The sequence below is a fragment of the Geotrypetes seraphini genome, chromosome 17, assembly GCF_902459505.1.
Source record: "Geotrypetes seraphini chromosome 17, aGeoSer1.1, whole genome shotgun sequence".
Lineage (NCBI taxonomy): Eukaryota > Metazoa > Chordata > Amphibia > Gymnophiona > Dermophiidae > Geotrypetes > Geotrypetes seraphini.
Genome location: NC_047100.1, coordinates 20,833,694 through 20,894,641, shown reverse-complemented (window position 1 = coordinate 20,894,641; position 60,948 = coordinate 20,833,694). Strand labels below are relative to the sequence as shown.

Below are 60,948 nucleotides of genomic sequence, written 5' to 3'. Positions count from 1 at the left end.
GGTATAAACAAAATAAACAAAAATTATTTTTCCTTTCTCTCTCCATCCTTTACAAAGCAGGCTTCTGCGGTAACAGCTCCGAGGCTCAAAGAATTCCTATGAGTGTCTGAGCTGTTACTGCCCCGGCCGGCACTAAAAATTCTAGCACAGGTTTGTAAAGGAGGGGGGGTCTGTTAGGTCCTAGCTCATGATCTGTCTAACACCAGCTCTGGCAGGATCTGTCTAACACCAGCTCTGGCAACTTAAATGTAAGCAAAGAAGGCCATCTTTGCTTACATTTAAGTTGGAGTCGGATGACGGCGGCGACCTTGGGAGACCCTTGAAAAAGCACTTTTCCGTGCGAAACATGTTGGTTCTGACTCCCAGGTTTGGCTGAGAAGATAAGTATTCATTATACATTAAGTCCTATTGAAAGCAAGACACGAATTATTTATACTATTTAAGAAGCACTTTAATAGCGAACTCATTAGAAAATAAATAAAAAGGAAAAAAGACAAAAATTGACAGCCAATGATGAAGTGCCACAATATGCTTCCCGCAGTATAAATAATTACAGCGGAGGAGTGGTGGGGCTGAGGCGTCTTTTTGTAATTCAGAAGAAATGCATTAAGCTACATTGTATCCAGAACCTATTGTTATTTTTATATCATGACAAAGATAGGCATCGGAAATGTAAACCTGGAAACCCCTGGCCTATGTTTCTGGTGACTATCTTTCCCGGTTGCATAATTCACTATATGTCACTTTCACGTGATTGACACGCGATCAGCGGTCGCTCTTTAGGCAGCCGCCATATAGAGAATCCGGGCCTTGGTGCTAGACGTGTTTTAACAACAAGTGCCAAAAAGGTTCCCACACTGAACACATGACCACTGGAGGGATGAAGGCATGCCCCCCCTCCCCTTCCCGCAGTAGTTACTGACCTCTTCCCACCTCCAAAGATGTGAATGAAACAGTACATACCTGCCCGTATGATAGCTTCAGATGTTATGGCCAGCCCTACTAGAGCAGCAAGTAGGTACCTGGAGTAGCCTACTGGGTTGTGTAGTTAACCATAGTGATGGGGACTCAGGCCCATACCCCACTCTAACTACTACACCTACTGTGGAATATGCGAGCCTTCCAAAATCCACCAAAATTCCACTGTACCTACATATATATATGACCCCCCAGCAAGCATAAGGGCTTTAGTAGCGGTGTACAGTTGGGTCCAGTAGGTTTTAGGTGGGCTTGGAGGGTTCACCATACAATACGAGCGAGGTTATGGTGAGATGTGTACCTGAGACCTTTTATATGAAGTTTATCGGTAGTATGGAATGCTGCTACTATTTGGATTTTTGCCAAGTACTTGTGACTTGGATTGGCCTCCCTGAAGACGGGATATTGGCTAGATAGACCATTAATCTGACCCAGTTTGACTATTCCTATGTTCTTAATTCATGCTTAGTGTGCATCAACCCAGTATATAATTGGGGAACTCAGAACGGTTTACATGAATTTATTCAGGTACTCAAGCATTTTTCCCTGCCTGTCCCAGCAGACTCACAATCTATCTAATATACCCGGGATCTATAGAGAATTACTCCAATGTGTCTTTAGAAAATAGCCTGAAAGCAGGTGTCTACTTGGAATTCCAAGGTGGCCAGTTGTAAAATTGCCCTCAAAAGGGGTAAGTTAGAATAGACTTGAACCTCACGAGCAGTAATGCCAATTTTCAAGGGTTCAACCCTGCTCACAGTTTTCAGACTTCTAATCATACTACAAGTGAGGGTAGAAGAAGGGGCAAGGATAGGAGTGAAGAGGTGTGGGCAGACAAGAGTATGAGTTATGTGGAAGAGGAGTGAGCTGAATGAGAGTTTGAAGGTACTGTATTGTCTGACTGAGGGGACTGGAGGGGCTGAGGTGTTAAGTGAAAGAATCCAAGTTGGGGTGTAGTTTATAACTGAGATAAATTGGGGGGGGGGTTGAATTGAAGGAGGTGGTAGGAACTGGGAAGAGATGCAGTGAAGACTGTGAGAGGAGACCCAAAACCTTCTCAAGAAAACAGCGTACATCCTCCTTTCCTAGAGTTACCATATGGCTCCATAAAAAGGAGGATGGATTGAGACATCCGGGTTTTACTTCTACTGAAAGCAAAGAAAGTAAAACCCGGATGTCTCAATCCGTTCTCCTTTTTCTGGAGCCATATGGTAACCCTATCCTTTCCAAGGAGGCTAGAGAGAGCAGTGCAGTCTGCCCACATCAACTGAGGCAGCCATACTAGCCAAAGAAGAAAAAGGGGAGAGTTGCTGAAAAGAGCAATGTGCCAGGAAGAATTAGTGAACATCCTAATGTGTTTGACTCAGATGCTGATAGTGTAGGACAACTGGGCAAATCACTGAGGGGAGCTTCAAATACAGAACCAAGATTAAAAAGCATAGAGGAGGAGGAGACGAGAAACAAGAGTCCAATTCTCTCATCCTTATCACTGTGATCCTCCTACAGGCCCTTCTTTCCTCACAAGTTCAAGTTTCAAGTTTATTATTTTTCTTGATTAATCGCTTTATCTTATTCAAAGCGATGTACATAGTAAAAAATAATTAAAAGAAAACATACAGTACAAACTTTAAATACTTACAATGAATAATATAAACTACATTACATTGGGTAAGAGGGGTTTATGAAATACATTTGTCGAATAAAAAGAGATACATAGGAAAAACACAAAAGGGGAAACATTAAAACGAATGGTACAAAATATTAGAATTATTGATTTGAATATTATTAAATTAAGTATTAAAAGCATCATTAAACAAAAATGTTTTTAATTGGATTTCACCTGTATTTTACAAGGATAAGAGGAAGGAAGAGAATGAAAAGTGTATCCATGTATGTGTGTCTGGGTTTGTTTGTTTTTGTACGGAGAGTGGCAATTCACACCTGCCCTGACCCCACTCAAGTTCCTCGATTTTACTTCCCTTTTTGTCTACAAAATAAGCCCTGTTGTAGAAAATCAATAAAGCAACACCGAGATTAACTTAGATACACAATGGAGAACAATTTCCAAAATATTAAATTCCTGATAGGGCCATTGTTAAAGTGCCAGGTAACTTGTACATTTCTGTTTGAAAATCCAGCTGGCAGATTTTGCACCTGCTTAGGAAAGATTCAAAATATAAGCCATAAAGTGCCAAATAGGATTTCAGAATTGAAGTTCCCTCCTATACGTTGTTAACCATGCCCCCACCTTTGTGTTTCTGCCAGGTACTTGGGACCTGGATTGACCACTGCTGGAAACAGGAAACTGGGCTAGGTGGACTACCAGTCTGACCCAATATACTGTAGTAAAATTTTGAAAAATGTATATACTATATGTATATAGTTTGATCGTGCTGATGGATCTTGGAAATGCCTTGGAGCAATGACTGGTGACTGTTGCTGTCAATGAATCACACGTTAACTACTTGGAAGACTGACTTTCAAAACACAGTTGAATACAGCTCTTACTTTTCTGGTTTCATTTCTTGACAGTGTGTATAACAGCATAGCACATAAAATGACACTGTTTTTGTTATTTGCACAGGTATCGCAGGTATTTTCCTGTCACTATGTTGCAAGCTATCAGCATAACCATGTCATTCTAATTCTGTGCGCTCTCTCTCACCACAGCCTCATCTGAATGTCACTGTCTATGCATTTTCCAGGTGCTGTCCCTAGCCAGATCATTTAATTACTCCTGATGCTTTGTGATGCTGGTTGGACTAGTCGAGATAGAAGTATTTCAGAGGGAGTTTGGTTGCTGCTGTGTTTAGCAACTCAGACTGCAGGTAGATTCCAATAATAACGGGATCTGGACAGCTGGCCTGCTGCTGATCCCCAAATGAGCCTTTGTAACCAGTAGCTTGGGATAACCACCCTCTTGAGCTGTCCAAGGACCAACCACTGCTGGTCCTCCAAATAAAGGGGGATAGATGGGAAAAGTCGCCTCCAAGGACCAGTAAGCCCTGCATCCTTCAAGGTCCTGGCTTTTAATCCCTCCACCCAGAACCCCCCATCAATTATTTTAAAATTCCCTCGGCGGGAAACAAGCTACCTGATCCCTTCATTTGGAGGAGCTCTCCCCCTCCCCCCAACTTCCCTGCTGCCAAGCCCTCTCTGGTCTCGATGGGTGACAATACGGGTCTGCCAGCCCCGTGCTACCAATGCTCATTGAGACCGTTGGGCTCACTTTAACATCAGTATCTGGACAGGCCCAGTTGTCCCTTTAACCCCCCAGTCTCCTTTACCCTCTTTTTATTCACATGCTACTTCTATATCTTTAACTTAACATAGTGTTATATTAATGACAACACAACTCTCTTCATGGGTAAATAGCCGCAGCTCTGTTTATTGGTAACCAAACAAGATAAATAACTGTACACCAAACAGTTCCTGAGCTACAAAAATAATCACATACATATTTAACAGCCCCTGAGCCCGCCATGTCTGCAAGTGTCTGGGGGGGGTGACATGTACCCCATGCCCAATTTCTTGAGTCGCCCAACTCAAAGGCATGGCTTCCAGCCAGCCCAACGCTCATGTGAAGGCCAATGTGAAGCAACAACATGTCTGGTCAGTGAGAATGAGATTGCAAACCTGCCAGGAGCTGGTGCAACTAAATGCCCCGCTGGCCCCACCAGGACATGCAAACACCCCAGCACTCCAGACCCAAATGCTATCTCCTCCCAGCCGGGTGACTACTCGCTCCCCAGCCCAATGTACAAAGGAGTATCCAGACTGAGCAGTAACGCAAAACACAATCTATAAAGTATTTCAAAACGCTTAGACCAGGACTAAAGAACTTGGATGGGTTAGTAAGCAGGCGTGCCCCAGCATGCTCATAGCCAGACAACCCACCTCCCAACACCCGTCTACGCTCCCCACACTCATCCACACCATCACAAGGTAACAACCCTCCCCAGAACTGCCACAAACAGTTCCCCTTATGCTTGTTTTTTTATATTAAAATAAAATAAACACATCATACTCGTATCTGCCAATAAGTCCCCCCAGGGCAACCTCACACCTCCTCCCATAGCTTCTACTGTACTTGAAGCACTAGCCCTTGATTCTTTTCCACCCTAATATATACTCTGTAAACCCCAGAAGACCATCTCCCCAATTGCCTTCGGCGGACAAGCCCACTTCACTCGTACTCGTAGCTGTGCCTGTGTGAAAGCAGTAAGTGCCAAACCTGGATGGTTGCTCACAGCTCTACTGCAGTGCCATCTATAGCACAGCTAAAAACTGGTATCTGGTCAGAGGGGAACAATCAGCATGAATAAAGAGGACAGAACTACCCATCAGGCGGACCACCATAAAATCCCTCATCCTCGCTACCGGACATGAGGTACTACCTTCAATCTGATGCAATGCCACCCTCTGCCCCCCTCCCCAGTTGGTCCATTTTTGATTGTGCAATGTGCACCTACTTAGAGCACTCTCCCAACTGTAGTAAGAGCCTTTGGGCGCTCCTTGCCTCTGCCGGATGCACTAGCAATTCGCCCAGAGAGCCCTGAAAAATGCCAGGGAAAGTGCAGCCTTGAACAGCCTCTCCTCAAAGGGACTGTGTACCACCAGAGGCAGCGTAACCAGCAGGTGCACCAACAGATCATGAGTGATAGGCAGGCCTATGCAGTACAAACCGCCCCATGGTCAACATCCTGCTTAACCAGAAAACCCGAAGACAGGCATCCCACACTAGATCCTTACAAAAGAAGGCAAACCCTGCCAAGCAACCCTTAAATCCCCTGGGGAAACCCGCTCAGTGAGACTCCAATACATAGTCTGCCAACAGGGACTTGGAAACTGGACCAGGCATCCAACTCCTCCCAGAAAGGAAGGAGGCAATGATCCGGAAGCTTGCATTGTAATGGACCCAGGTGAAGGGAGCCACTGAGAGCCTTAGCATCTCCCAGACCTCTTCTTGACCAGGCTCCATAAATGTTCCAGCATCCACGAACCTTTCGCCCATGCTCCTGGCGCCAGCCTGCAAAACTGTGGAAATTGAAAATGGGATAAAGTGTCACGTGTAATGCAGTTATGGGCTCCTAGAACATGCCACACCCAGATGAACAGGTTCACCCAATGTAAAAACAAGCTGAACATCTCAAAATAAGCACATTGGCAAGCACCAATCAAAGCAGAAGCCCCCCTCAAAGCGGAACCCCAGCAAATAATAGGACCTAGGATGCACCAGAAAGAAGCAGAAAGCCAATTTGAAATCAACTTTTGCCAAGAGCGCCCCAGCCCTGATAATAAGCTGCAATATGCAGTCAAAAGAAGCATAGCGAACTGAGCAAAGATCACGTGGAATACCATTGTTCACTGATCTGCCCACAGGCCACAATAAATTCTGGATTAGATGGTATTTTCCATGCTCGGGAATCACTACCAAAGGGGACACTATCAAGGTAGGGGAGGGACATTAAGGTGGGCAGACTAGATGGGCCGTGGGCCCTTATCTGCCGTCTATTTCTATGTTTCTATGTATTTTCTGGAAGGGACATGTACGGAATGGACCTGCAATACGTTCCAAGCTAATCTCTTCCCGTAACTTCATCCGGACTACCACCTGAAGGTGGACCACCGAAGATGTATTCTATACCCAGACATTGTGAACCTCACCCCGACATGGAATCTCAAAGCCCTCCCTGAAGCCCCGTTCTAATATAGCCACAGCCCAGGCATTACTATAAAGCTGAAGAGCCTCCACTCAGATAGAAGTTTGCATCCCGGCCCCCATCACCTCACTTCATTCTACCAGAAGGACCCTTTGAGGCCCCAGCTTTTAATCTCTCTACCCAGAACCCCCTATGATATAGCCCCCTCCAATCGCTTTAAAATTCCCTCTGTGGTAAACAAGCCACTGCCCAATCCCTTTGTTTGGAGGACCTTCCCCCCCTCACACCACTGTGCTGCTGCCAAGCCCCCTCTGGTCTCGATGGGCGACAACACGGGCCTGCCAGCCCCGTGTTACTGACGCCCCCTTGAGACCAGTTCTCAGGCTCATTTTTAAACATAATTTTAAAACTATACAATTTCATATAAAAACAACAAACATTATATTAATACAAAAACAAAACAAATCTTCAAGAATCTTCCTAATTAAGCAAATTTCCCCCCCCTTTATGAAGCCATGTTAAGCTTTTTTATCACTGGCTGCAGCAGTAAAAGCTCTGACGCTCATAGAATTCTTATGAGTGTCGGAGCTAATAAATTGCAGCCGGCAATAAAAAAAAGCCTAACACAACTTCATAAAAGAGGGCCTAAATATGTAAAAAAAAAAAAAGAAACAGACTTGATTAAATAGATCCTCAGTTAAACACCTCTCTAAACAGAAATGTTTTTAAAGAACTTTTAAACTTTTTCACATCTTGCAAAGCTTAGCACAGAAATTTTTGGCACCTAATTCCACAGTGGGACAAAAGCATAGAGAATCGGATCCTTAATCATTTCTGAAGTTTCTGACTCTAATGCAGAAACCTAGCAAGCTCTAACCCTTTCCAAAATGGAGTTTTTCTATTGGAAATATGATCAGTTTTTTTTAGCAGAACTGGGATGATAAAAATGTTATTCCTGAATGTTCCAGCTCACTTGCCAGGGACACCAAGTACTGTATTTCCAAGTCTGTGAAGAAGTTGAGTATTGCGTGATGAGATGAACTGCTCTGGCAGCTTCAGGCTTGTTTCCGATGGGTTATCCGAGTTGTAGTAGATGAGATGTATTGTGAAATGTGAAAAAGAGAACAAAAGATCAGTATCTAGTTACTGCAAAATGCTGGGAAAGGGATCTTTGATGGCGATATAGAATATGTACACAATTTCCTGTATAAGGGGAATCTTGATCTCCATTTTTAATAAGATAGGGAAAGCAAATCTGAAATAACTGTAGAAAAGAGGTCTGGCAAAGAAGTGAAATAAATGTGCTTTTGAAATTATTTTCCAAATGTCCGACATGTGACAAAATGCAGCACAATTAGACCTCCATAGAAGAGGTCATCCTTAAAGCAGCACATTGAAAAGGGAGCCTCTGAAAGAGAAGCATAGGGGAGAATACAAAGTCAGGCTACAAGAGGTGGGGAAAGTAGTCAGAAAGGCAAAGGCATGAATGGAAGAGAACTTCAAAGGTAAAGAGGGGCTCCAAAGCATTTTTGCAGCATCAAGTTTCAAGTTTTATTAAAATATGTTATACTTCTAGGTGGTTTGCAATAATAAAATTATTTAAAAAATGGAAAACAAACATTAAGACTTACAGGATGGAGAAACAGAACGAAATTTGCGTTCAATACATTTGAATACAAGGGGTTAGAAGGGAGAATTACATTTTTGGATAGGATAGGAAGACATTTAAGATAAATATACTGGGGTAGGGGAAGGTTACATTTCCTTGCCTTTCTCCTACATTTGGCTTCAAGTTCTATTAATCTAGCGGTTCCACCTATAAGCTTTATCTCATCTCCATCTGTCCAACATAATGTTAGATATACAAAGTCAAGTTTAGCATAGAAGTTGGTCATTTTATGTTAACCTACGATTATTTCCATCTTCAGTTAACAGAGTGGCTCTAGTTCAGTGTACATTAGAATACACATGGTTGGAAGGGAGTGACTGGATTTATGGGAAGAGGTAAGTTTTTATTGCTTTCCTGAAGTTCAGAAGCCCTTTGAAGGATCTGATATGAGGAGGCAGTTTATTCCAATAGCTTGGTAGGAAGTGGGAGTAGGAATAGTGTCTGGCGCTCTGTAGGTATTTGCAGATGTTCCTTCTGGGAATGAAGTCGTCTGTTTACGACATAAGGAGGACGTTTGGTTGATATGTAGCTGGGTGCCATGTTGTATAGGGACTTGTATATTATTATTGGGCCCTGAAGATACAATGTTTGGTAAAGGGGAGCCAGTAGGCTGATAATAGTGCTTCTGAGATGGAGTCATTGGCGTGGAGGTTTTTTAGGAGTCTGAGAACACTCATTTTTAATTCAAATAACCTATCATGCACGGTAGGCTACAAACAGAACACCTGCAGCCCTACTCTATGAAACTACATTGGCTGCCCATAACCACAAGGATCAATTATAAATTAGGCATCACTGCCTTTAAGATCCTAGGAGGGAATGCTCCTGCCTACCTAACAGAGTTGGCCACCCTATTCCAGGGTGCCTCCAACAGATATTCCACCAGAAAGTTTTTCCACTTAAAATTCCCAGCATGCTACAATATAAAGGCTACCAGGCAAATCATCTTATCCATCCAATATCAACTAGCAAAATGCTGGAACCAACTACCATTTACACTACAATCTTGTGACCACTATTCTCAGGTTCAGAAAACGTATAAAATAATTTCTCTACCAATACAGCAACCCTGAAGTGACTGAAATGGTAATTAAAAAAGCCCATTTCTAAACTGCCTAATGGGACAAAACAACGAGTCAATGATGACTTGTTTTTGTAACTATGACCTAACTGTATTAATAACTGTACTAGCAACCCTATTGAATGTCCATGTCAAACTGCCCATTGTAACTTCCTGCATAACTGACCCAACCTCTTGTAATGTAATCCAACTTTGAACTGAATAGGTAAAGGCAGAATAGAAAACCTGATTAGCATAACAATCAAACAGCAAATTGGCGTAAACTTTCACAAAATAATGGTTTCTGCATTACAAGGCATTAAAAATCCTGGAATCTTGAGCTTTCTGCACATTTTAGCATGCTAAACCCTTTTTGGAAAAGTTCTCGCACATTATTAGAGCACAGTAGGCTCTTAGGCTGTAAGCCCTCTTGAGCAGAGAAATATCTACTGTACCCAATTGTAACTAGCTTTGAGCTTGGATTCGGAAAGATGAGTAATTAAGTCTAAAACAAAATCCCTAAGATCAGCACATAGATAAGTTGGAAAAAGTGAGTGATTAACTCACACATGCATCCATCTATATTAGAGAACTGGCTCTTTCGTAACTTTCTTATGGGAATTTTTTTCAGAGAGCATGAAAACTGGCTGTTCTACAACTTCTTTTGAATTACCAATGCTATTATGTTAAGTATTTCAGAATATACAAAGCCCTCTTCTCTTTTCGTTAACTGGTGCATTGTTACTCATTACTAGCCAACTCTGAACATTATACCTTCTTTTGTGTTATAAACTTCCCTTATTTGTTCCAATAAATTTAGTTTACCTCTCTTGTCTCACTTTAAGATCTACCTAATGACTGGGAAGTGCACTTTCTTATAACAGCTTGGGTTTCTCAAAGTTCAGGCACCATTCTGAGCTCCAGTAATTTGTTTGTCATAGACAGTCATAAAGGTTGCCTTATTCCTTAGGAAAATCTTTCCTAGAGAGGCAGAAAAGAAAAATATTACTTGTGGATGATTACAAATGACATTCATACTTTGCCTATGTTCATCGCTTGTATTTCCGTCATATGAATGATCAGTTTTTCAGACTCCAATGTTCGTATTTTTCCTAATATCTCTCAGAAATCTCAGAGGCAAAGGAAAGAATTATTGGTTTTTAGACCAAAAATCCTAGCCTTGGGAGGTGTATTTTTATTGGTTTCCTGCAAAATGTTATAGTACTTAACAAAATAAGAATTTTCTCTTTTTTTGAGCCAAACAGCTGTAAGAATTTTTAGAGTCAAAAGAAGGGTTGGTAACTATAACTAATGATGTGTGACTTGCCATATAACGCACATACTCCTATGATTATTTTATTTCTTTATAACAAATTTATGTTTCCTGTTGATCTCTCCCAATATTGTGGGCTAAATATTTGAGATATTATTTCTTTTTCTGTTATCAAGCTTTGATCTGATTCAAGTTGTAATTATACTTGATTGTAAAATTGAATTTGTTCTAAAGAATTTTTTTAAAAAAGACATTCATACTTTGGCATGCAGTGTAGAATTCTACTATCCATTTTGATCTTGGAGAAAAATGGAGTTTCACTGTGAGCAGCAATACCTTTTAAAAGGACCAACAAAGAGGATTAACATCTGAGAAAAGGGGCCTGTGTGTCTTGAAAAGTTGCTTAAACTCTACAATCTCTGGTTTTTGTCCTTTAAAAGGTATAAGCAATAAAGACTTATTTTTTGGAATTTTAAATATAGTAGCCTACACATCATAGTACAGTAAAACCTTGGATTGCAAGTAACTTGGTTTGCAAGTGTTTTGCAAGACAAGCAAAACATTTTATTAAATTTTAACTTGATATACAAGCAATGTCTTGTAATACAAGTACATACAGTATACATACATCACAACTGAGCCGATGGTTCTTCTCTCTCTGATGCTGCAATAGTGTATTGACAGTTCTAAATAAGCAAAGTCTTGCAATACGAGTATGTACAATACACATGCGTCACATCATCACAACTGAGCCGATAGGTCTTCTCTCTCTGACGCTGTGGGAGTGTAGTGAATTTTCTAAACAAGCGAGGTCTTGAAATACAAGTACGTATAGTATTTTGTATTAAAATTTTTGGGTTGTGGAACGAATTGTCTGAGTTTCCATTATTTCCTATGGGGAAATTCGCTTTGATATACGAGTGCTTTGGATTACAAGTATGCTTCTGGAACGAATTATGCTCACAAACCAAGGCTTGACTGTACTGTGTTTTTCCGAAAATAAGACCGGGTTTTATATTAACTTTGGCTCCCAAAAAAATGCATTAGGGCTTATTTTCAGGGGATGTCTTTTTTTTTTTTTTTTTTCATTTCATGTACAACAGGAGTGCCACAATCCAGTCGAGTTTTCAGAATTTCCTCAAGGAATATGCATGAGATCTATTAGCATACAATGAAAGCAGTGCATGCAGCCGCAATCAGCTCAGGGCCCCAGCAACTTGCCTACTCCCTACCATAACGATTGCGGCAGGAGAGATGAGCATCTCCCCTGCCGTGATCCTCACCCCGAAGTGCCACGGTTCGGGGGGTGGGCGATCACCATCACGGCAGGAGAGATGAGCCATAACTCCTGCCACGATCCACCCCCCCAGCAACAATCGGGGCAGGAGGGAGCCCAAGACCTCCTGCCCCAACAAAACCCCCTACTCCCCCGCCAACCCCCCCAGTACCTTAACAACGTTGGCCGGATGGACGGGTCCCAAGCCTGTCCGTCCGGCAGGCCCGCCATCCTCAGAATGGTGGGCCTTAGGGCCTGATTGGCCCAGTTGCCTCATGCCCTGCCCACAGGTGGGGCCTTAGGCACCTGGGGCAACCGGAATTGGCCCAGTTGCTTTAGGCCCCTCCTGTGGGCGGGGCATGAGGTACATGGGCTGGGTGAGCAAAATTATGCTAAAAGTTCCATCTTACTATAATTTTAGAAAATTACTAAAAACACAACTATTTGATAAATTTGTAACTTAAGTGTTCTAATGTTAATGCTTTTAATCTATAGACATTATGCATCTTCTAGAAATAGCTTTTCTTGTATTGTAAATCGGCTGGATGTTCAGCCTTATCTTGCTGTGAACTGCCTAGAAACCTTTTACTGGTTTGGCGGTATACAAGAAATAAATTATTATTATTATTAAAAAAAGGAGACTATGATTGTGGAAGGATTTGACTGAAAATAATTGTAAACAGCACAAGGAAGGGCAAGTCAAATGCAAGGCGCTAATAAGGAAGGCAGAGAGAGACCTTGAAAAGAAGATCACGCTGGAAGCAAAAACATAGTTAAATAAAACTTTTTTAGGTATATTAAAATCAAGAAGCTGGGAAGAGAATCGGTTGGACCGAGGGATAAAAGGAACTCTCAGGGAAGATAAGGAAATAGCAGAGAAATTAAATTAATTCTTTGCTTCAGTCTTCACCGAGGAAGATGTGGGGGAGTTACTGGAGCCAGAAATGGTATTCAATTCTGATGAATCAGAGAAACTTAAACAAACCTCTGAAACACTGGAAGATATAATGGGTCCACTTGATAAATTGCCTGGACCGGATGGCATACATCCCAGAGTGATGATAGAATTGAAAAATGAACTTGCAGAACTATTGTTAGTAATTTGTAATCTCTCTCTAAAATTCAGGGAATTTAAGCTGGTTGAGGAGGAGGTGTAGGTTTGCCTCAAGAGAGAGAGGCTGATTGAGAGTATAAATCAGTCTTACCTACTAGAGGTACTGAAGATCCTGGTTGAAGATGGCGATCCATAGGACCTGAAACAACAGTTATTGTAGAAATCTTAGCCTTCCTCTTCCCCATAATCATTTCCTTCCTGCTCCTCGGGGCGCGAAAGGGGCATGTCCTGCCCCTTAAGCCACGCCCCTTAGGACATGCGGCTTTGGGCACGCGTCCACGGGACGCGTTCCGCAGCTGTCAGATGTTTAAATTTTGGAAGGACTTCACTTCCCGATGCCAGTTCTTGCCGAGGATAGCCGCAGGGGTGCCTGAAAAGATGTCAGCATCCTCCCAATGAGAGAAATCAGCCCTTTGTTCCACGGCTGTCAGCTGATTAAATCTCGGGAGGAAGGACCTCCCCTCTCGATGCCGGCTCTTGCCAGGGATAGACGTAGGGGTGCCTGAAAATATGTCAGCGTCCTCCCGATGGGAAAAATCAGCCCCGGCCCAATGTTCTGTTGGCATGTCTGTGTGGCCAATCTATTAGAAGACTTGCCCCTCCCACATCCAAATGGGCTTCATTTGGATGTTTTCATCTTAAGACTGTTTTGTGGTCGAAAATGGGGTATAAAGTTAGATGTCCTGGTGGACAAGACATCCAACTAGATGATTAAAAAAATAAAAATTGGACATCCAGCATTTTCAACAATGGACACTTCTGGAATTCCAATTTTGGATGTTTAGTGGGAAACGTCCAAAGTTGGACTTAGATGCACTATTGAAAATGCCCCTCCACGGGGCTAAGATTGAGTATCACGGTGATAAGATTCAGGAGACAAGATCACATTTTCAACGTTTCTGAAGGTTTTTGGCCTATCAGCATAATTTCTAGCCTCTCCAATTCGTATAGCAAAAAACACTATCCACAAAGAATAGTAAACGTCTATTGATACCAGCTTTACATATAATAGGATAGCTCAGAGACATGGAGGGGCATCAAGGAGGGAAAACCCTCCAACCACCTCACCACCCAATCATTGCTTAATCCTTCATACTTTTAAGCCAATTTTTTTGAAATTTTTCAAAAAAAATATTATAGTGAACATAAGAACATAAGAACTGCCATCTCCGGATCAGACCCATGGTCCATCGAGTCCGGCGATCCGCACACGCGGAGGCCCAGTCAGGTATACACCTGATGTAGTTTTACCACCCATATCCCTCTATGCCTCTCATAAGGAGATGTGCATCTAATTTGCCTTTGAATCCTAGCACAGTGGATTCCTTAATAACCTCCTGTGGAAGAGCATTCCAGGCGTTCACCACTCGCTGCGTAAAGCAGAACCTCCTGACATTTGTCCTGGACTTGTCCCCCCTTAGCTTTAAACCATGTCCTCTTGTCCGTGTCACGTTGGACAGTGTAAATAATTTGTTTTTCTGCTCTATTTTATCGATGTCTTTCAGTATTTTGAACGTCTCTATCATGTCCCCTCGCAGCCTCCTCTTCTCAAGGGAAAACAGTCCTAGTTTCTTGAGTCGTTCCTCATATTCCAAGTTCTCCATACCTCTTATTAGCTTCGTTGCTCGTCTCTGCACCCTCTCCAGCAGTTTTATATCCCTCTTTAGTTTGGGAGACCAATGTTGGACACAGTATTCCAAGTGTGGTCTGACCATTGCTCTATAAAGCGGCATTATGACTTTCTCCGATCTGCTCATGATTCCTTTCTTTATCATTCCTAACATTCTGTTCGCTTTCTTTGCCGCTGCCGCGCATTGTGCCGACGGCTTCAGGGTCCTATCTATCAGTACACCCAGGTCCCTTTCTTGTTCGCTCTTACCAAGAGTTGCTCCTGACATTCTATACTCGTGTTCCTTATTCTTACTGCCTAAATGCATTACTTTGCATTTCTCCACGTTGAACTTCATCTGCCATTGCTCTGCCCATTTCTCTAACTGATACAAGTCGCTCTGGAGTTCTTCGCTATCTTTCTGCGTTCTGATTGTCCGGCATAGCTTTGTGTCGTCTGCAAACTTAATGATCTCACTGGATATTCCGTCTTCAAGGTCATTGATATAAATGTTAAATAGGATCGGCCCAAGTACCGAGCCCTGGGGCACACCACTAGTCACTTTCTCCCAGTCTGAGAACTTCCCATTTATGCCCACTCTCTGCTTCCTGTTTTCCAGCCATTTGCCTATCCACCTGTGTATATCTCCCTCTATTCCATGGCATTGTAGTTTCCTGAGAAGTCTTTCATGCGGAACTTTGTCGAATGCCTTCTGGAAGTCCAAATATATTATGTCCACCGGCATTCCACTATCAATTTGCTTGTTCACGGTCTCAAAAAATTGAAGCAAATTCGTTAAACATGATTTCCCTTTCCTGAACCCATGTTGACTGGGTTTCAGCAATTCGTGTATATCTAAGTGCCGGACTATGCTATCCTTGATCAGTGCTTCAACCATCTTTCCAGGGACAGACGTAAGGCTCACAGGTCTGTAGTTGCCCGGTTCTCCTCTTGATCCCTTTTTGAAAATTGGCGTGACGTTCGCTATCTTCCAGTCATCCGGTATCTGTCCAGTTCTGATTGTCAGATTGGCGAGTTTTTGCAATAACTCTCCGATTTCAACCTTCAATTCCTTTAAGACTCTCGGGTGAATTCCATCCGGTCCAGGGGATTTGTCACTTTTAAGTTTGTCGATCTGGTAGTATATCTGGTCCAAATCTACTTCAACTGTGGTGAGGCTGTCTTCTATTACTCCACTAAACACTTTCACAGTTTCTGGTATTTTTGCGGTATCCTCCTCCGTAAAGACGGACGCAAAGAAGGAATTCAGTTTGTCCGCAATTTGTTTATCTTCCTTAATGTACCCTTTTTTTCCCTGATCGTCCAGGGGTCCCACCGCCTCTTTTGCGGGTTTTTTCCCTTTCACGTATCTAAAGAAGGGCTTGAAGTTTTTGGCCTCTTGCGCTATTTTTTCTTCATAGTCCTTTTTGGCATCCCTCACCGCCCTGTGACATTTCTTCTGATCGTCTTTATGTTTGTTCCATGCTTCGGTTGTTTTCATGTGTTTCCATTTTTTGAAAGAGTCCTTCTTTTCTTGTATGGTTTCCCTCACCTGTCTGGTAAGCCATGCTGGTTCTCCCTTACCCTTTGTTCTCCTTTCTTTGGAGATCCTCGGAATGTATAGGTTTTGTGCTTCTGTGATAGTAGTTTTCAGTAGGGACCATGCCTGCTCTACTGTTTCAAGTTTATCCACCTTTTTTTTGAGTCGTTGTTTCACCATGGCTCTCATGCAATCGTATTTGCCCTTTTTAAAGTTAAAGGTTTTGGTTAAGGTTTTGGCACTTTTTCTATTCCCGATGTCAAGCTTAAAGAATATCTCAAACTTATTAAATATGTGCAAAAGGAGTAATCTAAGGAAATACCTTTTTACAGAAAGGGAGGTAGATGCGTGGAACAGTTTCCCAGAAGAGGTGGTGCAGACAGAAATTGTGTCTGAATTCAAGAAAGCCTGGGATAGGCACATGGTATCTCAGAGAGAGGAAGAGATAATGGTTACTTCGGATGGTCAGATTGGATGGGCCATTTGGCCTTTATCTGTCATCATGTTTCTATGGACTTAGTAAAACAGACTTTGTATTGCATGTCCTAGTAATAAGAAGTTGATTTTACTCTTTGGGACTTTGCTAGGTATTTGTGACCTGGATTGGCTGCCGCATGAAACAGAATACTGGGCTTGATGGACCTTAGATCTTTCTCAGTACATCAATGTTTATGTTCTTATGCTGTAATAGCTATACAATAATGTCTTTTTACATTCTCTTTTGGACCATTTGTCAAATTATATGTTAAAATACCATTATGTTTTGGCAAAAAAACCCATCTCATCTCCACATTTTTCCAAAAACAACTCAACCATGTTTCTAAATTAAACATCCACATAAACAAGGTGCGTTCACTATTAGCATGGAGATAATTTTGGCAAAGCATGAAAGCAGCAAATGCTTCTTTTTCACATGTGTTTTAATACTGCACATTGAAATACTCCTTTTCAAATGATTTTTAAAAGTTATGTCAGCATTAAACTATATAACTATCACATTATGCAAATTGCTGGTTCCAATGACCTTTCAGACAAAAATAAGAGCTCATTTGTTCAGTCCTTGAAATTATAATAATTATCCTCTATTCTATGACATTTTGTATTGCAACATTAAACAAACTAAATTGTCATCAGACTGACAGTTTTACTGTTTTTTCTTTAATCAAAAGCATGCAAATCTGCTATCACATATTATAAAAACAACATTATTGCTACAAACACCACTACCCACGCAACAGGAGATTTCCAAGATGGCAATGCATATATCAAAATTGTCAACATGAAGGACATTTAATAAATGGAGTTTAGATTCAAAAAGAACCTGACATCAGAAAATAGGGAATGCTGCTGCTGAATTGTTAACTCAGTTTCTTACCTAATAATTTTTAACAAACTTTTATTAGCAACTATAATAAGCTTGTCTGGTTTATGGCTTTATATGTCTGGACGCAAATGCAAGCAGTGTCTCACTTCCGGTTCACCACACAATTGTTTCCCACGTACTCACCTTTATAGGACCCCCAGGGACCCCTGAAGAAGACTTTTTGTCGAAACGCAGACCGTGTTGGGTCCTGTATTCCTAGCGGACTAGGTCCTTTAAGGCTCTTATGTGGATGGAATTATTTTATGTGGATGATTTTAGTGTACCTTTGGAACTTTGATACTTTCAAATAAAGTCCATTTGGGAACATCGTCACTCCACAGAGTTTTTTTTGGTTTTCTCTGGATTTTTTTTTTGGTTTTCTCTGGATTTTCTTCTTTGTGGATATTTTGGGGTCAATTCCTTTTGTTTTTTGGACTCAAAATATAACATTTCCAATATACATATATATACTTTCTTTTTTTAAATTTATTTATTTATAGAATTTTATAATATTACCAAGCATAAACATCTTGTACAGAAAAGTGCGATCAAAAAACAAATTAACTGAATTCCCAAAATTAGAGTACACAGTTAAACTTAATATAACAATACATAAAATGAAATAAGCTCATTTGATCACCCACTAGTCCTCAATAATTAGATCCAAGATTTTAAGGAGTAGAGCAAAATAAATCAAACAATTTATCAAGAAAAGCCATATGTCTACTATAGTACAGAGAGTTAACCTTCCTTAGGCGCAGCTATTCCTTTCTCCAGTCGTTTCATTGAGAGAAAACTTATCAAATGAGATGGCTCTGTAAAAATATACTTCAAGGATGAGTATCTAACTACACATTTACATGGATATCTCAAGAAGAAAAGACCCCCTATTTGAGTCACTCCAGGTTTCAGGATTAAGAATTCTCTTCTTCTCTTTTGAGTCTCTCTGAAGACATCAGGAAATATCTGAAATTGATGTCCCAGGAAGTCCTTGGATCTATTTTTAAAGAAAAGTTTTAGTATCCAATCCTTGCCTGGAGCCAAGGCCACAGACAGCAAGAGAGTGGCTGAAACAGCCAATTCTCTATCCGATTGTTCCAGTATTGCAGAAATGTCCAATGGTCTATCCTGGGATTCCTCAACTTTTTCTTCTTTGAATTGGGATTTGGCAGGAAGATAATATACTCTTGTAAGAGGCGGTAAAGAGCTTTCAGGAATTTCCAATATTTCCATAAAGTAACGTTTTACAGTTTCTTGAGGAGAAGTTGATAAGATCTTAGGAAAATTTATAAATCTCAAATTGTTAGCTCGACCATTGTTCTCCAGAGCTTCCAATTTCCTAAGATTTATATTATCTTTAACCAACAACTCTTGATTATATTTTAGTGATGTTAGCTCTTTACTTGTGTTCTGTGTCTGTTTTTAACTGAGATATGTCTTGTTTTATCAATTTTATTTCTCCTTTCTGTTCTTTCAATTCTTTCTCCAAATTTTTAATTTGAGGATTTAAGGACTTTCCTAAATTCACTACCAAATCCCACAATGCTTCAAATGTGACTTCTGGGGGTTTAGTAGGAGAAAAAGGATGTACTTGGGCAGTATGAGACTGTTCTGAGATTAGATTTACCTCAATGAAGTCTTGTACTCCCCTGACCTCAGTTGTTCCGGTCGCAGGTCCTGGCAGAGAAAGCATGTCACTGAGTTGTTTCAATCGGCAAGCCTTCCATTACACTGGCCTCTGGGGATGAGAGAGCTACTTCTTTGGGTGCATTCTGGTCCCGTGGAGAGCTGGTTGCCTGCAGCAACGGTTGAAGGGGTGGCGTCCTGGGATCGGGGCTGAGAGTAACATCGAGCCCTGAGGTTTTCACCACCGCACTACTCCCCGGCGGTTTCCCAAGCAGGCTGGCGCCCGACGCTTCCTGCTCCTGTTGTAGACGCCGAAGATCATTGATCGTTACCGAAGGGGCTATTGATCGCCCCGTCTCTTCGGCATAATTGTTACAGGTAAAATTGAGTCTCAGCGGCGTCCTCACTGCAGCAGAGATACAGCGGCCATCTTGGATCACATATATATATATACTTTCAAGGTATGTCAACATTTCTTAACTATAGACAAAAGACCTTCTGAGGTATAGCCTTCAAGGTATCATAGCTGAAATGCCATTTCTTAAAGGTTGATAAAATGTTTTTTAATTTCTATTTTCATTTTATAATTGAACATACAGTATTGAACATACAGTAAATGAGTAAAAAGAGAACTTATCTTCTTTTAGGCTTAGCATTTCCAAATTTCATGAATTGGAGACATTGTAATTTAAAATCATGTCAGGATAACAAAGAACAAGATTGGATTTTTCTGCTTAACTCCTTGGCATCTTTGGGGGTAAATCGACAACAGAATGTATGCCGCTGATCTAGCAGAGCTTTGTGATTGGTTCGGTTGCTCTTTCTCCTGATTTTGTGTATTAATTTTGGAGAAACATTTTTGATCCACTATAAAGGTATGTACCTCACATTTGAAATAGATTTATTGTGAATGTCATTTGGATGTTTTTTGATTTTCTAAAGACTGAGAAAAGATATTAAGTTGTTTTTTTTTTCAAATTCTTTATTCATTTTTCCATCTTACATCAAGAACACAATATTACGTCATTTAAACCTTGTAAACATCACTTGTATTTCTTCTAACATCATCTTAAAAACATAAATTTATACCCTCCCCAGCCACCCTTTTCACAAATACTTTAATCAAAAATATCATATAAATATTATATTCTTATCTAGATCAAACCTTTAATATAACGTTATACCCTCTCCCCATGTATAAGTGTACTTTCAGTGGATAATGGTGTCTAATCTTTGCAATAATTTGTCAATGGCCCCAAAATCTTTTTAAAATTGTTATAATTCCTTCTTTGTACGGCAATTGTTCTTTCCATTTTGTAAATGTGGCATAACGAATTCCACCAGAAAGTATAGTTAAGTCTACTGTAATTTTTCCAATTACTGGTAATATGTTGTATGGCGACTCCTGTCATGATCAATAAAAGTTTATTATTGGTTGATCAAATTTGACTTTTTGTTCTAATACCGAACAATATTCTTTAGGAGACCCTCATGATTCAGCTGTTCTAGCAAAACATGAATTCATGTCAGGATAACAGTGTCTCCAATTCATGAAATCTGGGAATGCTAAGCCTAAAAGGAGATAAGTTCTCTTTTTTACTCATTGAGTAATATACTCAATTATAAAATTAAAACAGAAATAAATAAATTCTTTATCAACCTGATGAAGAAGTTGGCGAAATACCTTTAAGAAATGGCAATTCAACTAAATCTTGAAGGTTATACCTCAGAAGGTCATTTGCATACAATTAAGAAATTCAGACATACCTAGAAAGTATATTAGAAATTGGTATTGTGGATATATAGGTCTCCTCAATGTCTCAAAACGTCCGAAACCTCAATATGTAACCTGAAACCAGCTTTCTTCAATGTAATATAATCTCCTGGAAATGTCCAGCTATCTTCTAATGTATTCCGCTTAGAACTGCAAGGTACAGGCGGAATAGAAATCACTTATGTAATGTAATGTAATATACTATATAAGCTTTGTGGTGCCAAGTAACAGTCAGTGAAATCAAAATATATACATATATACAAATTGTCAGCCATAAATGAACTTCCCTGCTTAGATAAAAACAGATAAAACTCTGTGGAAAATTTTCACAAACAACAAGCTAAAAATACTAGTGCAACAACTATTTAAGTCTGTTGCTTATGCAGCCACTTGTGTTACATTAACAGAGCACAATATTGCTTCATTTGAGGCAGAAGACAAACATATCGTGATACAAAGTATTAGCTGCAATAATAATTGCACTAAATTCACTTCAATGTTTTTCTTCTATGTAACAATTTAATGCAATTGCTATTGAAGCCAATATTGTGCACCAAGGTACTCTTGTTACAGTGGATGTTTCTTCAAGTCTTTTTCAACCATACAGGTCCTTTGTTATTGTAAAGGAATCACCTATACTGAATGGCTATTGACCAGCTCAGCTTTCCATAATGGGGACCAAATTCTTGACTAAATCTTTTCAGTTGTGTAGACTCTAGTTACTGTAAAAAGAACCTAATTCCCATTTGGACAATAGTGGGACCCTGCAGTAAATATGATCTCAGATTTCTATAGAATGCGTCTAGTCTTTCAACATTTCTAATACACATTGATAGTAAAAACTGATGTCTACTAGTGCAGTAATCTTTTCAAGAAAAAAAAATAAAATAGGAGCCCACTTTAAGAGGTTTCACTGTCCAATAATTATTTCCTGATAATGCAGCTTTTTAAGCAGCTCTAAGCTTCCCTCTGGCATTACATCTCAGAACAGAATCTGCTTGTGCTTTTCTAAAATGTTGCCCTCATCTTCATTCTCTAGCCAGTCTTTCTTAGTGAAACAGTGAGCACTAGACACTTATTTATTTCTAAAATTTCTTAACCGCCTATAACTAAGCGGTTTACAGCATAAAACATTCACAATGATTCAAAGAGCAACATATAACAATACTTTCAGTACATACATTTAACCCACTAAAAATAGCAGGGAACTACAGTAGGACTACATAGCATCAATCGTTATTGAATCAAGAGAATTATTCATAGTTCAGATTCCTCTTTAAATATCTCCCTTCCACATAGCATCAGAGGAAGACATTTGAGACATAAAATTGAGTTTTTAGCATTTGCTTAAGCTATAATCGATCCGAACAGGTCCTCAGGATGAAAAGCAGTTGAAGTAGGGCATTCAGGGACTAGTTTGATAACAGGACATCTCTGGGAAATGTGTAAAAAGGCACCATGTATTTTATAATGGGTGTCTCACACAAATTTACACCTGCTTTTGAAAGTGTAAAAAAGCAAGCGTGTATATTTATTTTATAAAATATATGCATATATCACTACATATTTATCAACTGTCCAGTCTTGAGATCATTAAAATAAAGCTAAGTCCTTTCATTGCATGCTGTGTCGCTCATTTATTTTTTTATATTATAGGCCCACATTTAAGGACACTCTACCATTCAAACTGAGAGAGATTCCAAATCTGGATCTATTTAAAAAGGAATTAAAAAAAAAAAAGTTACTTAAACAGGCATTCAAGGTGGATTAAAAAAAGCAGCAATTTATGGAATACAACTAGAAAAGGAGTTTTTTTCAACAGTATATTTGACATACAAAAATTGAGGAATTTTACGAAGCTGCGGCAGTATTAGCTCCGACGCTTGTAGGAATTCTATCATTGTCGGAGCTAATATTGCCACAGTCAGCAATAAAAAAAGCCTAACGCGGCTTCGTAAAAGGAGGGAGGGAGGGGTATGATTTTTGTTTTATTTGTAATGTGTTGGGTGTTTATATTTTGAATTCAGAATTATGTATATTTTGAAATGTAATCCAATGAGAACATTTAAGATCACGCAGAATAAGATATTTTAAATAAATAAATCAAACTGTGCCTGCTTCGGCCACATTACACTCTTGCAAAAAACCTATGTGCAAACCATGAGATACGTGCCTTAATTTTGTGGGTGGACCTGCATGTGCAGTTTCTTAGGAGCCACTTCCTGCATGTAACACATACTGTACACACAGGAAATGCTTTATAAATGTACTCCATCAACAACCTGCTAGGTTATGCTGTCTGAGAGAGAGTTTTGAATTCAAGCCAGGAGGCGGTAAATCCTTGTTCTTGGCTGTTTGCACTGTTTCTGGGCTCCCAGTTCCTTTTCGTTTTACGGCCTCATGTTTCGAAACGCCAAAGGGAGCTTGTGTCTTTCCTAGGAGAAATTGCTCCCACTTAGGAATTGTTTCTTCTACTGATGCCCAGTATTGAGTCTGAAAAACACATAATTCAAAGTAACTTGCTTTCCTTTACAATTTGGTATGTTCAAATTACGAAAAAAAAAAAAAAAAAAGAATAGAAAAGTATATATATCCCATGTAAAATCTTATGAAAATGCTAATTATTATCAATTTTGGTACAAATCATTGGTGCTCTCAGAATTTACCTTTGAAGCAGTTCGCTATTTAAGTGATCTGATATGCCCTCTTGTGGCATGAAACAAAACAGACACTTTCAGAGCCATTTTGTGCAGTAGATTTATATTCCCTGAACTGTATTAGTCTTTGGGTGCAATTCATATTGACTTTCTGTACCCAAAAAAGCTCTATAGCATTGTAACAAGCCATCTTTTTTTTTTTTTTTAGTTCAATAAATTTTTATTCAGTATTTTAAAAAATACAAAGAGCAATTCAAATACATAAAAGTAGTATAACATTTTGCATTAATATACAGTTATTTATAAAGGCCCATATTATTAAGAAAAGCTCAGAGTATTGGATTTGTTTGTGGTGATGTATGACAATAGAAAGTGAAATAGGACAAAGTAAAAATTGAAAGAGAGAGGAAAAAAAAAGAGAAAGAAAAAAAAAAAAAAAAAAATTTTAAGAGAGGAGAAGACAGGAGTGTCTACATAGTAGAATGTACATATGAATCTAAAAATGACCAGGGTGATTTTTTGTTTTTCCAATTCATGGATTTACGGAGTGAAATTTTATTTTCATATGCATATGATTCAAATCTGTGTTACATACATAGAGAGTTCCACCAAAAAGTATAATCTAAAAACGAAGATGATTTCCAATTTTTCAGAATATGCATGAGAGCAGTCACAAACATGGTATCAATGAGTTTAGGAGGACAATTTGATTGCGCGAAACAGGGGTGTTGAGATCGAAGGATTATGATGTCCATAGAAATCTCTTCTGAGCAGTTGGTGATAGATTGCATGGTATTCCAGATTTTGGACCAAAAAGAACGGACCAGAGTACAATGGAAGAACATATGATCAAGAGTTCCTTCCTCTTTCAAACAGTTCCAGCAGATAGAATCTTGTTTTAATTTGGCTTTCCACATACGAAATGGGGTCCATATTGCATTCCACATTACAAAGAGCATTGATTGTGAAACTCTAGAAGATAAAAGTGGGCGGTTTGTTGAAGACCAAAAGAGTTCCCAGTCAATGTCAGAAAGTGGAATGGTTATTATATTATCCCAGTGTTTCATAGCATGATATGAGAAAGTGAAGGATTGGTCTCTTAGAATATTATAAAAAAAAGATATAGCTTTCCCTTTTGATAGAGACCGTAAAGACCAATGGTAAATAGTATTTTTAGAAGATATGAAGTCATATTGTATCTGTACAGAAGACAGTATTTCACTGAGTATGATCCATTGTGAATAAGCAGAGGATGTTAGTAGGTATGTGGAGCAAAGCATTGTGCTTCTTTTATACAAGAAATATATGCACATAAGCATTTTCATAAATTTACCTTACCCCCTTCCCTGTCCTTGGAAATCTTCCATACAAAAGCTAATGCCTGTGCTGAGGCAAGCAAAAGCATTCCTAATGTGTAACATAAAATAGTTTAGGTGCATTTAGAAACATAGAAATAGACGGCAGATAAGGGCCACGGCCCATCAAGTCTGCCCACCCCAATGACCCTCCCTATCTATCTTTGCGGATAGATCCCACATGTCTATCCCATTTGGCCTTAAAATCTGGCACGCTGCTGGCCTCAATAACCTGAAGTGGAAGACTATTCCAGCGATCAACCACCCTTTCAGTGAAGAAGAACTTCCTAGTGTCACCGTGCAGTTTCCCGCCCCTGATTTTCCACGGATGCCCCCTTGTTGCCGCGGGACCCTTGAATAATTTTATAGATGCCTATTTTTTTTTTTAATCTAAAAACACATTTAATCAAATTTAACTCTAAGTTTGGGGTAAGCACAAAGTCAAGATTTGAACAGGACCTTAATGGGCAAGCACCTCAGCATTTTAAATCAAAGATGCATGATTTAGGGAAGTGTATTGCAAACTGAGTGCCGTGGCAAGATCCGGGTGTACCGCGAGATGCTGGCAAGGAGGAGAGGCGCCGGCTGACTGCCTACAGGACACGTCTCTTGCGGCGAGAGGCACGTCCTGCAGGCAGTTAGCCGGCACCCGTGCCTCTTCTCCTCGCTAGTGCCTCTCCTCTTTTTGGTGCCTTTCCTGCTTCAGCACCCCCCACTGGCATCTCTGGGCCCTGTCTAGAGGGTCTTCGCACAAGTGCAGACGTCGATGTGATGACATTGTGCATGTGTGCGATGTCATCACGTCAACATCTGTGCATTTCTGGGTGCCCTCCAGTCGCAGCCAAGAGTTTACTGTGCTGCCGAGTAAAATCCGTTTGCGAGACACTTATTTAGGAGTTCTAACTGATTCAGTTTTAACTGATCAATACCATTTTTTCAAAAGAAAAATTTAATGTTTACAAATCTGCGTACATAGTGCCTTTTGCTGCTATATTTACAGCCTGCTAATCTAAACACAGTGGCGCATGCAACTGTTCTGATCCACTTGGATTGTACAACACACTCTATACTGGGTTACCTGCAAACGTGGTAATTTCCTCAAGAATTTGTAGCCAAGGAAAACTGGCTACAAAATGCTGCCACATTTGCAGGTAACCCACCCTAGGATATTACAATTTTCCCTGGCTACAAATTCTTGAGGCCCAAATTTAAAACGGCTTGTTTGGCCTTTATGACTTTAAAAGGAGTTGGTGCTCTGTATTTCCAGTACTGCCCATATCACACCAATCTTCCAGGTGGAAGGCATAGCTTAGGGACCCTCCTTTGCATCTATGAAAATATTATGCTTGGTCACACTACAAAGGAGTTTTTCTTTGTGCCATAATATCTAACTAGAGCTTGCTACCATCATCATACAGGGTAGAAACGTAACCACCTAAGATTCAACTGTCTGCATAGACTAAAAGGTGGGGCCTCCTCAGTTAGTGATGTCTAAGTATCTGGCTTTGCAATTTTATATATTTTTGTTTTTAATTTTAAAAAATAACCACTTATAGTCCGCTTATCAATCCTTCTAAGCAGATTACAAAATACATCTATTTATTTAATTACAAAATTTCTAACCTGCCTAGACCTAAGCGGTTTCAAAACTACAATCAATCATCATATAAAAACATACAAATAAGTAAACAAACATATCTAAAATATCTTCAATCAAGTTCCTAAGTCAATCAAGAGAATGCCTCTACAAAGTTGTTTTCAATAGTTTCTTAAATGTTTGAATATCAGAAAGCAACCTCAGCTGTCCTGTTAGATTATTCCATAATAAAGCACCTTCAACTGATATTATAGAATAGATGTTCTCGTATTAGCATAATATACATTCACTAATCCATATAGTCACAATAAAATAAACATACACTAATTATCACCCAGACAACTTTTGCCACAAATATCTGCAATTACATTGCTGAAACACTAGTATCTTCAAACCTCTTTTAAAAGTGTATGTCAATCTCAGTTTATGAGGCAATGCATTCTATATCCTAGCACCCATTATAAAGAAAACACTCCTTACTGTATATGATGTTAGGCCTATTTCAGTGCATTAGACCCATGACTACACCGAGTGCTTTTGGTGTTCTAAAAAGGCCTGGCATTTTAACAATTCTTCATTTGGAGATTAGACTGGTGGTAGTAGTAATGGGGAAGGGGAGTTATTATGAAGTTGCATGTTACCCCCTTACGTATTTTTTTTTTTTTTAGCTTGCTGTACTTTGCTATGTGTGCTAATGTGTTAACAACTAAATTAAAGGATATTTCTGTAAGCGTAAGCTCCAGAAGTCTTCAGCCATGTTCCATGGACATTTGCAAGAAGAGTTTCAGGAACAGACATAATATCTAAGCAAAGCATTACCATACAGTATATATAAAAAGTAAAAGTAATGCATTTTATGGAATACTTACCTCCAGATTAAGAATATTAGGATGTGGTAGTAAATGTGCTCGGGTATGCAGCCTTTTTTCTGCTACTTCTATATCCTATGGAAAAAAGAGGATTTATAAACAAGTTAACTTTACATGTGATTAACTTGTGTACTGGTTATACAGAAACAGTAGACAGCCATCTCCATTATTTAAAAAAAAAATAAAATAAAATAAAGAACAGAAAAAACATAAGGAGATGGCTGTTTGATTAGCTCTTTGACTTGTTGCTAATACTGGATCTGCAACATCCACTCTGTAGAACTTAGCAAATGTATATTTCCTTAGCAGCAGCAGCAGATGAATCCTGAGACTAGTGGGATAGCACTATCTACCAGTAGGTGGAGATAAAGAAACTGATTAACAGGTGGTCCTATTGCAGCGGTATCCCAAATGGCCTCTTTACCGGTTCATGGAGGGATGGCAATCATGGATTCCCTGACTTGGAAGTTGGATCCATCCCTAAGATTTTTCTTTGGGATTGTGTTCTGGCTGTTGTAGGTGGCAAAGTGCAGCTCTTCTGCCATTGGGCAGCGGAGGCATTTCTAGCTTAAGTATAGTGCACTTTTCCTTTTAGGGCCCTTTGTGTTGTACAAGATTTGGACAAGTTCCTTTAAGTCCCCTCCATCATGCCTATATTTTCCAGAATAGACCAGGTAAGCCATTTTATTCTCCTAATTATGTCAATTCTTTCACCGCTAAAGCTATTTTCTTACGTCCACACCTTACAATTCTTGGCCAACCAATATACCAACCTCCCACGCTTTGCTCGGACGGGGGTCTTGTCTCCCTCTGCTAGCTCATTAGGACTTCTCGAAAATGGACTTTGGACATTATTCAGGATGATAGCAACTTTGAATCCTCTTTTCTGGGGTCACCATATATTGAGCAGCCATAGGTGACGTTAATACGAGGTCCTCCTTTAAAGTGTTACAGGGATTCGAGGCAGTAGTTCTATTTCCTACGGAATAAAGGTGCAAGAGAAGTTTTTTCATTTACTTCATAGTGTCCAAGAAGGAAAGAGTAATCAGATATGTGTGGGATGTTTTGAGGTTCATACATCGGTTCAACTGGGGGAGATCTTTCCAATGCTCGATCTCAAATAAGATTGCTTACATATTCCCATTTGGTCACCGTATCAGCGGTATCTTTGCTTTGACACCCTTGGCCAGGCAATATCACTTTCGGCAGATGCCATTTGTCCTAGCCATGGCTCCAAGGACAGGTTCAAAAGTGATGGTAGTAGTTGCGGCATTTCATCGCAAAAAGGGGATTCAAGTACATCCTTCATCGTCCAGTTGATTTGGGCATCTTCCAGACAGGACAGTTTAGTTGTGACACAAATGAGTGATTTATCTATTTCAATCTTTAAATTCCCAAAGAACTCTCTTATCCCATACTAATCATTGGAACATCTCGGGGTGTTGTTCGACATACAGGTGGGGAATGTGTTTCCTTACAAAGATCAGGGTGACCACTCACAGTCTCAGGTTTGTCTTTTTTCTTCAGTCACTCAGACCAAGAGTATGGGATTATACACAGGTTCTAGAATCCATGGTGGCAATTCTGAAAATGGGGCCTTCGGCTGGATTTCACGTTAGCATGCTGCAGTAGTGGCTTCTGTACCGATAGTGCCCAGTGTAGGAAGGCTGCACCCGTAGTATCTAATGGACTCCTTAACTATAGTTCAGTATAAGTTGGTTTCTCAGAAAATCAGTTGTTCAAAGGCATGCCACAATCATCGATGGGCTATCTCATAATCACCAAGGTTTCCAGTCTGTTGGGTTGGGAGGCTCAGTACCTTCAATCCTCAGCGCAAGGAATCTGGTCTTAGAAGGAGGCTCAGTGTTCACTTGCTCTTCCGGAGTTATGAACATTCAATCTAGCATTTCACACCATCCTTCAATGAGGGAATTGTAGGACAGTGTCACGGCAGTGGTATTTTTTTAAACCGCCACAGAAGTATGTGAAGTCCTCGGTTGCCAGTCAAAGCAATGGTCCTGCTTCGCTAGGTGGTACCTCATTTTCCTCTTCTCTCGGTGACTCACATTGCGAGATAGAAAAAAAATAAAATTAAAAATGTTTCTACATACTTACTCAGCAAGAATCTTCTACACCTGGGAATTGAGAACTCTCTGCTCAGGAGCTCCAGCTTATTGTGTAAACATGACATCTCCTTGAACTAGACCTTATCTCCTTATTTTGAAATGCAAGCTTTCTCACTTCTTCAGCAGGCACAGAAAGTGGGAGTTAGAGGGAGTAGATGCATTCTCTCTTTTCTGTCTTCTGCATACTCTTCTTTAAGTGTTTTCCCTTGAACAAAGATTGTATACTTCCTTCTCATGGCTCGCTTTCACGAAATGATGATCTTCGTAGCTCCAGTTTTGCCACGCCGTCCATGGTATGCAGTTATGAGGGGTTTGTTGGTGGGTGAGCCGTTGTAGTTCTCGATATCTTCAGATTTGCTCACCCAGGGATTCAACATGAAAATTTGTCTCACTTTCGTATTAAGGCTTAGCTCTTCGTAAGTCACAACTGAGGCGTAAGGGTTATTTCTACTTTTTTCCAGGCAAAACAGATGTCTATATCTGCGGCTTACGCTAGTGTCTGGAGGGTTTATTTTGAGCCTTAGGCAGTTCTCATGGTATTTCGCCCTTTTAGACTTCTATGTCTTCTATTTTCTTTTTTCAACAAAAGTGTAACCAAGAGCTTAGTGTTTAATTCCCTTCATCTTCGGTTGGCAACCTTTCATGTTTTAAGCAGACAGGTGTCTCAATCTTCACTTGCTTATCAGTCGGCTATAGTTCGGTTCCTGATAAAAGTACAGCATATTCGTTCATCGGTGTTGAAGCCCTATCTAGAGTAGACACTTAAGATAGTTATACGGAATTTACAAAACACACCGTTTGAGCCTTTGTCTAATGACACTGTGAAGAAAGTGACATTGAAATCAGTGTTTCTTGTGGCCATGACTCCATTTAGGCGAGTTTCTCAATTGTAGGCCTTCTCCTCCAGGGATCCTTTTTATATGAATTACAGATTCTGGGGTATCGGTTAGGATAGTACCATTGTTTCTTCCTCAGGTGATATCTTAATTTCATTTAAGCCACTCTCCCTATTCCTTCCTGCTTTCTGGGAGGAGGACTGGAAGGGTACATGCTTCTCTTAAGTGTACTTCTTAGAACTTTGAATCTTCCTCTTTGTATTATTCATAAGACACAACAAACTTTGGGAGGACTCAAGGGGACCATAGCTTTTGCTTACTGTATGGCAGGGAAGCAGTTCCCACAAGAGCTTCATGCACATTCAACTAGACCAATGTCAACTTGATGGATTGAGTCCAGAGATTTTTCCTTGGAAGACATTTATTGTACATATACTGTGTCTTCTAAGAATGCATTTTCTAAGCATTGCCGATAGAAAATGTGTGATTGAAAATGTCAGAGACTACGAAAGCTACTTTTGGTGCTTCAGTAATTACAGAGGCATTGTTTGTTTCCCACCCAGATTGAGGATTGCTTTGCTACATCCCACTAGTCTCTGGATTCATCTGCTGCTGTTGCTAAGGAAAGAAAAATTATGTTCTTGCCTGTTAATTTTCTTTCCTTTAGACGCAGCAGATGAATCCAGAGCCCCACCATTTCTACATATTGCATGTCGGTTTATCTTTTGCAAGTTTCAGAGGTTTTGTTATAGTTGGTAGTTGTATTCTGTATTATTACCTTTGGACTTTATTAAGGGGAAAGAAGTTTTTTACATGCTAAGCAGATTACTAGTTCCAGATGCTTGGGCAAGGAGCAATACTGAAGATACAGGAGTGCCAGGACTACCTGTTAATCAGTTGCTCTATCTCCACCTGCTGGTAGATGTGTGCTATCCCACTAGTCTCTGGATTCATCTGCTAAAAAGGAAAGAAAATGAACAGGTAAGAACATAATTTTTCCATAGTGGACCAAGTCGCTGCCCCACAAATCTCCACGGGACTGACTATCCTAGCTGGTCATGGAAACAGGGGACTGTTTTCCATAAACATTGTGTGGCCCTTCGGATCCACCTGGAAATCGTGGCCTTGGAAATAGGCTCACCTCGCTCAGTGGGATTAGTCAGCACAAAAAGATGGTCAGATAGCCTAAACTCGTTGGTGACCTTCAGATATTGAAGAATGAAAGATTAGGTTTATACCTTCACTAATATTTTGTTATTCCCTGTAGAATTCCATACGCCAGGTGTTCAATCCCAACTCGCAATCCGGGAGTTGCAGAAATCCACAAACTTTTCTGAGCATACGCTCCATCCCCTTAGCCTGAGAGCTAGCAAACATATCTAGTTAAGTCCCAAAACCAAGCAACATACCTGGACAAATACATGAAAAGGGGGTACAGGAGAGGATCCCCAACAACTTAAGTAATTCTTGAATTAGTTTGCTCTGCAAAACATTAACAGGCACAAAGACAACTCGGAAACATTGAGGAACAATGTAGAACTAACCTACTGCATGCAACAAGCACCCCAAGAAAGGCCTTCAGTAGTGCTTGTACTCACAGAAAACACTCCACAGGATCTGTCAACTGGCTGGAAAGCTCAAGCCTGTAAGGAGAATCATCAAGGCAGAAAGAAGCAGGCTATTCCAAACAACTGAGTGTACACAGAGAGGGCGGGTCATATGGAATCCTATAGGGACTAATAGAAAAAAGATTATCAAAGATATAAACTTTCCCTTCTGGATTCCATAGTGGTTTCTGCCTTCCATACCAAACAGGAAGTTTGTTTGTCTGCTTTTCCTTCTGCAAGTTTGCTGTCAGGAGAATCTTGCTCAACTGTTTGGAGAGGACTAATGCTTCCCGGCTGTCTGATCACCTATTTATCCTGACTGCTGCGCCTCGCCGTGGTTGGCTGGCGGCCAAGGCTTCGATCGCTCAGTGGATTTGACTGGCCATTTCCGTGACTTCCATCACTCGTGGCAAGCAGCCGCTGATTTTGCATAACGCCCATTCGACTGGAATTGTGGCTGCATCGTGCATGGACTGTCACGCGATTCAGGATGGCTACTTGGTCCTCTCTTCATACTTTTACCCGGTTTTTACCAAGTGGATGTGGCAGCTAGTTCTGATGCTGCTTTTTGGGACCTCAGTGTTGAGGGCATGCTCTTCTGTCCCTCTCTAGATGTTACCATTACTTTGGTAAGTCACCTAGCATTTCGATAGGAAGGTACAGTACAGAGAAAACTCCCACATCTGGAAAATGTATAAAGGACACCCTGTACAAAAAAGCCTGAAGCCCCCCAAAAATGCCGTGTTGAGACAACAGAGACCAAAAAGACAGTCCTGTCAGATCGAGAAGAGAAGCATTCTTCAGTGGCTCGAATAGGCCTCTCCAAGGCCCTGTAGAAAGAAAACACAAGGGAGGTCGCAAACAAAGTGCTCCTCCCAGAAACCTGGACACAGCGAGATGAGCAGTAAGCGAACTAGCGCCTCTGCGTGCTCTAAAACATAAAAGGTCTGTAACCTGAACTGTAAGGGAGGCTAAGCTACTAAACCTGTTTCTAGATCCACCTGAAGAAAAATCAGGACCACCAAAAAGGGAGCCCTCTCAGGCTCCACGTGATTCTTAGCACAACACTGTTGAAAAGCCTTCCAGGCTTTGGCATAAGTTGCCATAGTAGAGGGTGTCACTGAGTTAAAAAAATAATTGAGATAACTACATCCAAAAAAGCACGCTTCCTCCAAGTTGAGCGCTTAAGAGCCATGCCACATGACCAAAGTGCCATGGGTTCTCCATGGGCATCAGCCCGTCTGGGAAGATATCGATGAAGAGGGTCTGCTTCTTTCTCCATAGAAGCAGAGCTGGACCCAGAAACAGGGAAGCTCCAAACGACTGAAGAAAATCTGAAAATAACTCGAATAAAATAAAGAGCAGAGCAGAACAGAAACATTAGGCTCTTGTGGGAAGTACAGTGCAGGGCTGTGATCGCGGAGCTCAGGTAAGCAGCAGTAAAGGCAAAACAAAACCAAAAAACTCCCAGCCTCTTGTTGCAGTAAGTTCAGAAGTCTTGACGGACACAATCTGATGAGGACCGGTCAGATAACCTGCTTGTCCAGAATGACAAACCTATTGTATTGGATAGTGGTTTTCCATCTCCTTTCTATGAAGGTGTGATAAAATATACAAATTTAATTAAAAGTTAGTGCATGGGAGGTCTTTATTTTTGTCTTTCATTAAAAGAGGCAGAACATATGAACCTTTTACCTAGGCATCCTTCAAGTGTTGTAAAGACGAGGCCTCCTATTTTCAAAAGAAGTTCTTGCATTCTGTTCCTGTAGCAAACTGTCTCTATAACTTTGTTTGTTTCTCACAATGATATCCTTTCACAGGGAGTGAAGGGTTAGCCTGCTGTTTCAGTCAGAAGGCTGAAAACTAGGGGAGCCGGAGTTCAAATCCTTATTCCCCACTGATGCTCCCTGTGTCTTGGCCAAATCATTTTAACCCTTCATTGCCTCAGGTAAACTAAACTAAACCTTAAGTTTATATACCGCATCCTCTCCAAGATAGAGTTCGGCACGGTTTACAGGAACTTTAAAATAAGGAAGGGAAAACATAATAAGAATTAGTGATTATAAAGAGGGTAGAGAGATTTACATTTTTGAGAATAACCAAGTTTTCAGATGCTTCCGGAATAATAGGATGTACGCTTTCTAGGAAGGGGTCCTTCAGAATTTGCATATCACCTTACATCTAAAGTAAAAGCATCTAGCATGACATAATTATTTCTGTAAAAAATACCACATTTGTATTTTAATACATATTTTCCCAAGGGATCTTACATCTAATAGTGTCCGATTCCGTTTAAAAGCAGCATCAACTTCTTGGTGGCGACATCTTTTTTCTGCTTCATGGTTTTCCAGGCAATTTTCCATTTGTTGAAGCAATTTGACTCTTCGGGATAATCTATATATTGTAAGTAGTGAAAGAAGTAGAGTTTAACCTTGTCTATTTCTCTCCAACTAATTGTGTCATCTGACATTACATGCACAAAGAAGTGAAAAGAGTCGCTCACCCTCATGTCTGAAAGAAAAAACACCTTACATACTAATTATCTAATTTCACCCACTAAAGCAGTCACGATAATCAAGTTTTGAGAAAAACCAGTCAGCTACTTCACTGAAACAAAAATACTTCCAAGCAGACAGTTAACAACTCACTGATGTCATGGTCCTGTGGCATACTATGTACTCCTTGTCAGATTAACTCTTACTGTAATGACAAGCTAAGCTGCATTCACATTTTTAAAATTACAGGTTGACAGGAACTGTCAGTTTCCCAGTAGATTACCTACAAAATCAGTTGATACAGCCACACTGTCTTCTTTTACAAATAGTTCAGTTATTATTGAAGCCAAACACTTACAAGAAAATAAATTAAAATAACAAAGATAAAAATAAGAATGCAAAACAATGGTTGCACGTGTGTTTGATGTGTCAAATGGTGTTTAGATGTGAAGAACTAAGGCCGACACTGGGCAGACTTGCACAGTGTGTCCCATTTATGGCAATTTGGTTTAGGATGGGCTGGGAGAAGATTTTGATGGAAACTCCAGTAATTTGGAAGGTGAGGACAGGTTCCAGGCAGACTTTTTTTTTTTTTATATAGTCAATGTCCCATAAATGGCAAGATGGTTTGGATAGGCTGGCATAGGCCTCAACAGCAACTCCGTAGTTGGAATCCAAGGATAACAACATGCAGATTTTGGTCTATGTCCCAAGGAAATCAAAACCAGACAATTTTAATCATAAATTATATGTGCGACTGGGCAGACGGATGAACTGTTCAGGTCTTGACCTACCATTTTTACTAAGTTAAGACCATAACTGAAGGATTCACGAAGGAAAAAAAAGAAAAATACACTCCATCAAGTTAGCATGGACACGCACTAAACCAAACCCATCATGAAAATTTAACATTTTAGGGGTCCTTTTACTAAGTTGTAATATAAAGTGGTCTTAGGGTGCTCTTGCATGAGTTTTTCCCAGGCATTTTTACTGCAGTAGTAAAATGTTTGATTTTCAATTTCTCTTATTAATGGCCACTCGCTAAAGTTGCCATTATCATTCCGCCAATAAAATGTATGTGAGCACTTAACATCTATTTTTGTAGACAGTAAACACTCGCATACTAATCCTGCACTGATCGGTTAGTGCAAGGTAATGTAGCTGCACTAATTGATTAGGAACATAATCCTTACGACAAATGAGGGAGAAAAATAATCAAAATCAAAAGAAACCAAACCCCCCACTAGTAATGGTGGGTGGTGGTTGAGAGGAAGTGAGCAGAAATTATTTAGGAAAACCTCAAAGTTGAAAAATATTTCGGTATTTTAGAAAATATTTTTCCTTAGCAATAGCAGCAAATGAATCCAGAGAGTAGTGGGATAGCACACATCTACCAGCAGGTGGGGATAGAGAAACTGATTAACAGGTGGTCCTTTTGGCTGGCACGCCTCCTGTATCTTACGTATGCTGTATCTCCCAGCAAGTGATGGTAGCTATTCAGCTAGCTCCTGGATTCTGGCTGTGATTGGATAGTTATTGTCTCCTGATGAGGTTTCTCTTTAGTGAGACAGGGGTGTCTGGCTGAACGGTGCTGCCTTACCCTCCCTCCAGTGATAGAGGGTTTGACTCGGTCTCTAATTTTCTTCTTTCCCTTAAAAAAAAAAACACAAACCCAAGGGAGACCACTTATGCTATACAGTATGACCTACCAGTGCGGAGTAACCGGCATCTACCAGCAGTGAGGGTTTCTTTTGTAACGGTGTTGGAACTGCAGATTCTGGTTTATATGGGTAGAAGCTGCTTCTGTTGTGTAGGAACGGCGAGTTCGGTGTCACTTGGTTTTAGAAATATTTTATTTTACAAACGATGGACTTTGTGAGGGTGTGGTATTGGTAGTTTAAGCGCCAAACCAATTTTATAATATGAGGCTAAAGGATTTGAACATAAAGAGAACTCTACTATTCCACTCTGCGAAGCCCCTGGTGCTTTTTTTTACTTTGCTATTTGGTCGGTGTCTCGATTCCTTCTTGCTGCTTTGGAAAATCATTCTAGGCATCTCAATCTTAGATTCTTGAATTTCCCTGTTGTACAGCTAGCTAATACCATCTGAGGCAATACCATCTTTGAATATTATCTGCTTTCTTCTGGCAGATAAGAAGAAAAGGTCGCAGCAGAGAGAGATCAACAACAGGATCACAATCAGGAACCTTTATGTATAGACAGTTTGGATGTGTCGGGTCTTTTAGAGGCTTCTACTTCAGAAGTTATGTTTGAACATGATCTAAATACTTTTGCAAAGCTTCTGCATTATTTTTGAGTCAAAGGATTTGAATTTTCCTAGATAACCCAGGAAAAGAGATTATTTCTTCGATTGCATCCTGAGGCTTTGAATTTAGGTCCATCTTTTATGTTATAGTTTCCCTGTAAAATGTTTGTTGAAATTGAATTCAGCGAAATATGCTTTCTTTGACCTTGCTCATTTAAAGACTTTTCTTACATCTAAGCATTCTAGATAAGTAGTTAAGGGTTTTCAATTTGATGGTGGATAAATCCAGTTGTATTCAGGATTTCATATTCTTATTATCCTGTTTCCCGTATGATCTCCAGTTATTTTCCATCCCCCTTCTTTATAGTGAGCTAATTAGCATTTATAATTTTGTTTCTTTATATTCTTCTTGTATAGGGAAGTTTTTCTAATGGGTCACTGTATTATCTTGATAAGGTTTTCAAATGTTATTTTGAACATATTTCCAAAAATTTTAAAAATGTATAGTAAAAATAGAATTCTATCATTGTATCATTCTCTAAGTGCCTGTCCCATGCTTTCTTGAATTCAGACACACTCTTTGTCTCTCTGCCACCTCTACCAGGAGACTATTCCGTGCATCTACTGCTCTTTCTGTAAAAAAGTATTTTCTTAGATTACTCCCTAGCCTATCACCACTTAACTTCATCCTAGGCCCTGTCATTCTGGAGCTACCTTTCAAATAAGACTTGCCTCATGCGCAATTATGCCACATAGACATTTTAACATTTCTATCATATCTCTCCTCTCCTGCCTATCCTCCAAAGTATACATATTGAGATCTTTAAGTCTGTCCCCATACGGCTTATGATGAATGCTACAACCATTAAAGTAACCTTCTTCTGGACTAACTCCATTCTGTTTATATCTTTTTGAAGATTCAGTCTCTAGAATTGTATACAATATTCTAAATGAGGTTTCACCAGAGTCTTATATAGGGGCATCAATATCTCCTTTTTCCTACTGGCAATACCTCTCAATGTGCACCCAAGCATCCTTCTAACTTTTGCCATTGCCTTTTCAACCTGTTTGGTCATCTTAAGATCATCACATACTATTTATTATACCTAAATCCCACTCCTTTTCCATGCACAAAAGTTCTTCACCCCCTAAAATGTACCGTTCCCTTGGAATTTTGCAGTCAAAATGCATGACCTTACATTTCTCAGCATGAAATCTTATCTGCCAAATCTCAAACCATTCTTCAGGTTTCACTAGATGTTATTCACACCATCTATTGCAAATTTTGGTCTCATCCGTACAGGGGCAAACCTTAAATGACAGCCCTTCAGCAATATTGCTTACAAAAATGTTAAAAACCTGGCAAAAATATTTTTGCACAAGAACTTAAAAAGTAAGAGTAGAGGAAACATTGGTACACAAAGATAACACAACTTTCTCAGAGTCAGTCAGTGGCAGGGAAGGGTCTGACCTCCTAAGTCACATTCCTGTGCTTCAGTCACAACAGCATATATTTCTGCCATGCTCTCTTTCATCCAGCTACAGGCAGAAAACAGTTCCTCATAAGGAGCACTGTGAAATCTTCACTGAATGGAAATGATTACCAAACACTAACCCCCTCTTTTGCTAAGCTGCGCTAGCATTTTTAGCGCGCGCAACCCCCCGCGCTACGCGGGAACACTAACGCCAGCTCAATGCTGGCGTTGGCGTCTAGTGTGTGCGGTAATTCTGTGCGCGCTAAGCACGCTCTAAAGCCGCTATCATAGCTTAGTAAAAGGAGCCCTAAGATCTATATAGGGCTTGAAATTATTTGGAACAAACAATAAAGCTGCCAAAATTTCACTATGATCAAGAAAGCTTCCAAATGATCTTGGTTGTTTCGGACAGCAGTATGCCTACAGCATGTGGGCTTTCTTACCATTACCCCCCCCCCTCCAATGTTTTTGAGTTTAGAAATGAATGTAACCAGAATCGTTTGCACTCAGGTCACAAAACTCATTAAACTGCTTTTTCCCCCTAATTGTTTTTTTCCCTTTTTTGATCTTTACTTTCAAAGATTGTAGTTCTTTCCCATATTCTATATGTTTCTGTACGTCATGTCATGTGTCAAGTCCCCTGAGTCATCTATATTTGTTAAATTTAAATATTCTACATGTATTTTATATTGTACACTGCTTAGAATTCTGATTAGTTGGTTTATCAAATTTTAAATAAACTTGGATACTAATGATATTTACAGTGGCAAAGGGTAAGAAAAACATGCAGTGAATAATTATGATAGATACATCTTGAACTTACATATTTTCATGAATTTTGCTCAGATCAACTTCTTGAGCCAAATATGATTTCATCTTCAGCTGGTTGATTTGATGAAAAAAAAGTCAGAGCAGTCTCTTGAAAGATAGAAAATTATTTTACTTGTGGCTGAACAGCTATGAATAATTTATGAATAATTGTAAAATCTCATAAACTCACTTTGTGAAAGCATTGCAAACTGAAAGATGTCACAAAACATGTGCTTGTTTGTTTCTGTTATTAGGAGCAGCCAGCCAGCTAGAAGATTTACTAGTCATTTCCGTTTTGATTCACTGGTAGCTGCATTTGTGAACCCTGTGGGGCTCATAATCGAAATGGAAATACGTTTAAAAACCGGCTTAAATCGGCATTTAGACGATCAGTGAGACAAGTCATCCAAGTGCCGATAATCGAACTGGGTTTTAGACGTATCTAAAAATGTCTTAGGCCTTCACAGTGCTGCAGTACACCCAGAGCTAAAAGGGACGTTTTAGGAGGAGTGGTGAGGTTGGGATTTGGGCAGGACGTGGGCCATCCCAGACTTAGTCGTACCGCATGTATAACCGAAAGTTTAACAAAATTCCTAGACGGAACTTGGACGTTGTGACTTAGGCCATCTAAAACCAGGTCTAAGTCACAAGAAGGTATCCAAAGTGACCAGATAAGCACTGCAGGGACAAAGTACAGACCCCCTACACCAGGGGTGTCCAATGTCGGTCCTCGAGGGCCGCAGTCCAGTCGGGTTTTCAGGATTTCCCCAATGAATATGCATGAGATCTATTTGCATGCACTGCTTTCAATGCATATTCATTGGGGAAATCCTGAAAACCCGACTGGACTGCGGCCCTCGAGGACCGACATTGGACACCCCTGCCCTACACACTCCCCCAGTGATCACTGCCCTCCCCTCCCTCTGCCATAAAAAATCATAACAACAACTTTACATACCTGCCTCCAGAACATCGGCACCTGACATAGGAAAGCCTAGTAGAGCTGCACAGAGATAACTTAAGTGGTCTGGGGGGGTGGGCTAGTGAACCATGGAGAGGAGGACCCAGGCTCATAAGCCACTCTATGTGCTGCCATATAAGTGGCACCTGCAGCCATAAGGGCTATTGGGGTGGTAGACAGCTGGGTCTAGTCGGTGGTTGGATAAGTATGGGGCACCCTTTTTGTGAAGTTCACAGCAGTGCCCTGTAAGGTACCCCACTACTCTGGTGCAATGTTTGGGAGTCCAGTCCATGTCCAAAAGGTCTTTTTCTAGGCGTTTTTGACTTGGACAAATTTTTGGACAAAAATGGGGTATAAAGGTAAACATAGAAGATGACGGCAGAAAAGGGCCACAGCCCAACAAGTCTGCCCACTCTAATGACCCAGCCCCTAAATTCTTCCCTGAAGTGATAGACGACTTAGCGGTCTGGACGATCAGATGGCTAGACGTACAGTTAGATGATTTTCAAAAATAAAAATATGTTGTAAGTATTTTTAGAAAACGGACCTTTTCCCATGTCCAACTTTGGGCGACTAGCGATTTAGGCCCTTCCATGTAGTTTTCAGGATAGTCACAATGAATAGTGGTGATTTTTGTAAACAATGACTTTAATCTATAGTTACTTTACAAGTCAAAATGTTAAGATTAAAAAACTATTTTTTCTCTATTGTTTATAAAATACCTGAAAAAGTAGAAATGTGATATATACAAACAGTCCAATCCAATTAACAGTATAACTACTCAAGACCCTTAGAAAAAGGCCAACTGAAGATCAAGAAGATCCCAACTTACTCATAAACAAAGGTGAAGACTATATATCTCAAATGCCCATAGCCAGTTACCAGAACTAATCTTAGTTACTTGGCTTGCAAATGGGCTATCATTGATAAACGTCTTCTCCGCTATGTAAGCAATGTGTGTATTTAGTATTTTATTGTTATTTTACTATTATTTTATTCTTAAGCCCACTTATTAAGTCTTAATTTAATTCTTAATATGCCGTAATGCCGTATGGTAACAGTGGAGGAAAGCCGGGCAATATACAACGTCCGAGCTAAGTACCATACAGCATTACGGCATATTAAGAATTAAATTAAGACTCAATAAGTGGGCTTAAGAATAAAATAATTATAAAATAACAATAAAATACTAAATACACATATTGCTTACATAGCGGAGAAGACATTTATCAATGATAGCCCATTTGCAAGCCAAGTACCATTATGCAAGAATAAGTGGTCACCTAGGGCACCAATTTTGCATGATGTGCAACCAAAAGCGTCTGCAGCTGAAGCAAAGAACTTCATAATCTCAAAATGAACTATCAGCCTGTACTTTCATCCACAGGGAGAGAGGGAATTTCCAGATAGTCCAATTACAAGTGGCCGCTGGATATCCCTTATTATGTATATACAAAATAAAAGTCCCTTCCCGCCCCTTTTACAAAGCCCAATAGAGCGGGCTGCTGCTGTAACTGTCCCAAAGCCCACAGGGATTTAAAGGGCTTTGGGGCTTTTGCCGCTCAGCAGCCGCTCGCTTGGCATTATAAAAGGAGGAGTTAATTATTTATATGTATGATGACTAATTATACATTTTTTGAGGATTGTCCTGGGAGGAGTGGCATCGAAGCTACCATAGTTAGTTTGGGGAAGGAGAGAGAGGGCATCAGAACATTTACCACTGTAGTAATGAGAACTGCTAAGATAGTCAAAGATGAACCTTGTCCAGCTACAGATGTTTGCAGCCTCCAGGGTTACTGCTGAATTTTGGGTCTCTCTTTGCTAGATGATGTAAGCCACCACTGTGGCATTGTCTGACACCATCTGGATCTCCTTCCCCTGCACCAAGTGAATTGCTCTTGCTTGCAGGTGATCAATGAGCCATCCTGACTTCAGCCAGGACCACTACCCCTGAGCCACTTGGCACAGGTGAGGAACTCATTAACCTTAGAGACTCCCATCAGCACTGCTGAGCTAGTGTTGAGAACACCCATACCCACCCATACAAATACACTCTCAGTTCTACCTCTGCTCACAGTGAGAAAGGAGCTGGAAAGAAACTACCGAGAATAAGGGGCCTAGCAGGAAAGCAAGACTGAGGCTCAGATGCACTAAAGCCAGCTTTGGTGACGATTGCATTTGCCGACCCAATGCAGAGAACGGCTCACTGCGTGGTTTTCTGCACAATCGCTCATTTCCTTATCCAACCATACAAATAAGCTGATTAATATTGAAATGCCATGTAAACTATTAGAGCGATTGATGCTCTAACATGGCTTCCCGGTGCACTAAAAAAAGTGATCGCTTTTAGTGATACCAAAACAAGCGACTGGTCTAACCTTTTTTGTTTTTAATGGGCACAGATGTGCCATGTTACACATGCACATCTGCCCCATTAGAAGCCAATTACAAGAAAAAAAAGGACACTTCCCCCTCCACCAATGATGGCATTCCACATCAAATCAGCACCTGGAACCGATTCCCCTCACCTGTGACAATGAAAATAGCAGGAGGAATGTCCACATCCCCCCCCCCCCCACAAGTGAGAAAAATTGGCAGGAGGGATTCCTACTCCCTCCTGTCATGGCGACTCCCCCCTCCATGTGAAAGAAAATTGGTAAGAGGGATGCCCTCTCCCTCCTGCTATGGTGACTCCCCCCATGCAAGAAAAAAATTGGCAGGAGGGCAGCCCACTCCCTCCTGCCAATGGAGCCCCCCACGCTAAACCATCCCCTCCCTTCCCCCTTCCCCCCTCCCAAGAAAAGGCAGGAGGGACATCCACTACTCCCTCCTGCCACTGGATGCTCCCCCAGACCCCAGAACGCCCCCCAATACCTTTTCTGTTGGACACAGGAAGAAAACAAGATCCTCCACCTTCATGGCACACTGAACCGAAATGGGAGTCGCCATGCCAGGAGGGAGTGGGCATCCTTCCTGCCATTTTTCTTATGACAGGAGGAAGTGGGCATTCCTCCTACTATTTTCGCTGCTGCGGGGGTAGATGGGGGGAGTCAGTTCCCGGTGCCGGTTCATTGAGGAGGATCATCATTGGTGGGGAGGGGGATGCTCTTTTTCTTTTTTAATGAGGTAGCTACAGCATCTGTGCCCATTTATAAAAAAATAAAAAATGGTTTCCTGCTCTGAACAGCTGAGCGGCAGGAGACTGCTGTTCGGGCTTTCTCTACCGGCTCTACGCATGTGTGAGAGTCGCTCTTGCAGTCATCAATCGGAGAGAGACGAGGATTACAACAAACCTCCTTATGAATCATTTGCATGCAAACTTTTTAGTGCATCAGTAACGTTTGAATGTGGTGAAGTTTGTAGATCTTTGGCATTTATGACAGAGATTGAATACCAAGAACAGTGTAACGAGTAAACCAGGAACTTTTGGTTCAACATCGGAAGCCCTGTTTTACTCTCCATACAATAAGATATGAGTTTATTCTCAATCCTGTTCGGATTCCCTGAGGAAAACATCGAAACGTGGTCCGTGTCAGGACCCCCTTGAATTGGAAATGTGGCTTTTTCTAATTTTCATTTTCCTGGCTATCATTAGAGACACTTAAGATTTAAAATTGCAATGAATTCACATGCAATGATTGGGAGGTAAGCTCCTTGATGGGGACTTATCCCCTCTTTTACAAAACTGTGATAGCAGTTTGTAGCATGGGGGAACTCAATGAGCGTCGGGAGCAGCGTGAGCCATTCAGCGCGGTTCCCCACACTAGAAACTGCTATCACAGTTTCGTAAAAGGAGGCCTTAGTTCCTCACAGCTTCATATCTCTGAGCATATATGAAATTATACAATTTAAATCGGAATTAGTTTGATTTGAAAAGTTGAACGTTGTGTTTATTAGCACAGAGGTATCCTAGAAAGTAGGCTCCTTTGACTATAAGTGGCAATTCTTGTTAAATTTTAAAATGTCTGACAAATATGTTTTGTGTTTCTGTGTCTTGATAGCCACGTATTTGGACTTGGAGGATGAGATGTACAGCGTCAGCATCTATGAGACAAACCTGTTTTTTCTTCTTACATAGATCTTTTTGAACCCCTGTTAGATTACAGAAGTTAGACAGTTCTAAATCTAATAGATGCTGGCACTATCATCTAGACATTGGATCATCTGTTGTTCTATTGTCCTTTGATACTCAACTTTTGGAAGTTAATATGGGGACAGATTAATCTCATACTGGCATCTATAATTCCATTGACATATGAGGTAGTTATATGTGGAACACTACTGTATATTAAGCCCCCCATGGATCGATATAAATGCCGGCTTTTTCTGATTATGACTGGGATAGCCATGCAGATGATAACTCGTAATTGGAAAAACTGTGATCGACTTAATTTTTCTTTTGGTGGGCGAGCTTATGTTTAAGCTATAGGTATGAGAAAATGAATGCCGACATACTAGGGCATTCTAAGATATTTAACTTAGTTTGGGTTCCATTGATGTCTTTTGTACAATTGTTATAGTTCTTTTATCCTTCTTTTTGTTGGTATAATTCAGACACATCTGGTGGGGAGGGAGGGATATATCTTTAGTGTGATTCTTTGATGTAATTATGGGGTAGGGGGTTTATATTGTTACTGATATGAATATTGTGTTGCACTTTTTGTTAGTAATTGAAAATCAATAACGATTTAAAAAATAAAAAAATATTTGTTTTGTATGCTGTCACAACTAATTCTTTTGAATAGAAGTGTTTAGGAGCAGCTTATAAAAATCTGAGAGAGAAGAGGTTTCATATGAAATGTAATATGATTGGAAAGTAGTAATACTACAGCAAACTAAATGCCCTATAAAACTACTTATTTAAAAAACTTATTTTCCATCTAATACTTAGGTGGGTTTCAAACAACAAACATAACCATTCAGACACATATAACACAATACCAATAAAACAATAATAAATCATTTTAAAATTCATCTATCATAAAAATTTGACATTTTAGCGCTGACGGATCCTAATACTTTTCCCTCCCTATGCAGAGACGGATCCGTCAGCGCTAAATTGTCATCAAGGTCTGTCAGAGCCAGAAACTAACTACAAGTGGCAGGGACCTCAGATTTTTAAGGACGTGCGGGTTTTACCCCTTCCTATCTACTAGCTTTTGCCTTCTCTCCTTGTTTTGAAGGACTTCCATACAGATATCACTTTTCTCAAATATCTGTTAATCGCTTTTTTGAGTTTCTAATAATGACATTTGTGGGAGGGATTCAGATCCAGAGGCGCCGCTACCCTCCCTCCGAATCAAGGACCCTTTTTTGAGATTGGGGAGGTTTATTGGGAAGCACTGGGGGGACTTAGTGCATGGAAGAGCTAGAATTATGCGTTAGAAGGCAGGCTTAGCACATAGATCAGGGGTGTCCAATGTCGGTCCTCGAGGGCCGCAATCCAGTCGGGTTTTCAGGATTTCCCCAATGAATATGCATGAGATCTATTAGCATACAATGAAAGCAGTGCATGCAAATAGACCTCATGTATATTCATTGGGGAAATCCTGAAAATCCGACTGGACTGCGGCCCTCGAGGACCGACATTGGACACCCCTGACATAGATCACTTAGACCAGGGGGTCTCAAAGTCCCTCCTCGAGGGCCGCAATCCAGTCGGGTTTTCAGGATTTCCCCAATGAATATGCATGAGATCTATGTGCATGCACTGCTTTCAATGCATATTCATTGGGGAAATCCTGGAAACCCGACTGGATTGCGTCCTATCCCTGACTTAAACTATAGGGATGAGAAAATACCTACCATATACCTCGAATTCAACTCACTTCGCACAACGGCAAAAAGCATCCACCAAATCCAGTATTTTCCCTCCACGTCTCAACCGCTGTCATCGGCCGAAAGCAACGATCCACGCTCCGCTTTAAGAGCAGGCCAGGGCCGCTAAGCTACGCAGTGCCATAAATACCCCGTGACGGCATTTTCTCGAGGGACCGAGAAGTAGCTACAGCTTTACTAACCTGGCAAAAACGGACCCTTTTCTTTTCCGCCTTCTACTCGCTCGTCGGTTTACGGCTGTTGCTAGGGCAACGGGGCAGCGCGCGACCCGCGACTGCGGAGGAGGATTGGTGGCGCAGGGATGAGCTCACTTCCTTTGCCGGGTGAGGGGCAGTAGGTGGGGCCTCGGCCACGCGTCACTCAGTCCTGGCGCGGAAGGAGCCGTTGCCCTACTTGAAGCCATGCCCCCGTACTCTCCTGCGCGTGCAAGACGTTGGTTGGTTATCAACATGGGTTCAGAGATGCCAAGTTACCCAGTTCTGGATTTTTGACATCCCATCTGGTGCATTATGGGACTTGTAGGTGCTATAAACTACGAATCCCATAATGCACCAGAGGGGATGCACAGGTTTTGGAATGCACGTTACAAACTAGTACTGGCCAAAAAATCTCCAGCCTAGAGCTGGGTGATTACTTGTAGGTGCTATAAACTACGAGTCCCATAATGCACCAGAGGGGATGCACAGGTTTTGGAATGCACGTTACAAACTAGTACTGGCCAAAAAGTCTCCAGCCTAGAGCTGGGTGATTACTTGTAGGTGCTATAAACTACGAGTCCCATAATGCACCAGAGGGGATGCACAGGCTTTGGAATGCACCTTACAAACTAGTACTGGCCAAAAAGTCTCCAGCCTAGAGCTGGGTGATTACTTGTAGGTGCTATAAACTACGAGTCCCATAATGCACCAAAGGGGATGCTCACAGGCTTTGGAATGCACGTTACAAACTAGTACTGGCCAAAAAGTCTACAGCCTAGAGCTGGGTAATTACTTGTAGGTGCTATAAACTACGAGTCCCATAATGCACCTAGGGGATGCACAGGCTTTGGAATGCACGTTACAAACTAGTACTGGCCAAAAAGTCTCCAACCTAGAGCTGGGTGATTACTTGTAGGCGCTATAAACTACGAGTCCCATAATGCACCAGAGGGGATGCTCACAGGCTTTGGAATGCACGCTACAAACTAGTACTGGCCAAAAAGTCTCCAGCCTAGAGCTGGGTGATTACTTGTAGGCGCTATAAACTACGAGTCCCATAATGCACCAGAGGGGATGCTCACAGGCTTTGGAATGCACGCTACAAACTAGTACTGGCCAAAAAGTCTCCAGCCTAGAGCTGGGTAATTTGGCATCATGCAAGTTTGGGAAACTAATTTGAGGAAAGACTGGGGTCGGGGTGAGACATTTTCAGAACTATCTGGTTAGGGTTACCATATGGCTTAAGAAAAAAAGAGGCTAGATTGATAACAATGGAAGTAAGGATAGGGTTACCAGACATCCGGATTTCCCGGCACTTTGTCCGGGTTTTGAAAAGCCTCCTCTCAGTTATGTTGGGCAGAGGGCAATCCATGCATGTGTGATTGCCTCCTGCCCGACCAAAGCAGGCAGCAGGGGGGTGGAGCTAGGGGCGGGTCTAGGGTGTCCAGATTTTACAATCGTAAAATCTGGCAACCTTAAGTAAGGAGGATGGATAGAGACATCTGGGTTTTACTTCCATTGAAAGCAATGGAAGTAAAACCAGGATGTCTCAATCCGTCCTCCTTTTCTGGAGCCATATGGTAACCATACACCTGGGCCCCCTTTTACTAAACTGCTGAGAGTCCAGCAATGCCATGCGCTGCTCCTGACGTTCATAGGAACTCTTATGAGTGTCAGGAATAGTGTGCAACATTCAGTGCGACTCCCGGCACTAAAAAACGCTAGCACGGTTTAGTAAAAGGGGGCCCTGGTGCAACAGCAGCTGGTCCGATAAAGACAGCCCAGGGTTAAAATGCTGAACATGGTCTCAGAACGGTAAGGGAGGGGGGCTGATCTTTTTTTCTAATTTTTATTAGTTTGTTATAGCATTATACATATCACAACCATAATAAACTACAAACACTAAACAAGAAAAAGGCTGACATTATCCAACATCCAAAGAGAAATTACAATCAATCTCAGCCCATCCTTTCTAGAATAGTGGAGCAATCTATAACATATCCATTAACTCCCCCTCCCCAATGAATGTGTAGGAATCTCTAGCATAAGGCAAGCACAAAGGAGTCCAGCAATACTCTCTTCCCCCCCTCCACCCCCCCTTTATTGCAATTTTTTTTGTGGCCTCCACATCTCCCCTACAGCCACTCCCTTACCTCCTCTGCAATAGAGGTAAGCTCATTGACACTTTATGTGATACCCCCCTCACCTTTATCTTTGAGCTCCAGCTTTTAAGTCCGAATTATACGTTTCTGCTACCATTTATAGGAAATCGGTTTAGCCTATTTCCTGTAACAAATGAAAGATTATAATACCTTTTTTATTGAGTGAGTGAGTTAATAAGTTAGTTAGTTAGATTTCTTTAAAATATTACATGAAATTCAAAATATTTAACTGATAGAGCAAAACAGCTTAAATTTTTCTTAGACCACAGTTCAGCAATACTGGACAGACTTGTCTGTGTCTGTATATGGCCGTTTGGTGGAGGATGGGCTGGGGAGGGCTTCAGTGGATGGGAGGGTGTAGATGGGCTGGAGTAGGTTTTAACTGAGATTTCGGCAGTAGGAACCCAAGCACAGTACCGGGTAGAGCTTTGGATTCTTGCCCAGAAATAGCTAAGAAGAAAAAATTTAAAAAATTTAAATTGAATCAGGTTGGGCAGACTGGATGGACCATTCGGGTCTTTATCTGCCGTCATCTACTATGTTACTATATGTTACTATAGTTTAGTATGTGAAAACACACCAAATGGTAACTATCGTCAAGGAAAATGTTGAGAGACCCTGCATAGCTTATAAGACCAAGTGTGCAAAATAAAGCTTGAGATTTTTTAGAACGCACCCTATCCTACCCCACTCTACCTTGTTCTGTCCCCAGCTTATCCACTTTGCCTCCTGACTCTATCCTGTGGCACAGCTCTGTTCTGCAGCTATGGTGCCAACAGGCTTCCTCCCCTTCTGCAGTAGGAGATGCCTTAAAGCTGTTATTGTGAGACTGGTCCTACTGCAGAAAAATATGACATCTTACTAATGCATCTCTTACTGAACATAGAGGTGGAGGCTGCTGAGCAAGGATTTCTTGGCTCCCCTTTGGGAGTGCTGTAGATAAGCCACTGAATGTGGGCGATTTGGCTTAAAATGGTATAGTGTGGGATTTCAACTTAAGCATCCTGCAGTGACTGCAAAATTAGAGTGCACTAATCTGGGTTCTAATATATATATATTTTTTTTGAATGGGCATGTCAGGGGTGGAGCAGGCTTCGTCCAAGGCAAGACAAATCATGGGCTGCATACGAAGGGGTTTCGTCAGTCGTAAGGCGGAAGTCATTATGCCATTGTATAGATCCATGGTGAGGCCCCACCTGGAATACTGTGTGCAATTCTGGAGGCCGCATTATCGCAAGGATGTGCTGAGACTGGAGTCGGTGCAAAGAATGGCCACCCGGATGGTCTCGGGACTCAAGGATCTACCATACGAAAAACGGCTTGACAAATTACAGCTATACTCGCTCGAGGAGCGCAGAGAGAGGGGGGACATGATCGAGACGTTCAAGTATCTTACGGGCCGCATCGAGGCGGAGGAAGATATCTTCTTTTTCAAGGGTCCCACGACAACAAGAGGGCATCCGTTGAAAATCAGGGGCGGGAAACTACGAGGTGACACCAGGAAATTATTTTTCACTGAAAGAGTGGTTGATCGCTGGAATAGTCTTCCACTACAGGTGATTGAGGCCAGCAGCGTGCCTGATTTTAAGGCCAAATGGGATCGGCACATGGGATCTATTCACAGGGCAAAGGTAGGGGAGGGACATTAAGGTGGGCAGACTAGATGGGCCGTGGGCCCTTATCTGCCGTCTATTTCTATGTTTCTATGAGAGTGAGCATTCCTTTGCTAATTGGTCAACACATTCACATTAGCACGCGCCAAATAATTTAACACAGGATTACCCCATGAGCTCGTACTGCCTACAAAATGAAGTAATTTTTTTAATGGTCACACATTAATGGCAACATTAGTGCATGACCATTAATACAGAAAATCATCCATTCTACAGCTGTGGTAAAAATGGCCTTAATGCACAGGAAAAACCTACATAAGGGCAAGCTAAGGCAGTTTATTTTGCTTCATAAAAGGACCCCTTAGAGCAGGGGTCTCGAACATGTGGCCCGCCAGGTATTATTTTGCGGCCCGCGGTCTGTACTAGTGCTGCCCGCTCTTTGCAGCGTCCTCCAGCTTCACCCCTGGCCTCCCGGTCTTAGTTTCAGCTAATTACTGCAGCCTGCAGAGAGGATCACCGGTGCTGTAGCGATCTTTGCAGGCTGCAGTTATCCTCAGCAGCACGTTCCCTCTGCCGCGATCCTGCCCCTGGCACCAGTGATCCTCTCTGCAGGCTGCAGTAATTAGCTGAAACTAAGACCAGGAGGCCAGGGGGAAGCTGGAGCCATTTATAAACTATAAAGAGTTTTACCTCATGCAAAATTGTCATTTCTTTAATAAGACATTAACTATTTTTTTTCTGCGGCCCTCCAAGTACCTACAAATCCAAAATATGGCCCTGCAAAAAGTTTGAGTTTGAGACCACTGTTGTAGAGGATCTGCATTAAAGATAGTTTTCACAGCAACCTGTGAACTTCCCTACACAGAATTTAAGTAAGTCTCGATAATGGCCCATTTCCTAGCGACTTTAGTTTGCAGAGGCAAGTACTTAGAGATTAGCATTTCACATCAATGTTGTAAAAGCACTGACTGCCACCAAAGTGGATATTTAGTGAGTCAAAGGATTTCCAATTAGATAAGATTAAGTCGCAGTGCAATAACTAAGAGAGTATTAAATAGAGCATGATGTGTATCAGAAATCTTAAGAGAAGGAGCCTCTGATTTAAGTATGACTATAGTAATGGATAGATTTGATTGTATATCAGAAATAGATCACATAGCAGACCAAATGTCATTCCAATAAGATCGTAAGCACGGACAATCAAATAACATGTGTATTAAAGTTCCTGGAAACAAATTACAATTCCAACATTTATTGGAGGAGAGAAGACCAGATACATGCAGTCTTTGAGGCGTCCAGTTCGTTTTATGATGCAGAAGAAACATAGATTGTAATGAGTTGGCAGAGAAAATTGTTCTAAGAGTTTTGGACTAAGCCTTCTCAGAAGAAAACCAATTAAGAACAGCCTTACTGGGTCAGACCAATGGCCTTCACACCCAGTAGCCTGTTCTCATGGTGGCCAATCCAGGTCACTAGTATCTGGCCAAAACCCAAGGTGTCGCAATATTCCATGCTACCAATACAGGGCAAGCAGTGACTTACCCCCAAGGTAGGATTTGAACCCCTGATTACTTGCATATTAAGTAGGGGCATTTATTCTTTGAGCCACCAATAGGTAATGTGTATTAAAGAGGGAGTTATTGAACAATTTATAGATGTTTTATTCTACATGTCTCCTTGTCGACAATGATGAAAACAAGAAGATCAGGGAAGGAGCATCTACAGTGAGAGTAAGGAGGATATTTGATTTTTTTTTATCATTCTAGAGAGCTAAAGCCATTGGTAGAACGCTGAAGCTGGTAGGGCAAACCTAGTTTGAAGTTCGGCAAAGGAAAGGAGCTGTAGGGCTTGCAGATATCACCCAGAAACCAAATTCCAATCCGGGCCCATTTAGCCCAATAGATGGGAGAGTTATCAATCTGAAAATGAGGATTATGTCAAAGAGAAATTCATTTGGAGGTAAGAATAGAAACTTCTAGAAGTTTATCTAGATCCAATAAACAGAGATGGAAATAATGAGATTATTTTTCCTAAGAGGTTAGTAGAGGCACGAGTGATGTGGAAGTATCAAGTATCAAGTAAAGAGAATTTTAACTGCAACCACAGTGGACAATAGTTTGAGTAGGAAGAGAACCATTGGCTAGCCTGATGTATAATAAAAGCTTTTTGATAAGTAAAGAAATCAGGCAGGAAAACACCTGCTTTATCTTTAGGTGATTTAAGTTTTTTTAAGTGCAACTTTTGGGGGTTTATTTTTCCAAATAAAGGCAGAAATATGTTTATCTAGTGATTTATAGAAAGATGATGGGAATAAATTTGGGATCCCACCAAGAGAGATGAAGGGGATGCCAAGACTGCAATAATGATTTTGTAGTAGATATAAGATTGTCCCCATTATGTTTAATTGTAGCTGGGAAGATAGTATAGAAATCTATGCCCAGATATCTTATGTGGGAAGACCAAAGTAAGTTGTAAGCTTTGACATAGGGCTAAGATAGGACTCCAAAAAGGACATCTGCATAGCCAAAACTTATACACCATGAAATGAATAAAGGATATTATCCCAGGACAAGCAGGCAGCTATCCTCACATATGGGTGACATCATCCATGGAGCCCGGATGCGGACAGCCTCGCAAGCAGACTTGCTTGTAGAAACGTAGAAGTTTAAAGTCAGCCGCACCGCGCATGCCAAAGACAATGAATCAGACGAGAGAAGATGAAATCAATACACTAATGGCCTCTTCTACCAAACTGCGCTAGCGGTTTTAGCACGGGGAGCCGCGCTGAATGGCCTGTGTTGTTCCCGATACTCATTGAGTTCCTATGAAGAAAACCTACTTTCCTGGATTTTTTTGATAGATGAGGAAGCCATTGCTTGCCCTGTATCAACCCATCCCTTTTATCGTTTTCATTGCCTTTTCTAATTCCACTATATCTTTCTTGAGATACAGCGACCAGAACTGCACACAGTATTTGAGATGCAGCCATACAACAGAGTGATACAAAGGCACTACATTTTCATCTTTTCTCTCCATTCCTTTCCTGATAATTCCTAACATTCTATTTGCTGTCTTAGCTGCTGCTGCACACTGAGCTGAGGATTTCAAAATATCCTCAACGATGACATCTAGATCTGCTTTGTGTGTCTTTGTAACCTAGCTAGAATTGTAAAGATAGTACAGCTATAAGTAAAGTATTTGGGGATTAATAATCGGAAGGAACCGTATATGCTGGGAGGTGAGAGGCTGATATGCACGGACAGGGAAAGGGACCTTGGGGTGATAGTGTCCGAAGATCTAAAGGCGAAAAAACAGTGTGACAAGGCGGGGACTGCTGCCAGAAGGATGCTGGGCAGTATAAAGAGAGGCGTAGCCAGTAGAAGAAGGTGTTGATGCCCCTGTAGTGGTCTTTGGTGAGGCCCCCACTTGGCGTATTGTGTTCAGTTTTGAAGACCGTATCTGGCGAAGGACATAAAAAGACTTAAAATGGTCCAGAGGAGGGTGACAAAAATGGTAGGAGGTTTGCGCTAGAAGATGTATGAGGAGAGACCGGAAGCCCTGAATATGTATACCTTAGAGGAAAGGAGGGACAGGAGAGATATGATTCAGACGTTCAAATACTTGAATGGTATTTAAGTAGAACAAAATCTTTTCCAGAGAAAGGAAAATGGTAAAACCAGAGAACATAATTTGAGGTTGAGGGGTGGGAGATTCAAGAGCAATGTAAGGAAATTCTACTTTACTGAGAGGGTGGTGGATGCCTGGAATTCGCTCCCGAAAAAGGTAATGGAGAGGAAAATGGTGACGGAGTTCAAAGAAATGTGGGATGAACACAGAGGATCTAGAATCACCAATTACGGTGCGGTTAAATGAGCTTAAATCAAAAATGAATACAAGGAATTTCCAAGCTCCTCTAGTTCAACATTGACAGGAGAAAGATCGAAAGGTTGGTGATATTAGATGGCAGATAAATGATACAATAGAAGTTGGGAGGGAGGGTGGCCAACTTAAAACTATAAACGAGATATCATAAAGTTCTAAAGTAAAAGAAGCGTGATGCATGTAGGGGTCAATGTTGACTAATGAAGGGATTGGGTGCCTGTATGCTTAAGAGGTGGTTTTTGTGCCAGAATTATATACATACATAAAAATTAAAAACAAAAATCTAAAAAAGCTTAATAAAATCCTAGAACACGTGGAGGGGCATTTTCAATAGGACGTCTATACCAGATAAATGATCTCATTACTATATACTGTTTATATATTTAGCGAATGGTTTGGGACTGTAAAGAGCGATGATGGTCCCATAATAACCGTGGTGTGTTGTTATCACAGATTCATTTGGCTCTGAGCATGTTACAATTATTTTTTTTAAATATTTTGATACATATCATAAGAAGTTAGAGCTGTGATTAGTGGAGTACAATAAATATATTTAAACATAAAAGCTGCTCTTGTGTTTTTACTGTGAAGCCATTGGGTGACAGTAAAGACTTAAGCTTCTTTATAATTCCTTTGTAGGTTTGTGTTTTACACAATTCTGTAGATTTCTTACTTCCTATGTATTTCTGTACGATTTTAATTTGAAGTCTGTAACAGTTTGTGTCCTGAAAATGGCAAAGAAGGAAAATGCATATGCTATGGGTGAACCATGCAGATCCTTATCTGCCAACATATATTACATTACTATGTAATAAAATTATTAGAGGTGAGACTGTTGGGTGAAGTCTCTACAGGTCCTTTTACCTATGTTCTATGCACCAGCAATCAAAGCAAATGTCCTCACTAGAGAGTTGCATAGAACAGAATTCAGAGACAGGGCCCCAAACAGCATCAAACTTATGTCAAGAAACACATTTTGCAGCAAATGCACATTCATATTTAATACCCATACAGCATAACTCACATTTTAAAAGTTTTTCCCAGTTTGCTAGAATAGCTTTCAGTGCCACCAATAAAAGTGCCTTCAGAAAAGTGGCAGCAGAGTCTGAGATGGGAGTTTTCAGGGCTACTCCACCATAAATAACAATAGCAAAGGAAATCGGGTCAGACAAATGAAGAACCTTACCTCTGAACGCCAAAATCTTCTGCCAGGTAGGTTGGAGATGGGGGCAGAAAAAAAAAAAAAGCATGTGATCGAGTGTGCCAGTGACAGAATTGCAGGACCAACATTTATCCTGGGAAGAGCCAGGCAATTTGGACAAACGATATGGCGTCCAAAAGGCTTGGTTAAGCAGGAAATAGGCCAACTGAGAAATGGAGGAGGCGCGTAAGGACTTGAGTGAACTGAGCCAGACATTAGACCATTGGTCATCCTCCAGTGTGCCCATAGCTGCCCGATATTTGAAATTCCACAAAGTCTTATACCATTTGGAGGACTCACCCTTCTTATAGATAATCTGATCAATCAGAGAAGGAATACATGGGATTTCACTAGAAAGGGAGTCAGTTTCATTTTCACCAGGGCTGTGGAGTCGGTAGATAAATCCTTCGACTCCAACTCCTTAGTTTCTGGTACCCACGATTCTGACTCCAGGTATCTATAATGTCTCTCACTCCACAGCCCTAATTTCCGCAGACAGTAAGTTGAAGCCATCTGAAAAATTAGTTACTAGGAAGACCATACGTACGGCAGAGGTCTTGGCAAGGAGTCCATTCATTGTCCTTGAAAAGTTGATACATCTGCCAAATGCCACATCTTTGCCAAAGCCATGAAATTGATTTGCCCTGGATTTGGATCCTAGAGGTGTTCCAGATTGGAATTGACATAGTGTTCGCCCATTGGAGCTTGAGCTTGTGACATCATTAGGCATTTGCTGGCCCATTACTTCAAGATCTCGTGAATACGGAGAATACACTTGAGCTGTAGCATCCATGTTCTTTCCAAAGGAGCCATGGGTGCAAATATTTTTGATTTTTGCCTTTCCAGTGGTTGCTTATTGAAAGATGGCTGGGGAAATTCAGGTTGTGTCTTCCCTGCTTGTGACATAATTTTTTTCTTTTCCTTGTATGCTTTTTGAATTGTGGTGTGGAGAGATTAAAATTTGCAGTATAAAGTGGAAGCTGTTGGTATTTATTTCCTGTGATTGTTTTTGCACCATATTCTGCTATTTTTGGGCTGTTTGAAGATTGGAGGGTGGCCAATGTTATGCTAATTTTTAGAAAGTGCTTAGGGGAGATCCGGGAAATTACAGACCTGTAAGCCTCACTTCAGTACCAGGCAAAATGGTAGAAACAAGTATAAAAAAAATAAAATTGTGGAACACGTAGACAAATATGATTTAATGAGACGGAGTCAGAATGGGTTCAGCCGAGGAAGATCTTGCCTCCTAAATTTGCTTGACATCTGAAGTGAATAAAAATGTGGATAATAGTTGATATAGTGTATCTAGATTTTCAGAAAGCTTTTGATAAAGTTCCTTACGAGAGGCTCCTGAGAAAATTAAAGTGTCATGGGATAGGTGGCAAAGTTCAGCTGTGGATTAGGAATTGGTTATCGGATAGAAAACAGAGGATAGGGTTAAATGGACATTTTTTTCTCAATGGAGGAGAGTAAACAGTGGAGTGTCGCAGGGGTCTGTATTGGGACCAGTGCTATTTAACTTATTTATAATTGATCTGAAAATTGGAACGACAAGTGAAGTGATTAAATTTGCAGATGACACTAAACTGTTCAAAGTTGTTAAAACGCATGCAGATTGTGCAAAATTGCAGGCGGACCTTAGGAAATTGGAAGACTGGGCGTCCAAATGGCAGATTAAATTTAATGTGAACAAATGCAAAGTGATGCACATTGGGATGAATAATCGGATGCTAGGGTCCACTTTGGGGATTAGCGCCCAAGAAAAGGATCTGGGTGTCATTGTAGACAATGCCATGAAATCTTCAGCCCAATGTGCAGCGGCGGCCAAAAAAGCAAATAGGATGCTTTGAATTATTAAAAAAGGGATGGTTAACAAGACTGAGAATGTTATAATGCCCCTGTATGACTCCATGTATGACTCATCTGGAGTATTGCGTTCAATTCTGGTCTTCTTATTACATTACATTACATTAGTGATTTAAATTCCACCTTTATCTTGCGGTTCAAGGTGGATTACATTAGAGTTGTTATGATAAGAAGAAGAACATTTTGATTAAGATATTAAGAAGTACTTAAGGAATAATTTGAGCATTTTTTAATTTGTTAAGGAGTAGTTGGTAATTGCAGGAAAGATATAGTGGTGCTAGAAAAGGTTAAAAGAAAGTGACCAAGATGGTAAACGGGGATGGAACTTCTCTGGTTTGAGGAAAGACTACAACGGTTAGGGCTCTTCAGCTTGGAAAAGAGACGGCTGAGGGGAGATAGGATTGAAGCCTACAAAATCTGATTGGAGTAGAACGGGTACAAGTGGATCGGTTTTCACTTTGTCAAAAATTACAAAGACTAGGGGGACACTCGATGAAGTTACAGGGAAATACTTTTTAAAACCAATTGGAGGAAATTTTTTTTTTCACTCCGAGAATATTTAAGCTCTGGAACCCATTGCCAGAGGATGTGGTAAGAGCAGATAGCGTAGCTGGTTTTAGGAAAGGTTTGGACAAGTTCCTGGAGAAAAAGTCATCTGTTATTGAGAAAAACACGGGGGAAGCCACTGCTTGCCCTGGAATGTTGCTATTCTTTGGGTTTTGGCCAGGTACTAGTGACCTGGATTGGCCATTGTGAGAACAGGCTACTGGGCATGATGGACCATTGGTGTGACCCAGTAAGGCTATTCTTATGTTCTTAATTGCTTCTGATAATTTCAGCTATACAGAGCTGAAAGCAGTGCAACATACAGAAAATGAAAAACTATCTAAACTTCACTTTCTGCATGTTGCACTGCTTTGAGCTGTGTGTAGCTGAAATGATCACACAATTTTGCATTTTCCTTAATTGTTTCCGTTATACACAGCTGAAAGCAGTAGGGCAAGCATGTTGCATTGCATTCAGCTGTGTGTCGTTGAAATTCTGAGAAGCAATTAAGGAAAGTTTTACAAACTATAAGTTTTTCCTCATGCAAAGTTGTCATTTCTGTCCTATGACATAAACTCTTTTTTTTGTGCTGCCCTCCAAGTGCAAAATGTGCCCATTTCTCGTCTAGAACGTGCAATCAGAGGGGTGGGGTTGCAGCTGTTTAAAATCAGGCTCGCGACGGAGCTTTGCCCAGGCCAGACGGACAGAAGCTACGGACGCCTTTGCAGAGACTTAAGACATGTGAGTTGGGTTTTTTTTATTTTTTCTTCTGTCTTTACTTTTGACCCTGTTTTCTGAAGTGTCTTTAAGACCCGGTGTGGGGGCAAAGTTTCCTCGGTGCTGTTTTCATAACTCGTCCAGGACCCCTTTTTTCTTTATAGCGCTGGACGCTCAAAGGAACGGGAGCCGCGCGGAGTATTGAGGGCGACCAAATCCCCGTTTACGAAACCTTCCGTCGCTAATAGAGTTGACCGGCGGCTACCGCGGTTTAGTAAATGGCGATTTTGCAGCCCTTTTTCCTAAACCGCGCTGGTCTCGCGCAATGTCGCGCTCCGCTTCCGCCGCCCATAGCGCGGTTTAGTGAACGGGGATTTTGCAGCCCTTTTTCCTAAACCGCGCTGGTCTCGCGCAATGCCGCGCTCCGCTTCCGCCGCCCATAGCGCGGTTTAGTGAACGGCGATTTTGCAGCCCTTTTTTTTTCTAAACCGCGCTGGTCTCGCGCAATGTCGCGCTCCGCTTCCGCCGCCCATAGCGCGGTTTAGTGAACGGCGATTTTGCAGCCCCTGTTACTAAAGCGCGCCTCGCCCCTCGCTTTCGACTCTCACAGAATTGCGCGTTGGCAGCAGCGCGGTTTAGTCAACGGCCTTTGGTCTCCTCAGCGTGTTTGATGTTGGCGCCAAAATGCTGAGGCGGCTAAACGAGCACGAGAGAGAAACGATTCTGTGGGATACGACCTGTCCGAGTTCTAGGGAAGAGCCTGGTTTGGCTATTTTGGCTACTGCAGAGGCTGACGGGGTTTTTGCACCTGTCTGCTTGACTTCAAGGCTGCAGCTTCTTTTATTTATATGTCAAATTTTCTTTCAATTACATTTAGCCACTTTTACATTTAGCTTCAATTACATTTACAAACTTATATATAAATAAAGAAGCTGCAGCCTTGAAGTCAAAGTTTCTTTCAATTACATTTAGCCAAATACATTTACAAACATATATAAATAAAAGAAGCTGCAGCATTGAAGTCAAAATTTCTTTTATTTATATATAAATATAAATAAAGAAGCTGCAGCCTTGAAGTCACAGTTTCTTTCAATTGCATTTAGCCACTTTTACATTTAGCCAATTACATTTACAAACTTATATATAAAAGTCAAAGTTTCTTTCAATTGCATTTAGCCATTCCATGCAGTACTGAGCCCCAGGCTGACCTGCAGACAGGTGCAATATATATATTTCCTTTGACTGTTCAAGTAACTTAAGCTTTGGACTGAGTGCACCATAGATTTGAATGTGTGAAGAGAACTGGCCTAGCCTTTTACACTGGAAGACCAGAGACGGCCAATGGTGTTGCAATTCACCCTGTAGGAGGTGCACTTTTGCGTTCTTTTTATTTTCTTAGAATTGTGATCTGACGCCACTATATATCATTTTGTTACATCTGATAACTGGTGAATGTTATAGTCGCAGTTTGGTCAGTGGCCTGAATAAACCTGAGTCAATTGATATCCTGATTGTTTATTCCTTTCTTGGAAAAGGGTTATTTGTTATACCAGCCCTAGGCTGTTGCCTAGTTTCACCCAAGTCCTGAAGGCTTCCCCTGCTTAGAGAGGACACGCCAGGCCAGAGATTGCCATGACTCAAAGGGCCTGCTTCGAGCAACAGGGGCACGGGCGTGACAGTGTCCAGACATAGCCCAGCACTGAATATCACAACATACTTGTGGTGGCCAAAAAAATCCACTGACCTCCACTGGCTGAATGTTTAACCCAGTGTTTTCTGGTGGCTTTTTACGTCTGCTGGGAAAATTTTAATAGTGCAGGCTTTGTCATGTGTGAAGCCATTCCTAGGGCCTCTTCTATCAAACTGTGATAGCAGTTTTTAGCGCAGGGAGCCACGCTAGCGGTGGGAGCAGCGCAGGCCATTCAGCGCGGCTCCCCGTGCTTAAAAACTGGTAACACAGTTTTATAGAAGAGGGTGTTTATTTATTTAATTAAAAATGTATATACCGTTTAAAACTAAACAGTTTACATGAGGGGTGTCAAAGTCCCTCCTCGAGGGCCGCAATCCAGTCGGGTTTTCAGCATTTCACAATGAATATGCATGAGATTTATTAGCATACAATGAAAGCAGTGTATGCAAATAGATCTCATGCATATTCATTGGAGAAATCCTGAAAACTCGACTGGATTGCGGCCCTCACGTAGGGACTTTGACACCCCTGGTTTACATGGTTTACATACACAGTGTTAAAATGATGACAAAATAAACCCAAATACATAGTAAAATACTCATCTATTAAAAATAACATTACATACAATCCTCACAGTGTTTTCAGGAGAGAAGGTGATTCTTCCTTCCTCCCCAAAGTGGTTTCAACCTTTCATGTTGCCCAGAGTATTGAGTTGCCAGTTCTGGGAGGGGTGGAAGGGGATGGAGAGAAACAAGGTATTTATCTGTACAGGATTTTATTTGAATTTTTAATCGGAAGAAGGTAATTGAAAAGTATTTGGAAGCTAATCAAAAAATGTTTTAAGTTAATTTAATAAAGTGGTATAAGCAGTTAAGATAGCTGGTTTTAGGAAAGGTTTGGACAAGTTCCTGGAGGAAAAGTCCATAGTCTGTTATTGAGAAAGACATGGGGCAAGCCACTGCTTGCCTTGGATCGGTAGCATGGAATGTTGCAACTATTTGGGTTTTGGCCAGGTACTAGTGACCTGGATTGGCCACCGTAAGAACGGGCTACTGGGCTTCATGGACCAGTGCTCTGACTCAGTAAGGCTGTTCTTATGATTGATTTATTTCTTCTTCCAAAAAAACACAAATAAATACAAATATAATAGTCCCCATGTGTAGTCCTACCAGACCCTACACGGTCTGTGTTTCGGCAAATACGCCTTCCTCAAGGGTCCAGTTGGATGCTATGGTCT

General features: G+C 41.0%; 1 protein-coding gene and 1 long non-coding RNA gene across 6 annotated transcripts in view; one reads left to right on the top strand and one right to left on the bottom strand.

Moving 5' to 3' along the window:
- Nucleotides 1–18,013: 18,013 nt before the first annotated feature.
- Nucleotides 18,014–46,221, bottom strand: C17H3orf14 (chromosome 17 C3orf14 homolog). Of its 5 annotated transcripts, none has more exons than XM_033926214.1 (5): nt 46,020–46,221; nt 39,052–39,144; nt 34,263–34,386; nt 27,424–27,498; nt 18,014–23,438 (listed from the first exon to the last, which is right to left on the bottom strand). In XM_033926214.1, the coding sequence occupies exons 2-5, from the start codon at nt 39,102–39,104 to the stop codon at nt 23,220–23,222; spliced, it is 471 nt and encodes a 156-aa protein (XP_033782105.1). In that variant the 5' UTR covers nt 39,105–39,144; nt 46,020–46,221; the 3' UTR covers nt 18,014–23,219. The 5 variants fall into 5 exon arrangements, with proteins under 5 accessions (XP_033782105.1, XP_033782107.1, XP_033782104.1 ...); XM_033926216.1 differs by having other exon boundaries at nt 39,052–39,110; XM_033926213.1 differs by lacking the exon at nt 46,020–46,221 and adding an exon at nt 45,805–46,013 and having other exon boundaries at nt 39,052–39,146.
- An 11,783-nt stretch (nt 46,222–58,004) lies between these two features.
- LOC117351281 overlaps nt 58,005–60,948 on the top strand; it is an 11,112-nt gene continuing 8,168 nt past the window's right edge. The window contains exon 1 of the long non-coding RNA XR_004537380.1: nt 58,005–58,045. This is a non-coding gene — a long non-coding RNA (uncharacterized LOC117351281). The remainder of the gene's footprint in view (nt 58,046–60,948) is intronic.

Coding starts and splice junctions, on each gene's coding strand:
- C17H3orf14 (XM_033926212.1), bottom strand. CDS start 45,849: ATGCTTTTTGCCGTTGTGCGAAGTGAGTTGAATTCGAGGTATATG. Junction 27,499..34,262: donor GGAATCGGACACTATTAGAT/GTAAGATCCCTT, acceptor TTTTTTCCATAG/GATATAGAAGTAGCAGAAAA. Junction 23,439..27,423: donor CTAATATTCTTAATCTGGAG/GTAAGTATTCCA, acceptor TGTGTTTTTCAG/ACTCAATACTGGGCATCAGT.